At 42.4% G+C, this 72,089-nt stretch overlaps 3 protein-coding genes and 1 pseudogene across 7 annotated transcripts; 2 read left to right on the top strand and 2 right to left on the bottom strand.

The window, feature by feature from the left end:
• Positions 1–4,344: 4,344 nt before the first annotated feature.
• On the bottom strand, positions 4,345–11,836 carry LOC115131548 (interleukin enhancer-binding factor 2 homolog). Of its 2 annotated transcripts, none has more exons than XM_029663346.2 (15): positions 11,747–11,836; positions 11,187–11,246; positions 10,961–11,003; positions 10,578–10,682; positions 10,299–10,376; positions 10,081–10,183; positions 9,780–9,845; positions 9,430–9,546; positions 9,069–9,147; positions 8,682–8,769; positions 8,194–8,255; positions 6,089–6,203; positions 5,818–5,908; positions 5,536–5,716; positions 4,345–4,662 (listed from the first exon to the last, which is right to left on the bottom strand). In XM_029663346.2, the coding sequence occupies exons 1-14, from the start codon at positions 11,749–11,751 to the stop codon at positions 5,565–5,567; spliced, it is 1,164 nt and encodes a 387-aa protein (XP_029519206.1). In that variant the 5' UTR covers positions 11,752–11,836; the 3' UTR covers positions 4,345–4,662; positions 5,536–5,564. The 2 variants fall into 2 exon arrangements, with proteins under 2 accessions (XP_029519206.1, XP_029519207.1); XM_029663347.2 differs by having other exon boundaries at positions 4,573–4,662; positions 5,548–5,716.
• A 4,866-nt stretch (positions 11,837–16,702) lies between these two features.
• Positions 16,703–22,478, bottom strand: LOC115131546 (chromatin target of PRMT1 protein-like; annotated as a pseudogene).
• A 58-nt stretch (positions 22,479–22,536) lies between these two features.
• LOC115131547 (SNARE-associated protein Snapin-like) lies at positions 22,537–33,901 on the top strand. The gene is made up of 4 exons (XM_029663345.2): positions 22,537–22,690; positions 29,402–29,448; positions 29,887–30,005; positions 32,203–33,901. The coding sequence occupies exons 1-4, from the start codon at positions 22,572–22,574 to the stop codon at positions 32,308–32,310; spliced, it is 393 nt and encodes a 130-aa protein (XP_029519205.1). The 5' UTR covers positions 22,537–22,571; the 3' UTR covers positions 32,311–33,901.
• Positions 33,902–35,833: 1,932 nt separating this feature from the next.
• On the top strand, positions 35,834–60,238 carry LOC115131545 (mothers against decapentaplegic homolog 4-like). Of its 4 annotated transcripts, none has more exons than XM_029663340.2 (12): positions 35,834–35,964; positions 40,479–40,719; positions 46,929–47,103; positions 47,991–48,014; positions 48,706–48,948; positions 49,295–49,522; positions 49,744–49,866; positions 51,511–51,564; positions 53,196–53,379; positions 53,707–53,875; positions 54,012–54,150; positions 55,938–60,238. In XM_029663340.2, exons 2-12 carry the CDS (start codon positions 40,483–40,485, stop codon positions 56,147–56,149), a joined length of 1,788 nt encoding a protein of 595 aa, XP_029519200.1. In that variant the 5' UTR covers positions 35,834–35,964; positions 40,479–40,482; the 3' UTR covers positions 56,150–60,238. The 4 variants fall into 4 exon arrangements, with proteins under 4 accessions (XP_029519200.1, XP_029519203.1, XP_029519201.1 ...); XM_029663343.2 differs by lacking the exon at positions 35,834–35,964 and adding an exon at positions 35,997–36,195 and having other exon boundaries at positions 49,295–49,468; XM_029663341.2 differs by lacking the exon at positions 35,834–35,964 and adding an exon at positions 35,997–36,195 and having other exon boundaries at positions 49,744–49,848.
• Positions 60,239–72,089: the final 11,851 nt, after the last annotated feature.

Raw genomic sequence — 72,089 nt, 5'->3', positions numbered from 1 at the left:
TATTTAATCTGTTTATGCACACTAGGTAAGACCTGGGCGGACCACCCCCTGTATTTTGGTTAGCGCACCAGGTGGTGCTAAGATTAGGTAGGCAGGTAAGGTAGGAGAGGGGACTCTAACTTTTACTTTCTTTGTTTTGGTTCCATCCAGCCCCTTTTCCACACATTACAGTGTTAAGGAAATAAATTCCCTGTGAAAAATTCATTTTTTCTGCCTCTGTCGTCCTTCCCCGCACCTACGATCACATACTTTTTCACTCCACGGGCAGTCGAGTTGTAGCAGGGTGTTCCCTCCGCCAAGAGGCGTACGTAACATCAAACATGTAAAGTGGGGTGTACCACAGGGCAGCTCTCTAGGCCCTCTACTCTTTTCTATTTTTACCAATGACCTGCCACTGGCATTAAACAAAGTATTTGTGTCCATGTATACTGATGATTCAACCATATACGCATCAGCAACCACAGCTAATGAAGTCACTGAAACCCTTAGAGTTGCAGACTGTTTTGGATTGGGTGGCCAGTAATAAACTGGTCCTGAACATCTTTAAAACTAAGAGCATTATATGTGGTACAAATCATTCCTTAAGTTCTAGACTTCAGCTGAATCTAGTAATGAATGGTATGGCTGTTGAACAAGTTGAGGAGACTAAATTACTTGGCATTACCTTAGATTGTAAACTGTCATGGTCAAAACATATAGATTCAATGGTTGTAAAGATGGGGAGAGGTCTAGCCATAATAAAGAGATGCTCTGCTTTTTTTACACCACACTCCAAAAAGCAAGTTCTGCAGGCTCTAGCTTTGTCATCTTGATTATTGTCCAGTCGTGTGGTCCAGTGCTGCAAGGAAAGACCTAGTTAAAAGCTGCAGCAGGCCCGGAACAGAGCGGCACGTTTTGCTCTTAATTGTAATCAGAGGGCTGATATAAGTACTATGCATGCCAGTCTCTCTTGGCTAAGAGTTGAGGAGAGGCTGACTGCGTAACTTATTTTTATAAGAAACAATGTGTTGAAATCCCAAATAGTTTGCATAGTCAATTTACACACACACTTATCCCACCAGGGGTCTTTTCACAGTCCCCAAATCCAGAACAAATTCAAGAAAGCGCACAGTATTATATAGAGCCCTTATTGCATGGAACATCGTTCAATCTCATACTGCTCAAATAAACAGCAAACCTGGTTTCAAAAAACAGATAAAGCAGCACCTTGCCTCTCCTCTATTTGACCTAGATAGTTTGTGTGTATGCATTGATATGTAGGCTGTGTGTACCTTTTTAAATAATGTATGTAGTTCTGTCCTTGAGCTGTTCTTATCTATTGATATTATGTAATTCTGTTTCAAGTCTTGTGTGGACCCCAGGAAGTGTAGGTGCTGCTTTTGCAAGAGCTAATGGGGATCCTAATAAAATACCAAATACTGGGACTGCAATAGTTTTGCAGGGCGGCAGAATGGAAAGAACCGGCCCTGGTCACCAGGACAAGTGATTATAGAGCGAAGGTGTCAAATTTCACTCCTGTAGATTTTCAAACTTTTCATCCTCTGAATTAGTGTCTGATCTGGACCTGAGATATTAAAAGGTTGCACTGCGTATGTAACCAAGATTCTCTGAAGGAACAGATGAGCGCTCACTCTATGGGAAATACTTATTGGAAAATGTATATACGGCTTCATGGACTAAATGTCCAGGATTTCAGCCAATGACAAGTAAGACTGTTCATGCTGCCTCCAAATGCTCTACAAGAGTAGTTTGTGAACAATTCTTCCCATTTTCTGCACTATTTTAATAAGAGTCTGAGTGAGGGTGTTGCATCTAGGCTACTCTCAGCTCACAATTGTGTCTCTTTACATCATTTTAACTTCCATCCTCTCAGACCAGGGGCACATGTATGAATTGATGGTTGGATCAGAATCGCCATTATAATCATTGCCCAGAATGGAGAATTAAGTAACACCACAAGTCCAAATCCCTTTCTCCATCCATAGCTAATTTAGGAAAGGGACAATTTTAGCTAGCTGGCTAACTAGCCTTTGGAGGACAACACAACACGATGCAACACTTAAAATGTTACTGTCCATGAGGTATGCTCTCAATGGGATTAAATAGGAGTGATGCCAAATCCAAACTGGCTTCCCCCACCTTTTTGTTGTTGTGCCAGAACCATTCACAGTTGAGCTCGCTCAGTTTAGCTCAATACTGATTAAATCATTTTTTATATTCCCTTGCCTTCAATGCAACGGGCGGCAACAATGTCATACTCGTTTGGACCAGACAGCATCAGAAAGAAGGCCTGCACGTAGAGAGGAACAGCTGTGTGACTCAATGGGATCCGAGATTCCAAGCGCCAGCTTTATTCGACTGAGTAAACTGCTTCTCACATCCCAGTTTACCTCCTGCAGGGGGGAAATAGGCCGTTCCAGGCAATTACTTCAGAAAGGAGGGATATGGAAAGTGAACACAAGATGTGGCATTTACAGGTGTGACTTAGTTGTTGGAAAATTGGAAGGCTGTCACGTTTGTTTGAAAAGGAGCTGATCTTTGTAATCCAACAAACTACAATATAGCTAAAGGACCTGGGCTTGGATACTTAATAAGACCTATCCAGTTTATCAGATATGATTAAACTGTAGTGCTTTACCACCACACACTGTCGCTGTTGTATTCTAAAATAATGTTTCTCTTATAATCAGCATTGGAAATGTATTTTTCCTTTGTACATTTCACATAGACAAGTCAGGGTTTAGTCCCAACCAGGGCCTGAACCCATGCTACTGTCAACCCAACACTTTAGCTGTAAAGCCAAGAGGTCCGAATATCTGGACGAGGTCACTGTTGGGTTAATAAGGTCTACTGGATCAAAAAACAAGATCAATTGGCCATCTGGAACTAATTCACTGCAGCTAATTGGCTAAATTCACTCAGTAAACACACCATTGGAGGGACTTGAACAGTCTGGTAAAAGCAACAGAAAACAGAGCAGGCACAAAGTGCATGATGGCTTTCCAGATACTCTGTTATTCAATTAGTCTGTCTGCGTAAACCTTCAGAAGTGAAACAGATTGGTCAGGGAACAAACGCTCACTTCTCTGCTATAATCGCAGATGTGAGCATAGTTTTCGGGCACAAAATGGCTTCCGTGTGTCATCCAGGTGGAAGCTACATATTGGAGCTGGATGAGGTAACACATAGACACCAGTAATAAAGCATCATACATAAGAATGTAATCTAATATCATGAATATCCTGTTTCTGAATAAAGTCTTGAAGAATAGAATTAGGATATATGGTAAATAATAAGATCATGGTACAGTGTGATTAGCTTGAATTGGAGAGTTGATCGATAGACCATAAGGGGGATTTCAGCAAAAGTTGGTTGAGCTTGGCTGCCCTATGCAATACCCTTTACTCTGATGCCACCTACAGGCATGCGGTGCTACTTGTGGCTGGTCCTCAGTTGTTCTAATGTTATGCAGTCTTCTTCAGTTAGATCATTAGACCCTACTATATTACTTTAAGTCCTAATTCAATTGTGGTAACTTCAACTTCAAAATGAGAAAGTAGAATTAGAATAGTTGGTCAACCATGGCTTTCCAGTGCGATGAATAGATAGTGTAAAACAATGAATTTGAAGAATTTATCTGCATTTAGTTTTAGAGGAAGTATTCCATACATTTGTCAAATTAACTGCCAATATGCCAACATTTCATTCAAACAATGCAGTCAATCCACAACCACGGCTGAAATCAGTTGACGATAGGGACTATTTATATAGAAAATGTGTATAAAACCTGTATAAACTGTATTTATAACTATGACAACATTTTATGTTGACTATAATACCATTACAATTTCTGATACATCCCATGCCTTACTTTTATGTTCCTGCATAAGTAGAAGCAGGTAACACCACACCATTGCCCCTACTGCCATTCATTCCAATTTGACTGGTTTTGGACTTCTCCCTGACCAAGATGGATGCCATTTTCACCCTATTATGGACTTTGAGGGTTTAGTGACATATCCCCTCTAGTCATTTCACAGAATCTCTGAGACCATTTGAAAGATCCAGGTATTTTCCAGAAGTATCTTAAATCTGAACTGCAAAATAGCATTTAATTTGAACTGTGCTTCAATAAAGTATCAAATCAAACATTAACAAGTTTGTCAAATTTGGGGTACAGACTGGTTCTGTGGAGGTAATTACACATTCTATGACCAGACCTAAAAATGAAGTATGCGTATTCGCACAAGCATGGGGCATATGTATTCCACCCATCCATCCAGCCACACATTTGAAAATAGGGATATGCATTTCTAAATGTATACATTTACATAAAGAGGCATATTAAAATAAAGAAGCTGTTTAATTTAGTCATCATTGCTGTTACAAAGTAAAAACCACACAAACACACGGAATACAATTTGATAGTGACACCCGCCCCTTTTGAGAAGATCATGAATTGAATTTTTGTTGAGGGCGTTGAGGGACCAGTAACAGTCTATATGCAAGTCTGTCCGTCCAGTTGGCGCACTTTGGTCCAGGTCAATGCAGTCAATTCATGATTAGTGGACATGAACTTCAATGAAGGACAAATGGGCGAGTGAAGGGTTTCCAAAAGGGTCAGGGGTAAACAATTGTTTAAAAGACGTGGCACAGGATCCTCTGGATGGCAACAAGAGAAAAATAAAATGTTGTTAAGCCTAAGAGCACATTGTATGGGTAAAAGCCTCAGAGCACATTGTATGGGTAAAAGCCTCAGAGCACATTGTATGGGTAAAAGCCTCAGAGCACATTGTATGGGTAAAAGCCTCAGAGCACATTGTATGGGTAAAAGCCTCAGAGCACATTGTATGGGTAAAAGCCTCAGAGCACATTGTATGGGTAAAAGCCTCAGAGCATATTGTATGGGTAAAAGGGTGAATTGGATCCCACCACTAACACTATTTGGAATTCTGTCACTCGCAACGCTAATGGCGCTGCCTGTCTCCCATTAACCCTTGACCTTATTGTCTTACTAGAGAGGATATCTGGCACAACCATCACTCTGCCCACAGGGTTAGAATTGAAGTTGAACTTGGGGTGGTTCTCAAAGACAAAATAATATCCTTCGCAAACCCTCTCCTATTATAATCTGTGTAAAGCGGAGTTGATTTAGCTGAATTCTTGCCAATAACACTGATATAGTAGATGGCGCTATGCACTATGGCACCATGCAGTACTATCGCTGGCTAGTCTCTCTTGCTGGTGAGTTGATGTGTGGCAGCACTGCTAGTTGGCTACATAGTTTACTTTGTTATGACTTGGAATTACATTGACTTCTTTCCATAACCAAAAAAGGTTATGTTGATTTTGTTAACTCAATGAGATTTTCAACTAGCATCTATGCAAAGTAGGCTAATTTGTAGAACGTTACGATTCTAGCTAACTATGGCTTAAGTTAGCAAATGCGCTAACAAAGCTACTGTAGGAGCTGCAACAAACTAGGCAGCTAGCTAGCCTGGTAATGAGCCTGTTTTTTTGACTGGCTACTGGTACCTGGCAGCTCACCACCTTCCGGGTCCTTCTCATTCCTGTGTCTCCATGCTTTCATCCTCAACATCTCCTCCTTCCTCCAGTGCCTCATCCTCCTCTTCCTTCCTCTCTGGCGGCTTCTCGTAGGCCTTCTCGGAGGGTGTGACGATCACGCCGTCCCAGGTGGACATTTCCGAAGCCAGGTCTGGGAGAGTGAGGTAGATTTGTTTTATGTTTACTTTGAAAAAATGGTGTGTGTGTGTGTGTGAGAGAGAGAGAGAGCACACGCGAGAGAATGAGACTCACAGCTGGCATCACCCTCCAGGCCCAGGATTTTCCTGTACCCTCCATGAGAGAGCACCCTCACCAATGTCTGAGCAGTGAAACACACCATGTCCTACAAAACAAACACACTTTCAATTCACATACCTCAATGTGATTCATCTGACAATAATCCTAACCAAACACATATGATCACGGAAATGAATTTAGTGTTTTAGTGCTGGCGCAAACCCTGTCACCAGGACCAAGGTTCCCCACCCCTGCACCATGAAGGCAGCTAAAGCTAAATGATTACCTGCTGCTCAAGGGTCATGACGGTGTGCACCCGGAAGTTTCCACTCTCACAGGGGTCAGTGATGCCTACTGAGCCTGGCAGGAAAAGTCCAGCGGCTAACATCTGTAGGCAGCGCCTGAAAAGAGCAACAAACAAAAATGAAGAATCAAGAATGGCCTTTTTCCCTTTATTCAGATTACAACATCTCACTTTCGGAAGGATGGGACGAAAAACAAACAAAATAACTATATAGTATGTATAAACTGGAAGTAGAAGCCTAAGTGTTGTTGTCCATTAGTTTACTCCAACAGGAGGGCGTGGTACGTTTAAGGGAAAATATACACAGTGCATTCAGAAAGTATTCAGACCCCTTGACACATTTTGTTACGTTACAGGTTAATTCTAAAAATTATTAAATAGTTTCCCCCCCTCATCAATCTACACACCATAGCCCATAATGACAAAGCTAAAACAGGTTATATATTTTCTTGTAAATGTATAAAAAATAAAAAAAGGAAACATTACATTTACATAAATATTCAGACCCATTACTCAGTACTTTGTTGAAGTAACTTTGGCAGCGATTACAGCTTTGAGTCTTCTTGGGTATGACGCTACAAGCTTGGCACACCTGTATGTCTCCCATTATTCTCTGCAGATCTTCTCAAGCTCTAAGGTTGGATGGGGAGCGTTCCTGCACAGCTATTTTCAGGTCTCTCCAGAGATGGTCGATCGGGTTCAAGTGCGGGCTTTGGCTGGGCCACTCCTGCATTGTTTTGGCTGTGTGCTTAGGGTCGTTGTCCTGTTGGAAGGTAAACCTTAGCCCCAGTCTGAGGTCCCGAGCGCTCTGGAGCAGGTTTTCATGAAGGATCACTCTGTACTTTGCTTCGTTCATCTTTCCCTCAATCCTGACTTGTCTCCCAGTTCCTGCCGCTGAAAAACATCAATACAGCATGATGCTGCCACCACCGTAAGGATGGTACTAGGTTTCCTCCAGACATAACACTTAGCATTCAGGCCAAAGAGTTGAATCTTGGTTTCATCAGACAAGAGAATCTTGTTTCTCATGGTCTGAGTCCTTTAGGCGCCATTTGACAAACTCCAAGCGGGCGGTCATGTGCCTTTTATTGAGGAGTGGCTTCCGTTTGGCCACTCAACCATAAAAGCCTGATTGGTGGAGTGCTGCAGAGATGGTTGTCATTCTGGAAGGTTTACCCATCTCCACAGAGGAATGCTGGAGCTCTGTCAGAGTGACCATCGGATTCTTAAGTCACCTCCCTGACCAAGGCCCTTCTCCCCCGATTGCTCAGTTTGGCCAGGAAGCCAGCTCTAAGAAGAGTCTTGATGGTTCCCAACTTCTTCCATTTAAGAATGATGGAGGCTACTGTGTTCTTGGGGACTTCATTGATGCAGACATTTTTTGGTACCCGTCCCCAGATCTATGCCTTAACACAATGGACATCTCCGTTGACCTCGTGGTTTGGTTTTAGCTCTGACATGCACGGTCAACTGTGGGACCTTATATAGACAGGTGTGTGTGCCTTTCCAAATCATGTCCAATCAATTGAATTTACCACAGGTGGACTCCAATCAAGTTGTAGAAATATCTAAAGGATGATCAATGGAAACAGGATACACCTGCCCTCAATTTCGAGTGCCATAGCAAAGGGTCTGCATGCTTATGTAAATAAGGGTTTTCTGTTTATATATAAATATATATATATAGATTTTTTTTTTACAAATTAGCAAAAATAATTCAACAACCTGTTTTTGTTTCATCATTATATGGTATTGTGTGTAGATTGGAGACATTTATTTATTTAATCAATTTTAGAATAAGTCGGTAACGTAACAAAATGTGGAAAATGGTCTGAATACTTTCCGATTGCAAAAATAGGCACCGCCAGCAACGTTTCATAAATTGAGACACTGTCAACAAAGACACATCCAGTTGAAAAACAACTTGGTGCATACACTTAAGGAAATATGGGTGTCTAATACAAAATGATAGTGGAATGTGGTACGAAATACATGTATAACAGAAAAACGTACTATATCTAATAGTAAGTCGTAAGAAAACAACCTCAGATACATCGAGCACTGACTGAGGGAATGGGGAGGCTCACCTGTAAGCCACATTGAGTGACAAGGGCTGTCTGGAGGGGTTATTCATGACTGCAGAATGACCCTGAGAAGACACACATGAAACGCTTTTCATTTCTAATTCATCCTTTAGATATGAAGTGATGCGACACAAGCTTTCAGTTAGGGTCAATACAATAACAAAGACAGAAAATCAGACAAAACATATTAGCCAGGGGACTTGCTCTGTGTGTGGTAATCCACAACAAATGAATAGCTAAATCATCCATTATCATGCCTCTCCAAGTGCCAACGTTCACCAGTATCACATGCTATTGGCTCACCAGTAGTTGTGTTAATGGTAGGCGTAGCGTCCTCACCAGTATATCCAGTATAACTGAACATTAGCATAACTACGGTGAATGCAGTAGGCTTACTAGTATCACATGTTAAGTGCCGAGTCGTGATAATGGTGGGTGTAGTGACCAAACCAGTACATCCAGTGCAACTATGGTCAGTGCAATGGACTCACCAGTAGATCCAGGATCCAGGGGGTGAGAGGCTCGAACCCGGGGAAACGCACCCTCAGATCCTTCAGCAGGCGAATCAGCACTTTCACCCTAAATAACAGCAGCAAACAGGACATGAGTAAGACTTTTAAGTTAAAGGATCAAGTTAGTCGGCGCCAACTTGATCCTTGAAGGGAGACAGTATTTTTCAAGACAAAGGCCATGATGACTGAAACATTTAGATTAAAAAGCCTCCCTCTATTCCTCCTTGATGTGAAAAAATAAATAAAAAAGAAGCCTGAGGTGTAAGGACCTACTACAAAAACTTGGAACACATTCTGAGGAGATATCGGTTTGGGAGGGTAAACCAGGTGAGTGGTAAAAGACTAAAGGGTAAAACGGTGACTTACGTAGATTGGGAGGCGTTCTCCTCAAACCAGCGGGCATGGCGGATGGCGGCCAGAGCACTCTGCAGCACCTTGATGTCCACTGGGGAGAAAGAGACCATATCAAGATCAAGTGTTTCCCAAACTCAGTCCTGGGACCATCTACTTTAAGACACACACACACACACACACTCTTCCTCCAGTCTACAATGAATGCTTATGTATGGCATGCATGGTATAGGGAGCTGTTTGCCAATCCCAGGGAATCCAAGTGAGTGTTTTGACTTATTTCTGTAGCTCTATGAGTGTACTTATGTTGCAGCTCATATTTACATTCTATCACATTGTACTACGTGTTTGTGTGTGGGTTTCTGTCTCCACGTACAGTGCAGTTCGGGGTCCAGCTTGCGCAGGTTGGGGGGAACGGTGGTGATGAGGATTTTCACTGTGGCATCGGCAGAGCTGATCTCAAAGCCTGTCTCATTGGTCAGCATGGAGAGAACTAGGACACAGAGCGGGAGTCACTTGGGAACATTAGATCATAACCACTGAAAATCGAGATGCCTACATTATCCTTCTACTTTGTATGAATTCATCACTAAACAACATGGCATGACAAATTAATAAAGCTAAATATGAGTAAAATGTATGCTATTGAAAGCAAAATCTAACTTCTGTGTCTTATGTTTCACTGTGGCTACATGAAAACAAATGTAACTGTGTGATATAGGTCACCTTCAGCAGGGTCTTGTGTGCGAAGGGTCTCCACCACTTTGTTGCCGAGAGCTGCGACGGCCTCCACTGCAAGAGAGAGAACTTCCATTATGGGGGTTCAGCACAACCAATTGACGCAATTTCAAAAATGGCTGCTCTGGGAAATACAGTCCAGAATGAGGACTAATTCGTATTATAACCCAGCAAAGATGCAAAATGCTGTGCAGCAATCAACATCTGAGACATTATGCTGATATTTGAAGACCAGTTAATGAATGTACAACTGGGCTTTGCTTTGTTGGGTCACACACACACAACTCACATGTGGGCAAGATCTTGAGGATGACCACCAAGTCAGCGACGTTGTGTCCCGTTGTCATGGTGCCTTTCTTGTATGAGCCTACCTGACGTACCTCTTCAATTTGCTGGAATGAGAGGAGAAAGCAATTCCCATTGTTATTGTACATGGCTAAATATGTTATCCAATACAGATGCATATCCATTTTGGCACGCTAATCTCTACCAAGCTCTGGAACTCACCACTTCAAAGTTGCCGGGGGCGACGATGAGGTTGTCGATGACGTTGTTGATCTTGGTGACCAGGGACAAGATAGAGGACTGAAAGTCAGAGCAGAGAGTTTGCATGGAGTCAACTGAAAGACTTCTATGGTGGCATAGTGTAGGAGTGTTTTTTAACACATAGCCGAAAGGAATATGTCGCTGTGTGCATACAACAGTTTGACTGAAATGATCCAGCGAGCGTGGTTTGACCGAGGGAAGTGTGTTGAATGTTTGAGAGAGAATGTATGTGTTCTCTACCTGCTCTGCGGGTGTAGGACTGAGGTCCTGGTTCCTCTTCAGTAGACACTCGCTAAAGGCAGTCTCATCCGCTGCTGGCTTTACTCTGGGGAAGGCCATCTCACACTGGGGGAAACAGAGAGACAACTTAGCACTGTCCACTCGACATCCCTATCTGCGCTACTGTATTACTTTGACAAGATCCCTGTTGTTTCGACTAGAGCATTACTGGACCATTGTGTGTGTGTGTGTGTATGTGAGCTGATATCCATTGATTATAATCTGTCTTTATGGTCATACTCTTTGTTTATTTCAATTCATGTGAGCTACATGCTGCACCATTTCAACGTAACCCTTGGTGCATGAGTATGGGAAGGATGCTTGGAATAGTGGCAAATACTCACCACATAGAAGTCAAAGGGAATGTGGGGGACAAATGGCCGATACCTGAAACAAGGGAAAAGGAAACATCAATGCATCTTATATTGTGCCAGACATTCTTCTATGAATTTCAGTTGGCAAAGTGACCTCGTGAATCTTGAATCTCATAGGCCTAAATCATACAATGGGCAGGTTAAATTTACAGTTGTGGGCATTATTATGTTAGCAACTGGCTAACTGGCTACTCACCCTTGCACCAGTCCTCCACGTGAGCCGAACCGGCCACCACGGCCCCTGCCCCTATCGCCTCTGAAATTGATTACATTATTAATATAGTTAGTTGAGTGATGGCAATTACCACATTAACTAAATTGTGTTAGAAGCAGCAGCAGCTAGCTAGATGACTAGCTAGCTGCTACTATAGCATAGCATGAATAGCTACTGGCTGTTTGTTCATTCATTCGTCCATTGATTTTACTTAGACAAAACAAAGCACGTTTAGCTAGGTAGCTAATAAAGGGCGCTAGCTAGCAAATCATACACTAGTTAGCAAGATAGTTGATGCATAGATATTATAGCTACCTATCTACAGAGATATCTAGTTAGTCACCAGATAAGCTATGATACAGGCTACCTGGCTAACAAAGTGGGCTAGCTGGGCTAACGTTAGCACGCTACACGTAAACTAGCTAATAATGCAACCCTCTCTAAACCACCCCTTTAAATTCCATATGTCTATAACTATATTATAATTGGATACTGTATAGATTTAGTCCAACATTACGGTCTTATCAAATGCATGAAATTACCTCATTGCGTACGACGTTTTGATGTTTTAACGTAGATATTCACAGAGAAATCACCAGCATCCAACGCCGGTCAGCTAGACTACTAGATGGAGTACAGCTATGGACGGAAGTCAGGGCCCAAAATGGAACTAACTACCTGTTGCCAACTGCAAAAACACAACGCCGGCGTGCAGACCGCCATCAGAAAAACTGAATAAATAGCTAGGATTTTGCTGTATCAACAGTAGCAGAGTGGCGCAGCGGAAGCGTGCTGGGCCCATAACCCAGAGGTCGATGGATCGAAACCATCCTCTGCTAAATATTTTCCTGAAATCTAACAAATATAGTTACTTGTTACATTTGAACTTTCTTTCGATTAATGTTTAAATACATACAGTACCAGTCAGAAGTTTGGAATCGGCTACTCATTCAATGGTTTTTCTTTATTTGTACTATACTATTGTAGAATAATAGTGAAGACATCAACACTATGAAATAACACATGGAATCACGTAGTAACCATAAAAATGTTAAACAAATCAACATGTTTTTTTAGATTCTTCAAAGTAGAATTCACATCTGAGCTATCTTTTATTCAGGTGAATGGTAACAGTTGAATAAAATTAGAAAAAATAAGAGACCCACACACTGCTCTTGATGGTATCTGCTCTTTAATAAGCTTTACATATAGGCCACATGGCCTTCCTCAGAGCTTCGAAAATCTCTGAAGAAGTCCCTGAGGCCGACATGTAAAGCTTATTAAAGAGCAGTGATACAATCAAGAGCAGTGTGCGGGTTTCTTCTTTTTTCACAGATTCTTCAAAGTAGCCACCCTTTGCCTTGATGACAGCTTTGCACACTCTTGACATTCTCTCAACCAGCTTCACCTGGAATGCTTTTCCAACATATGCTGAGCACACATCCCAAACCATCTCAATTAGGTTGAGGTCGGGTGATTGTGGATGCCAGGTCATCTCATGCAGCACTCCATCACACCCCTTATTGGTCAAATAGCCCTTACACAGCCTGGAGGTGTGTTGGGTCATTGTCCTGTTGAAAAACAAATTATAGTCCCACTAAGCGCAAACCACATGGGATGGCGATGGGATGGTGTATCGCTGCAGAATGCTCTGGTAGCCATGCTGATTAAGTGTGCCTTGAAGCATAAATAAATCACAGACATTGTCACCAGCAAAGCACCCCCGCGCCATCACACCTCCTCCTCCATGCTTCACGGTGGGATCCGCACATGCAGAGTTCATCCATTCAACTACTCTGCAACTCACAAAGACACATCAGAACAAATGACAGATTTCCACCGGTCTAATTTCCTTTTCTTGTGTTTCTTGGCCCAAGTAAGTCTCTCCATCTCATCCGTGTTCTTTAGTAGTTGTTTCTTTGCAGAAATTTGACCATGAAGGCCTGATTCATGCAGTCTTCTCTGAACAGTTCATGTTGAGATGTGTCTGTTATTTATGGTAACTCTAATGAACATATCCTCTGCAGCAGAGGTAACTCTGGTTCTTCTTTTCCTGTGGCGGTCCTTATGAGAGCCAATTTCATAATGCACTTGATGGTTTTTGCGACAGCACTTGAAGAGTTGTTGGCTACTTTGAATAATCTCAAATATAACAAATATTTTGATTTGTTTAACACACTTTTTGGGTTACTACATGATTCCATATGTGTTATTTTATTGTTTTGATGTCTTCACTATTATTCTACAATGTAGAAAATAGTACAAACAAAGAAAACTTTAGAATGAGTAGGTGTGTCCAAACTTTTGACTGGTACTGTAAATACAAAAACCACTTCAACAAAAAGTATGACAGATGGATTTGACATCTTAAAATCTAAATGCCAATAATAATTTAGCATTTGCATTCTTTCTCAATGAAGTGATATTTGTCAACTAGGTTAGTCAAATATGAAGCACTTTGCCTACTAAGTACAACTACCCAATAACCCAACTTAATTGCAAATGTATAAAATTCTTCTCGTTTTGATGACCATCGACCCTTGGATGGGAGACCAGATGCTGCTAGAAGTGTGTCGTTGGAGGGCAAGCAGGAGACACTCTTCCTACCTCAATGCCCCCCTATATCAAGCTCAGACTCCCCTGCGTATTTGGACAGAAAAGCTGGATTTGAGATCGAATGTTTTATATGAGGCTGTCTGCCACCTTTTTTGAGGGTATTTTCATACATATCTGTTTTACTGTTTAGAAATGGAAGCACTTTATGTATCTTGACCCCCCATTTGAAGGTATCAAAAGTGTTTGGACAAATTCAACTTATATTGTATTACATTTATGTCAAAAGTTTAGTATTTTGTCCTATATTCCTAGCACAGAATGACTACCTCAAGCTTGTGACTACAAACTGGTTGGATGCCGTTAGTTTTGGTTATGTTTCGGATTAAGGCGTGCCCAATTGAAATTAATAGTCAATGATGTGTCATTTTGGAGCTATTTTATTAAGAATATAAAATGTTTCTGAACACTTCTACATTAATGCGGATGCTACAATGATTATGGATAATCATGAATTAATTTTGAATAATGATGAGTGAGAAAGTTACAGATGCACAAAGATCATGCCCTCAAAACATGCTAACCTCTCAACATTAACATTAACAGGGGAGGTTAGCATTTGGGGGGGTATGATATGTACGCCTCTTTAAATTTCTCACTCTTTCATATTCACAATTAATTTGTGATTATCTGTGATCATGGTAGGATCCACATTAATATAGAAGTGTTCAGCAACATATTCTATTCGTATTTACAATTAAAGTGACCCAAAATGGCACAATATATTATTTACCATTCATTTCTATTGGGCACAACATAATGTGAAACAAAACCAAAACAATCTGTAAATGCATCCAACAAATTTGTAGAGTCACAAGCTTGATGTAGTCGTTGCGTGCTAGGACTATGGGACCAAATACTAAACTTGTAATGAATAGCCTATAAGTGAATTTGTCCAAATACTTGTATTAAAAAAATAATAACATTTGACATTCTATACTGTCACCTCATATAGAGCCAAATTAAAGGTTTTAGCTTTACTGTCCAAATAAATACATAGGGGAGTGTATATCTTATGCAAATATTGAAATACATGGATATTCTTGTTATATGAATATTCAAAATCATCAGATCTACCAATAAGTAGGCCATTAGGCTCTTAACAAAGATCATTTATAGTGTAGCTTGGGTAGTAACCCTGTAATTATTACTTGTTACAACAAACAAAAAAATAATACATGAAAAGTATTGGTCCCATGTTCCATGAGCAAAACAAAGATCCCAAAAATGTTCCATGCGCACAAAAAGTTTACTTCTCTCAAAAATAGATGTAAAATGTTGGTCCCATGTTTCATGAACTGAAATAAAAGATCACAGAAATGTTCCATAAGCGCAAAAAGTTTATTTCAAATGTTGTGCATAAAATGTGTTTACATCCCTATTAGTATTTCTCCTTTGCCAAGATAATTCATCCACCTGACAGGTGTGGCATATCAAGAAGCTGATTAAACAGACTGATCATTACACAGGTGCAGTTTATGATGGGAACAATAAAAGGCCACTCTAAAATGTGCAGTTTTGTCACACAACACAATGTCAAAGATATCTGTGTTGAGGGACAGTGCAATTGGCTTGCTGACTGCAGGAATGTCGACCAGAGCTGTCGCCAGAGAATGTCACGTTCTTTCTTTACCATAAGTCGCCTCCAACATCGTTTTAGAGAATTTGGCAGTACGTCCAACCGACCTCTCAACCACAGACCACGTGTATGGCTTTGTATGGGCGAGCGGTTTGCTGATGACAACATTGTGAACAGAGCACACCATGGAGGCGGTGTGGTTATGGCCGGGGCAGTCATAAGCTACAGACAACAAATACAAATGCATTTTATCTATAGCAATTTGAATGCACACAGATACCGTGACGAGATCCTGAGGCCCATTGTCGTGCCATTCATCTGCCGCCATCACCCCATGTTTCAGCATGATAATCCACAGCCCCATGTAAGGATCTGTACACAATTCCTGGAATCTGAAAATACATACACACCAGACATGTCACCCATTGAACATGTTCGGGATGCTCTGGATTGACAATGTACCTGCCAATATCCAGCACCTTCACACAGCCATTGTCCCACAACCAAATCTATGTGAAGGAGATGTGTCACGCTGCATGAGGCAAATGGTCATACCAGATACTGACTGGTTTTCACACCGCTTCATTTAAGTATCTGTGACTAACAGATGCATATCTGTATTCTCAGTCATGTGATTAGGCCTAAATTAATTTAATCCAATTGACTGATTTCCTTATATGAACTGTAACCCAGTAAAATCTTTGAAATTGTTGCATGTTGCATTTATATTTATGTTCAGTATTTAGTAATTGCTTTGTGATGAAGCCATGAGTCGAGCCATATTAATTACACAAGTGAATAGGGAGTGTTCAAGAACAAAAACAATGCTAATCACAACTACAATGCAAAGTTGTACCATAGAGTGATTACGATTACTACGGAGAAACTTATGGTAAAGTCCTAACATATCGGAGACATTGATATATGATCAGGTCTCTACAAATCATTGTGTGCGAGTTTGTGGCCCGCCTGTCAGCTTGCATGATTCTTGCATTCTCCTTCGACCTCTTTCATCAATAAGGTGTTTTCGGCTACAGGACTGCCGCTGACCGGCTGTTTGTTTGTCGCACCATTCTTGGTAAACCCTATACTGTCATGCGTAAAAAGCCCAGGAGGGCGTCGGTTTGAGAAACTGGATCTAGTGCGGCTGGCACCAATGATGATACCACGCTCGCTGTAGGAGAGATCAATTTTCGTGAAAATGAGTGTAAATGGTGGTGAGTGTAAATGGTGATTTAGCCAAAAAGCCAAGTGTATTAGTCTTGAGAGAATAGATGATGGAACCAATATTCAAACAACAACTATGTTAAGAGAAGATGACAATATAAAGTTTATTCTCTTTTCTATGACACTAACCAGGTAGAAGGAATTACATAGAAATTGGAGTTTAGATAGTGTCATCCAGATGGACACAATCAATCTGAAAATATTTTTCACTCACTTCATTGGAGTGTTGTGTACAACAACCACAGCTTAAAGACCATTTCAAATGTATACAATTGACACCAGGAGGGAAGACCACTCACACATTTGCAACTTGATGGAAATATTTTGCACCTCCTTGTGTAGTTGCTTATTTGGTATGTCTAGCATCCATACAATGCTGTTAGGGGAATATCAACTGAAGACATCAACATACTTCAATTCACCAGAAGCAAAGCTTAAGTTAAGTTGGAGGCATTAAATGGGAGAAAAACAGAATGATTTCTCTAGAATTCCCCTGGTCATTTTCTTTAGATTTTTTTTTACTCTAGAGTCAAGTCGATGTACATTACTGCTAAAACAATAAAAGGAGCATCCATTGCTAAATACAAATCTTAACAAAAACATGGTAGTAAAAAAATAGGTTTACGAAATATGATAAGTGGATGCTAGCTGGACATGATTATGGCGCTGGGAGGGGGGGCATGGTTCCTTCCCGAAAAAAGGAATTTGGACATAGATGCAAAGTTCAGTAATAGTCCAATTCAGCATCAAAACAGATTATGACAGGAGAGATTCTGGTCCAAAATGCAGGCCTTTCAGGAACATTGATAATATTGGTTCTTCAAGTCTCTAGTTTGGTCAGTGTCATCCATTCAAGTTGAAGATATTTGCGTTCTTCATGCACACTTGCACATACAGAAAAAGGGTTTAAAACCGCAGGTGTGTCTACGTTGCACTGATACTGATAGAATGGTCAAATCCAGATTCAGGGAAACAGTCCATTTCAAACAGTTCTCTTCATAGGCCCAACATTTTAGAGTGAGTTTGTATGCATGTGTGTCAGTGAGTAAGCAGGTTTCATATTTAAGCCCGAGGTTGTGATCACATCTCAAATTTTAGCCATGTAGTGCGAGACAGTGCACTCAAGAGTTTACGTATGTGCGTTTATCATTACGTTTGTGTGGAGTAATAGCACTAAACAAGCTTCTCTCCATGTCACCATGTTATCAGTACTGTCTCACTAAGGGGTCTGTTGAAGGAGTCCTTGCTCTCGTGGTGGAGGTCCAGGTTCACTCCATGCCCTCTGGGTCAGCCTGGGCCATGTACGCATCCAGCTCAGCGTCCAGGTTGCCCTTGGTCTTGGACATGTAGGCGTCAAGCTGGTTGTCCAGCTGCTCGCGGGTCATCCCTGGGCCACCTCCCCTGCCCCGGCCTCCTCTTGCCCCCCACGACCGCGGCCACCACCCCTGCCGGCAAAGCTACCACGCCCACGCAGACCGCCTCGTCCTGGAGGCAGAGAGATGGTGGTCAACAACACCAACCAAACTACGATAGAATCACAATGCGTTAACAAAATGGCTGCTGCACAAATGTTCATGTAAACAAGAAACTTGAGGCAGATTGTGACATGTCAATATACAGATTTAATTCATCCCAGCTCCATACCCCTGGCTCCCACTCCTCTTCCAGCTCCTCTTCCGAAGGCACCTCCACGACCAGCAAACCCTCCTCTCTGACGCATCCCCCTACGGTGGGCCACCCGGCCTGGACCCCCCCTGCCACGCATCTGGCCCATGCCCGGGGCAAGGCGATTCCCTATCCCGACACAGGATGTAATAAAGGAACAGTTAGCTAGCGACTTAGCTGAAGGTTGATAAGTTAGCATTTAGGAATTGAACTATCACATTTCAGTTTAAGAACAAAGTTGTCAAGTGAATACAAGAACCTTCTGCAAGCTTATCATTCACCCCCATTTCCGCCACACCTAAGTAAAACAGCTAAAGTATTCCAATTCTATGAGGAAAAAAAAAAAAAAAAAAAAAAAAAAAACTGTACTCCATCTTGTATTAAGTTAGCCTTGACAGACAGGGTCAAGATGTTTGCCCATGTATTCTCTCGAATCACCTACTTCCGTTCTAGCTAGGCATGTATTCTGACAGAATAACAATTAGCGAGACTGTAAATGCACTAATATAACTTCAAATGCTATGACCAAGATTGGTTCATTTTTATTTTATTTTTACAGAATGCCAGTATGCAACAGATATGCGACGGCAGTGCGTGCACATTTTGTATCGGCACAATTACATAAACACAGATAAATTAAAGCCAACGTTTAGACATCAGAATTATTTTCAATTAATTTCACTTGAAGTATTACCTTCATTTTTAAAATGTTTTATTCTAAATGGTTTCTAAAATCAATCCCCTCCACCAGGAGTGTGTAGAAATGGGTGTGGGGTGACTGTGGATAAGTAGGGACAGTGCAGCTGTTAGATCCGTCACCACATGTTCAGTTGCACAACAGTTGCCAAGATGCCGGGCCAATCAGGACAGCAGGGGGTTTATGGGAGTTACATGATTGAACGCCACATTCCCCCAGGTTGAAGGGACGGATAGTAAACCAGGGGGTGAAGCCATACTTTGATTGACAGCTCCACCTGGACAGACAGCTGGGGTATTCCATTCAACTCAGCAGAGGGCATTTGTTCAAGCTAGTTTACAGATGAAGTCACCCCTTAAAATATCTAAATGTGCCTTTCCCCTATGCAAAAAAGTACAAGGCCAACATAAAAGCTGTGGAAAGTATATTCCAGCCCCAGGGTAGAACATTTCAGAGAAAACGTTCTTGTCGTAGTCTTTCAACAATTTATTAGGCCAACATTTTCAGGTCTAACATAGTACCAAAATATCAATCCAAGTAGGCTTTTCTGTGTGATACCAAATGCTCACCTCTCAGAGCCATAGCTCCCCTCAGGGCTCCTCCTCTGCCGCGGCCTCGCAGACCTCCTCTGGTCATCCCCCGCATCCCTCCAATGGAAAACCCCCGGCCTCCAGCACCCCCCCGCATCAAGGCCCCGATGGGCCGGCCCAGCCTGGCCTGGATGTTGCTCTTCCCCAGGCGTTGCTTCAGGCTCTGGGAGGGTTAGGTGGAAGATTGATACCAAGTGGCAGGGATAGGGAGGTGGTGAAGCACTCAGCATTTATGTGATCTGTATATTAACCTTTGCTATACGGTCCCCTCTCTTACTAGGTCTGCGTCAAGCATTTCAAGTTCCTAATATATTCTGATTTCAAGTGTAAAGCCTTTTTCCCCGATCCCCACCATACACTTATATAGAACATGGCCTGTTTCCGGTGTCCCATTCCGCTCTCCTTCTCACCGGTTTAGTGCTTCAGATGTCTCCCCATTTGTTTCTATCTCAATTCATCTTAACGTGAGGAATTGCAGAAAGACTAAATGAGATGGAGCACCTTATCTCACCTGCTTGTGGTGCAGGGCGGCCTGCACAGAGGGTCTGTTCTCCATCTGCTGTGCGAGGCGACGGTTCCGGGCGCTGGCCATGTGTTGCTGCTGCATGGTGGCTCGCACACTCACCGCTGTCGGCGCCTTGTTCTTCAGCATGGTAGTGAAGCTTTGGAGGGGAGGGGGAGCGGGGCAGAAGGGGGAAGAGGAGGGAAAGAGGATATGGAGGGGGAGGGAGGGTTCCAAATCAAGTCATTTCTCATACCATGGACACGGCCACAGGAGCTGTGGTGTGTTATGAATGCCCCACTTGTTGGCACCTCACTCTCTTTGTTTCTCTCTCTCAGTGTTAAGTATTTGACAACCCAAAATGTCTTCTGGAAGCAATTCAGCACATTTTAGGTTAAAGTAAAACAAAGTAGAAAGATGGATGAAAAGGCAGTAGAAGAAACACTGGAACAGATGGGACAGATTGAAAGACAAGAATGAGAAAGGCAGGAGAGAACAGAAAGAGGATGTCAAGAGAGGAGAGTGATTGCCACTTACAGGCCTCCCACCACCTTGTTTTGATGTCATCCGCCTGCGAAAAAGGCCTGGTGGAGGTTGGAGGCCCAGGACTGGAGGGGTATCTGGCAACCCAGCCACTTACAGCCCGGACCGTGCCTTGTGCTCACACCACACATGAGAATAGAAGGGGGAGAGAGAATAGAAGGGGGGCGGGGGGTTGGTCACGTCCGGGCTAGGACTGGGCACCTAGTCTTATAGAAAGACTTCAGAGAACTGAAAATTAAAGTGGTAGCAAAGAAGAGAGGAAGAGGAGACAAATGGCTAAACAAACATTTAGTCATTTAGTTGAGAGAGAGTTGTGTGTGTAGAGAGGGTTGGAGAGGAGCGGGAGGGTGCTTTGGCACACCCTCCCCTTTTCATTGGTTTGGTCTCTCCTCTCCCATACGTACAGTATATTTTGGGTTGTGTGACACACAGAGAGGAGTGCCCGGGCATATCAGGAGTGCAGCCTGTGCCCATTCTAGGGCAGTCGCCTTACCAAGCATCACCGTTACCCTCTCTCCTTGGGTCTAAGTGTGCGCTGCTCACACAAAAGGTTGGACCGGAGCACCATGTTTGCACTCCAAACTCTGTTTGTTAAACTTTTTGTCAGCAAATGCTGACTACGGCATGCCTTTTGAGTGAGCGGAGCACACATCGGCCCTGGGCAGTCTAGCGTCCATGTCTGGTCAGGTCCCCAACAGTGGCCTTCCGTAGTAGAGCACACTAAGGGCCGTCTGTACCACTGTTTCGCCCTTCGCCTCGCTTAGTGCTGTCAGGGTGCGTAGCGCGTCTCACCGCTCATTCAGGGACTGCTTGGTGGTGCTTTTCAGCACGACTTTTTGGGAGGAGGGAGCACTCATTTTGACTTCACTGGAACTCCTTGGAACAAGCAACAGACAAGAGAGGAGGGGGGCGGGGGGATTGTAAAGGGAGGGGGAGGGTGTAATAGGGAGGGGGGAGAGGGGACTGGTTAGAAAAACTTCACAAGCAAGGAGATGGAAATACACCCGTGTTGGCCATTTCATCTGTGCATAACTAACTTGTTGTATAATAATTCATTATATTTAGCTGGCAAAATGGTTACCGTAGTTTGTAGATCGCTAGCGTTGGCTAGTTGTGGTATCCAACTAGTTAGTTAGCATCAACCAATAATTGGATGCATAATTTGAATTAAGAAAACGCCACGGGCTCGAAATAAACATATCGTGGACATTGCAGGCACAACATAACGTTACACGTCCAGTTAATAAGAACATGTACCACATGCGTTGACTTCACTGCGTTTGAAAGACAAACGAGAGACGGGACATCTACAAAGACTATAGTAACGTTACCTATTCGCGGTAGTTAATTAACTAGCTATAAACAGCCTGTAAGCAACAACAACAAAAGGAACCTGCAGTGTGAACTAACGTTGGGCTGGCGTCCCCTACGAGTCTGAATATTAGTCAACGTAAATAACGTTAGCTAGCTAACTAGCTATAAACTATTTAAAATAGTAAACATTGTCTGAAACAAGTTCAGTAGACGATTGGGAGAAACTTACTTTGATCGGTGCTTGTTATGTCAATACTCGTTTCACTTGGCTAGCAAGCGAACTACTAGCTGTGCTAGTTATCTTCGTTAACTTGAGCGATGAACCAGTTACGAGTTAGCTAGTAGCTAAGCTAGTTGCAGCCGAAAGATCTGGATCCACTAGCGATCTACTTGATGTTTTCTTTCGCTTTGCTCTTTCGGATAATATTAAAATACGAACTATCCTAGCTAGCTACAATGATTAAAACAGTAACGTTATTTGATTATTATTATTTTTTAACTAAGAACAGCCTGTTCTCCCTATCTCCCTTCCTTACAAAATGGTGCTGGCGGAAAATGGAGATGTTTTATAGCTACGTCACATAGTTACTTCCTGGAGGGGTATACGTTTGTTGTTGTCACTGTTTTTGGAGGAGAAATGGCTGCCGCTCTAGCTGTGGTGGAGACACCGTCCGGGAAGGATGCAATTGCAGAAGGACTGCTTGACCTCTTAAAACCAGCTGTCCAGCAGCTTGATCTTCATGTACACTCAGTGAGGTGGGTAGCTAGTAGCAAGATATGTGCTTTTCCATTCACAGCTAGCTAGCTTGCTATCAAATATGATGCTTTCAAGACAACTGGGAACACCAACAAAACATGGTCAAATCTTGACGTTGATGATCTTTAGGTTTAAAAGTCCGTGTTCTAGAAAGAGGCCCGTGTTCCCAGTTGTTTTGAACGCATAAATAAGATAACCCCATCGTCATGACAGTCCAGCGATCCAGCCCTTCCTCGTCCCTAGTAGGAACTCGGAAATGTCCTACTAGCTAACCGTTGAACGCAGCACGCGTAGAGACATAATAATGCCGTCTTTTTGTAGGCATTAACTCCGCCATGGTGTGTTGGACAATGCCTATGGGGAAAATGAATGGCGGTTTTGGATAAACGCAAAAAAATAAGGTCTGTGCTAAAACGGCTTAGGAGATCTTATACGTTTTTGTTCTATGGTCATCTTCAACAGCTAAAGCCACCTTTTTGAGAATTTGTAATAAAAAAAAGCACATTAAGCACATAAAGGCTTCATCATTCATAAAGGTCATGCTAACTGACTGTTAACTCATAGAACAAAATGCATTTATTCCAAAACCCTATTATTTCCCCATGATTTTTTCCATAGGGATGGTTGAACGAACCAGAGGTAACTCATTCTGGGTTTTAGGACTACAAGCTAGCAAGCTCTATAACTACAACCAGTTAGCAAGTCAGAGTTTCCTAGTTTCGACTTGCACGTGAATTGAGGCGTTAGTTATCAGTGACAGATATTCCCTAAAAACATGCCGCTTCGATATAGTTTAAAGTTTTATTAGTTGTACGGGATACACATGGTATACACCAGCCAACAAAATGCTTATGTGACCCCTCTTTCTTCAGGCAGCTTTGTTATGACTTTAACTAAGCACGTACTGATAGAGAGAGAATACCTGCGTTATATCAGGGTGGGCATATATATATACATATATATATATATACATAAGTTTGGAAACCCCTGCTCATTCCAGAGTTTTTTTTATTTTTTTTTATACTATTTTCTACATTGTAATAGTGAAGAGATCCAAACTATGAAATGGAACATACATGATTCCATAGGAGTTATTTCATAGTGTTGATGTCTTTGTTATTATTCTACAATGTAGAAAATAGTAAAAATAAAGAAAATCCCTGTAGGTCTACAGGACACTGTGTATTACCATGAGTCAGTATGCCCATGAATGATACAGGGGTAAGATATACCATGAGACTGTATATGTACCATGTATAGAATAATGCTGTGCCTCCACCTGATAAGCAATAAGACGTGAAAGGTTATAATTAGCTTATTAGGAAACTATGATACACCCACGCAGTGACAAACACAACCTTCTCCCCCACGATAGTAGAATTGATTCAAACTAAAGATAATGGTCAAAAATAAATTAGAATGTAAAAAAAATAAAGACATAGCAATTATCACAAAGAACAATGAGCCAAGGAGGACCACAGAATAATACTGGACCTAATAAAACCCTGAGAGAAATTGTACACTGGTATAATATTAAAACCTCAAAATGAGAAAATTAATTGAATAAGATTCATAAAAAATCAACAGTATTGCAATTTTACAAATATATATATATTTACATCTTAGTCATTTAGCAGACACTCTTATTCAGAGCGACGTACAGTAGGGAGTGCATACATTTTTATACTGGTCCCCCGTGGGAGTTGAACTCACAACCCTGGCATTGCAAGTGCCATGCTCTAGTGAGCCACATGGGCTATAACAAATATGGATCAAACCCTGTAAACAGCTGAAACCCGGGGGAAAATATACTGTAGCTAAAGTTACTTTCCAAACCTAGAACCCTAGTATGCTGAAGCTAGTTTGAAACTAGTACCAGAATATATACCTAAAAGCCGGTATGTTAAAGTTAAAAAACGTTATTTTTTTTTTTTTTTTACAAACAATAAAAACCTTGGGGCGCCCTGAAAATAATATTAATAAGTTTGGCCCTTGTCCTTGGACACAGAAGGGTTAAACATTCAAGTTACCATCCATCCAGTGAAGAGAGGGGAACCGGACAGAGGGAGGTAACCGGCATCCGTCAATGAGAGGACCAGGCCCTCCACAGGATTTAACAGGTGAAAAATCAACTAGGGAGCTCCATCGGTGCCGAGAGAACTTGCACAAGAACTGCAGGAAGCCGGTGATGATGTAGTGGTAGGATCAATAGGATCCTGCTGGTAGAGTAGGTAGCTGTACCGACTAGCTTGGCTAGCCAGCATGTCGTTCGACTGTCCCTCGAGGATGAAGAGCAATCCGGTGAACCACAAAATTAAACAAGAATAGTGAGTGAAAAGGAACTGGCTACACTCATACCGCCCCTGACTATGAAACAAAAAGCTAATTGAACAAGGAACTTCGGTGTCTCAACACTCTAGCGAAATCCGTCGTTGTTCCCCAAGATCACCTCAGTCCAACTCCCGCGTACCCGCCCAATCTACTTCATGCCACACCTTACATGGACAGTTCTGAATGGGGACGCAGGCAGTTCCAGAACGCAGACATGACTATTGCCACACATAATAAATTACATCCAGTCTTTAAAGGGGGTTACAATTCCAATTACTTGCAGGTTCCTTCTCGAAATGCAACAACAATAAGAAATTATTAAATATAAGAATGCAAACATAAAGGAAATGGCTCAGTAGAATATAAAAATATTTGAGCATATGTATAATAAAGGAAGGCACCATTTATATTCCAATATTTGGGTACAAGTGTCTAAATTGTACAGTATTTAGCAATTATAATAAGAGTCTGGTTGTAACATTTGTGTTGTGTGTGCGTGATAGAGTGCATGTGTGCTAAGGTGCAGAGAATCAGAGCAGGTGGTCAGTCCAGTTCAAGTGTTCAGCAGTCTAATGACTTGTAGATAGGAACTGTCTCTGAGCCTTTTGGTATCAGACCGATCAGACCTTCCGACACCGTCCACCTGATGGTATGGGAGTGAACAGCTCGTGGCTGGGGTGTGTGGGGTCCTTAACAATGCTGCAGGCCTTCCTCAGGCACAGTTTTTGAGTAAATGTCCTGGATGGGTGGGAGCATGGTCCCAGTGATGTACTGGGCCATCTTCACCCCCCGCTGGAGGGCTTTGCGGTTGTGGACGGAGCAATTCCTGTACCAGGCATTGATACAACCGGTCAGGACGCTCTCGAGGGTGCATTTGTAGTATTTGGAGAGAATCCCGGGATGGCATGCTGAATTTCTTTAGCCGCCTTAGGAAGTAGAGATGCTGTTGCGCCCTCTTGACAAGAGTGGTGGTGTTGTTGGTCCATGTCAAGTCATCGGTGATGTGGATGCAGAAGAACTTAAAACTGCTGACTCTCTGTACTGCAGTCCTGTTCTTGTGGATTGGGGCATGTTCCCTCCTCTGCTTCCTGAAGTCAACAATGAAATCCATTGTTTAGCTGACGTTGAGGGAGAGGTTGTTGTCCTGGCACCAGAATGCCAGTTCACTTATCTCCTCCCTATAGGCTGACTTTAAGAGTCAGTATGGAGGAGGTGTTGTTACCAATCCTCACAGCCTGTGGTCTGACCATCAGGAAGTCCAGGGCCCAGTTGCAGAGGGTGGTGTCCAGATCCAGGGCTCTGAGCTTTGTGTCGAGCTTAGAGGGAACAATAGTGTTGAATGCTGAACTGTAGTCACTGAACGGCATTCTCACATAGGTGTTCCTTTTGTCCAGATGTATTACAGCTGTGTGAATAGCGATGGAAATTGCATCTTCCGTGGATCTGTTGGAGCGGTAGGTAAATTGGAGTGGGTCCAGCATGCGTGGCCTGCTGGCCATGATCAGCACCTTGAAGCACTTCATGATGACCGGGGTGAGTGCGACAGGGCGATAGTCATGTTGCCTTGTTTTTATTGGGCGCTGGGATGATGGTGGTTTCCTTGAAGCAGGTGAGGAATACAACCTGGGAGAGGAAGAGGTTGAAGATGTCCGAGAAGACTCCCGCCAGCTTTTCAGCACACACTCTGAGGAAGCGGCCAGGGATGCCATCTGGACCGGCGGCTTTGTGAGTTTTCACTCTTCAGAGTTTTCTCGGAGAGTAAAAGCACCAGGTCCTCCGAAGCAGTGAGAGTCTTCCTGAATGGCTATTGTCTGCCTCAAAGCGAGTATAGAATGTGTTAAGCTAGTCTGGGAGGGAGGCTTAGGTGGGCACTACACAGTTGGATTTGCCTTTCTAGTCCGTAATGGTCTATAATCCTTCCCATATGCGTTGCGAGTCTGAGTTGTCTTTTTGCATCCCTAATGGATTTGTGGAGCTCGTACCTTCTTGCCCTGTGTGTGTTGTACGCCATCGAGTCATTGGGGTTCGTTCTGCTGGCATTGAATGCTGCAGTACGGGCTCTCAGCATGGTATGGATTAGAGGTCAACCGATTAATCGGAATGGCCAATTTAATTAGGGCCGATTTCAAGTTTTCTTAACAATCGGAAATTGGTCATTTTGGACGCCGATTTAAAAAAATATATATAGATATTTTTTTACACCTTTGTTTAATCTTTATTTAACTAGGCAAGTCAGTTAAGAACACATTCTTATTTTCAATGACGGCCAAGGAACGGTGGGTTAACTGCCTTGTTCAGGGGCAGAACGACAGATTTTTACATTGTCAGCTCAGGGATTCAATCTTGCAACCTTACGGTTAACTAGTCCAATGCTCTAACCTCCTGCCTCACGAGGAGCCTGCCTGTTACGCAAATTCAGTAAGAAGCCAAGTAAGTTGCTAGCTACCATTAAACTTAATCAATCATAATCACTAGTTATAACTACACATGGTTTATGATATGTATTTATATTGATAGTTTATCTAGCGTGTCCTGCATTGCAGTGCGCATTCGCATAAAAGGGCTGTCGTTGCTCCAACGTGTACCTAACCATAAACATCAATGCCTTTCTTAAAATCAATACGCAGAAGTATATTTTTAAACCTGCATATTTAGCTACAAGATATCCAGGTTAGCAGGCATTATTAACCTGGTGAAATTGTGTCACTTCTCTTGCGTTCATTGCACGCAGAGTCAGGCTGGGTATATGCAACAGTTTGGGCCGCCTGGCTCATTGCTAACTAATTTGCCAGAATTTTATGTAATTATGACATAACATTGAAGGTTGTGCAATGTAACAGGAATATTTAGACTTATGGATGCCACCCGTTAGATAAAATACGGAATGGTTCCGTATTTCACTGAAAGAATAAATGTCTTGTTTTCGAGATGATAGTTTCCGGATTCGACCATATTAATGACCAAAGGCTCGTATTTATGTGTGTTATTATGTTATAATTAAGTCTAAGATTTGATAGAGCAGTCTGACTGAGCGGTGGTAGGCAGCAGCAGGCTCGTAAGCATTCATTCAAACAGCACTTTTGTGCGTTTTGCCAGCAGCTCTGCTGTTTATGACTTCAAGCCTATCAACTCCCGATATTAGGCTGGTGTAACGATGTGATGTGAAATGGCTAGCTAGTTAGTGGGGTGCGCACTAATAGGGTTTCAAACGTCACTCGCTCTGAGACTTGGAGTAGTTGTTCCCCTCTGCATGGGTAACGCTGCTTCAAGGGTGGCTGTTGTCGTTGTGTTCCTGGTTCGAGCCCAGGGAGGAGTGAGGAGAGGGACGGAAGCTATACTGTTACACTGGGAATACTAAAGTGCCTATAAGAACATCCAATAATCAAAGGTATATGAAATACAAATGGTATAGAGAGAAATAGTCCTATAATTCCTATAACTACAACCTAAAACTTCTTACCTGGGAATATTGAAGACTCATGTTAAAAGGAACCACCAGCTTTCATATGTTCTCATGTTCTGAGCAAGGAGCTTAAACGTTAGCTTTCTTACATGGCACATATTGCACTTTTACTTTCTTCTCCAACACTTTGTTTTTGCATTATTTAAACCAAATTGAACATGTTTCATTATTTATTTGAGACTAAATTGATTTTACTGATGTATTATATTAAGTTAAAATAAGTGTTCATTCAGTATTGTTGTAGTTGTCATTATTACAAACAAAAAAATAATAATCGGACGATTAATCGGTATCGGGTTTTTGTCCTCCAATAATCGGTACCGGCGTTGAAAAATCATAATCGGTCGACCTCTAGTACGGATATCTCCGTTCATCCAGGGATTTTGGTTGGGGTATGTCCGGATTGTAATTGTGCATACAACATAATCAACACATTTCCTAATGAAGCCTGTGACTGCGAATGTATATTCCTTAACATTGATGATGAGTCTTGGGTGATCATTGAACATATTCCAATCAGTATACTCAAAAACAGTCCTGCATTATTGAGTCTGCCTCCTGTGTCCAGTGCCTCACTATTCTCTGTGTTGGTGGATCAGCTACAACTATTTCATAGCAAGTTAAGAACTTACGTAGCAGGTTAGGAGAATTAGGTTAGGAAAAGGGTTAGGGTTAGAGAAAATGCTCTCCTAACCTGCTATGAAAAGTCACTTGTATTGAAGAGGCGTGTTTTTAGGGAGGGACATTCTGGATGTCTCCTTTCCTCATTACTTTGTTACTTGCTGTAGCCCAAGTAGGCCTATGCTACAGATGTCAATGGAGTCTGCTGTAACCACTCTTTGTCTGTTGTAGTAGCAATGATTGTTACTTTACTATTTTTCTCTATGAATAATGCTATTGTGTTTTCTTGTTATAGGGAAAGCCAGGTGGAACTACGAGAACACATAGACAATCTAGCCACAGGTAAAATGATTTACTTTTACATGCTTATTATGCCTTCCCGGGGGAACAGGAAAGTGGAGTGGTGCTAGGTTAATGCACTTGACCCTGTGAAAGAAAGCCCTTAGCCAAGCCCATGGAAACCAGTGTGTGAGACAGGCAAACGCTGCTGTGATGTGACCAGTACAACCACAGATTTTGACGCTTGTGTAAAGCTTCTACAAGCTCATGTGCTGCCTGGGGGTAATTCAATTGAAAGAGGTATATCCTTTATTCAGAACCTGTGATTTTCATGAGAGCATAAAAAAAAGTTTTTTAATTATATACAGAATCAATCCTACAGTTGAAGGTATGAATGAGACCTGAATACCTTACCAAAATGGCTGCTGTCTTTTATCAATTTTCTTTATGGTTAGCCAAACCATCCTGTCAGTCATCCTCAGCTCATCCCTTCATTTTTAGAGCTGTGCAGGATAAATGAGCACCAGAAGGTGGTGCTAGACCTGGACCCCTATGTGAAAAAGCTGCTGAATGCGAGACGCAGGGTGGTGCTGGTCAACAACATACTACAGAATGCTCAGGTCAGTGGCTCAAAGCAAGAGCTTGGATGCTTTCTTTCTTATTTGCCTGTACTGTTTTGTGGGCCTTCTTTTACTCCTGTCATTTTACCTAACACTCTTTTTATGTGTCACTGTGTCCAATTCATTGCTTTAGTGTTCATCCCATGTGTCCATCTATACATTAAATATGTGGATGAAATATGTATTTGTTCAATTCCAATGGGCATGGCAATTCTGCCTTGTCTGTGCATTTTGCATTTATGCAGCTCTGCTAGCTACTCGGGTGCAGTGGCCATTTTATCATGTAAATCTTGGGATGCATGCCAGCAAAGCCACTAAACAATACATGAATTGATCTATAACGGTGACAAACGGTGCCAACAAACCTACATAACGATGTCCCAACAGCAGTTCCAACACATTACCACTGCTACTCCTGGCTTTCAGCGGAGACTTATCTGGCAGCAAAACAGTTAATTCAGCCTCATTTACATAACTGATATGGCTGACTTGCTTAAACAAATGTGGTTTCTAATGACAATTGAGATGTACAAACTATGGCATTAGGGGACGACAAGCAGATTAAAGGCAATCCGTAATTTTGATTAAGACAATAATGAGCTAGCTAGGACGGATGTAGTCAATATAACAATTGTTTTAGCACTTTTGAAATGTACAGTGACAGAATTCAGAACATGGGCCGTTCTTACAGTGTTCTCACTGTACACCAAGTCAGAACCGTAGGATAAATAAAGGGGGCATATAAGCAGACAATGAAAGCTCTTACAATATTCAATGATTACATTTCTCTAAAACAGGTTATAGGCTGGCTACATGCGTACCACCAATTCAGAATAGTAGGCAAAGTTAAGAGGGGTAAATAGACCAAATTATTAGGGTGAGGCACATGTGCTACTAACATCTTACTACACAACATACACTTAGTATTACTTTCTTAGCTACAGTATACATATCTCCCTGGCATATTACATCATTCATGCAGCAGCGTACAATACATTTTTGGACTCACCTTGTTGTGCTGTGCTCACTTGAACAGGAAGGTGGTGGGTGGTTCTTCATGCACAAATTTTATCATCAAAGTCAGGCATTCTATGGATTTATGGTGCTTTCAAAACAACTGGGAACTCAGGGGGAAAAAACAAGGTTGAATCATGATGTTGTCATTGATCTTCAGGTCGGTAGCTCTAGAAAGAGGCCTGATTTACAATTCCTTGTTGGATGACAGTTCAAAACGTATTTTTCCAGTCAGAGCTAATTTATTCCCGACTTCCCAGTTGTTTTGAACTCACTGAAGTCAATATTTCCGCAGTTCCGAGTTAACAGTTGTTTTGAGCGCGGAACAAATCATGCTTCATTGACAGTGTATGGACAGTGTTGAATGTTAATCATTTTAAACTTGGAAAAGAGCCCCTTAATCCCAAATTTGGGACCACACAGTCACCTGTCACTGATTCCTTCCAAACCACACATTTTTTAATTTGCAATTTCCAACTTGTGTAATGTTTATGTCCAATGGCCGATACGCAGCGATATGTTTTATCTATAATTTCTCTTCATTATTTATCTTCATATGACACGGATTTGCCAGTAGATTGTCGACTTGATTCATGATGACTGCTAGCTAAGATTTTGGAAGTATGATTTTGACAGTCCAATCAAAGCTACTGTAGATATGTGACTTGACGTCATTTTATCTGTGGCCAATGACCTTGAGCCTTCTTGAATGGGCACTTCTAATGTAACTCTATGGCAGCACCCAAAGGGCTAGAATTTTCGAGGTATACCCTTAGACTTGGCAGTGACGCAGTGTCCCCATGAGTGACAGAACACTGAGCCAATCACAGCGCAACGCTCCATATTTTCTGCTGGCTTGCCCCACCACCACAGAAAGCACTGAGCTAGGCTGAAACACCTGCATTTTGGAGCTGCCTTACAACCACGGTCTCTTTTTTTTTTCTTGAATTACATTAAATTACATTCTTTGCAAATTGATATGTGACACGTATTAATGCCAAAATAACATGCAAAACAGGCAAGTCCAAAACATGTTTTATTTTATATTTTATTTTATCTAAAAATGTGGGGCTCAGGCCATGAATGACGGGTCGCCACTGCTCAGGTGGTATATTATTTCAAACTTCTGACTTTCAACATTCAATGCTCACTTGAATTTCACTCACTCTTTCTCCCTCTCTAGGAACGGCTGCGACGGCTCAATCACAATGTCGCCAAGGAGACGGCGCGTCGAAAGACCATGCTGGAGACCTCTGGAGCGTTCACTCCTCGGTCGCCTAGTAAACCATGACCACAGCCTCACTCCTCAGCCTGGAAAACAACACAACTTGGCTGCCTTCCTCCTGGATTTAATAAAGTTTTCACATTCAACTTTCCACTGGGGTTGGGCGGTATCCAGATTTTCATACCTTCATACCGTTCCTGTACCATACCGGGGTATACGGGATTACCGTCAGTGTGCACAAGGGGCGCTATTTATTTTCAAATGTAAAGAGTGTATATATATGTGTGTGTATATATATATATGTGTGTGTGTGTTGGGGTCCCAACAAATGATAACAAATTACTAGTGAATTCCCATAGTGGATGCTAGTTAAATGCTAATAAGCGCAAGCGAACATAAACGAATTGCAAGGACAGATAACCATCTCAAAAGGCTACTCACAGTTTGCTGTAGTACAAAATAAATATTAGATAGCAGGGATATTGATCCATTAGGGATTGATTGTCTTTGCTGTAACCTAGAAGCTTGATCTAGCTGCATAGCTGGAGTCCTGAGATTATAATTTATTTGGCACATCATAGATGGTTAACTTTTATGCCGTGGCATAGCAAACGGTATTGAAAATCATACCATCTGTATTTCAAAATGTCCCGGTATACGGTATATTGCCCAAGCCTACGCTATGAGAGTGGGTGGAATATTTCTTTCCATTCTCACAGACTATGCTCATTTTACCTGCTGAAACGCCGACCTTACCTCTGCTTTGTGCTAATGTTCAACGAATACATATCTTGTATAGTCATAAATTACTCATTTACAATAAGCCAAAAGCAATTAGAACCAGGAGCGCTTTGCTTCAGAAACGGACACAAGTTGATACAATGTTAAGATTGTGCAAGCTAAAATTAGAATTGAAAATAAAAATAATTTGAAAGCGATCTAAAGTCATGCTTTTCACCATTGCAAATATGTACAGCTTTGCTATGGCCACAGGAGGGCATGGTTCATCCTTAACACATGACACTGTTTGCCAATCAATCACTTGTCACACTATTTTTCACATAGTTCATGAAAATGAATTAAACAATGCATTTAATATGTTCAGACATTGCAACTCAAATAGGATTAAAGTGTAGAAAAATGGGTGGCTGGTTATCCTCAAGTTATTCAAGGAAATGTGAGTTTAAATGCTTTGGGGAGCTCAGATTTTTACGAACCTCTTTCCAGAATGTGTGAATGGATGCCTCTTCATTCCATTCAAAGCTATGCCCACAGATATGTAATTGATGGAACCGGTTTCTCTGAAGGGTGATGTATTTTTTGTCTCTATGGACTCTGTAACTAGACCCGGCAATATAATATAGTGCAGAAAAAAAGATGCAAGGAATGTTTGGAAACAGCCGTCACTGTTTCACGCTTCTAGCAGCAGCTGATATGCACCGCTGCCTGATACGGTGTGTCAAACCTTTTTTTCTTGATGTCAAATCGAATTTTATTGGTTGCATACACATATTTTGCTGATGTTATCGCAGGTGCAGCGAAGTGCTTATGTTTCTAGTTCCGACAGTGTAGTAATACCTAGTAGTACAAAACATCATGTTAGGGACAACATCTGTACTTAGTAGATGCAATTGAATAAAACAGAAGCATTACTATTTTCCGGTCCTTTATATTGTGAATTGTGCAAATACTCTGTTAGTGTATACATTTTAGTATAAGGAAATTGTATTAGTACTACTGTCATGACATTGTTGTATTGTGTGTGTGTATAGACAATCAAAGGAGGTCCTTAACATTGTGTTTCAGCGGAGTGGTCTGACAACACAATGAAATGTGTTATAGTAGCCAAATATTTACTCTGAAGTTTTACGCAAACACATTTCATTGGTTCAAGATGACAGATCAGTATCAACGTTTAAGATGAATGGTGGCAAGTCAGTATTCTTACTAGCGAACTGTTTTCAAGCATTTTAACAGTAAACTTCAAGGACACCTTTGAAAAATGTGATTTTGAGGCATTGCTCTGTAATTCAAATTTCTGCTTTGTAATATTAATCGCAATTCTCAAACAACACCATCTTTCTCACAAACAAACCTTATGTTTATGTGGATATACTGAACTTAAATAATTTTAAATCATGTTTTCATGCCAAGAAAGACAGCGTTGTAGGAAACTCAGCTCTGACCTACACTCACCAGCCAGTTTATTAGGTACACCACCCCATTCACGAATATGGATCGCTCCTACAGACAGTGAGTCACATGGCTGTGGCTTGCTATATAAAGCAGGCAGACAGGCATTGAGGCATTCAGTTACTGTTAAATTGAATGTTAGAATGGGCAAAACAAGTGACCTAAGCAACTTGGACCGTGGAATGATCATCGGTGCCTTGCGTGCCGGATCTAGTGTCTCAGAAACGGCCACCCTCCTGGGCTTTTCAAGCATGACAGTGTCCACAGTTAACTGAGAATGAAGCGACACAAACAAATCTAAGACTGGGCTAGAAATGCTCCTCCACTCTTTTTAAAAAGTCCTTCACCTGTATACCTTCTTAAGGATTGCTCTCCTGCATAATTGGATCAGTGGTAAAATGCTAAGTGTGTCTGCCTCCTATGTCAACACTGAAAGTTTTGTAACGAGAGAAGGTAGGTTGCGAGAGAGGGATTCGAGAGTGGGGCAAAGGTCGAGAGGGGAAGGCTTGTGGAAGAGGTAGATGAATTGATACAAATGGATTGGGTGAGGGCAGCTGAGTTTGAGTTTTATGGTGGTGTTGTCTTAGGTTGAGGTAGTTAGAGAGAAAGAGATGGAGGGAAAGGCTGAGACAAAGTAAAAATCTTACACTGACTGTACGGCCGGCCCTTGGTGTGTTTTTCAGATCAAACCAGACTTTCTTGAATATCCCTGAACATGAATTTGGAGAGAATTTGTGCAGACATGTATGTATGGCACTTTCAATGGAGAGTTAGAGTTTCACTGTTGTGTAGTTTTTTATGCTTAACTCTTTTGTCTATTGTAACTTAGAGAAAAGCTGAAGGGGGGCTTGAATCAATGATCCTGCGGTGCAGGAGCGATCATTAAACAACCTGTACCACAAAGCCATGGGGCTCAGGTAGAGGTAGTAGCACTCATATATGCCACGCTGGTGCATTTGTTTATCACAGAATGTCATACAAATGGTACATTAAAATGGAATTGTACTGGCTTATTGAGGGGACACGGTTGTTTTAGAAAGTTAGGCAGAAAAAAGTTATTCCACTCCTTTATATAGAGTTGTGTGACTGGATTGTATCACTGTAGATCAAATGTATTACTGAAAACAGGTGTTTTTAAATTGAATACTAATTGCCCTATTCATCACCATGGTTCCTTAAACATTTAAACCTGATGTTAACAAATTAGAGCCAATGTGGCGCTAAGTAATCGGGATTTAAGAAACAATACAATAGTCATCAAATTTGGGGTGGGGTGTAGGCCTATTTGTAGTAGCCTACAACACCAGTCATTAGTAGGACTGACAAAGTGGAGTCGGGGAGGGGGTGAGTGGGTTAGGCATAGGGGCGTGGTAATCTCCGCGGCGCCACTTAAAAAAAAAACAGTCGCGTTGATATGTCAATCTTGACGCGACCCAGACAGACCTCCACCCGGGCTTTCCCGTGAGAGCCGCATCACTATTGGCTGAGAGCCGCCATCCCTTTGAGACTGGAGGCCGCATTGGCTGGGTGAGACATTCACGCGCAAGATAGCTACTCTCTTTTGTTATTGTACCGAGCGCGAGGAGAGGTTTGGGGGAGCTAGCAGGATGCACGAGCGGAGACAGAGAGGCTGATATCAATAGGGATAGAAACAGATAGCCCAGGAGGGGAGGAAGGGAATTCGGAATACTAGCTACCTCAGTGCAACACATTCACCACTACTTCTCTTCTAATCCCTCAATACACTCTGGTTGACGTGTAAGTATAGTCAATTTATCGAATTATGCGGTTTCTCGTCACGCTCTCTAATCTCCAAGCAGACCAAATACAGTAAGAGACCGAGGGGGAGATTTCTGGACCAGACTGGCAAAATAGCTTGATTACTCGCTAGTTTTATCAACCAGACATATGTCTGGGGAGTGTGTTTGTCTGTCTTCGGTTTTATGATAGGCTTGTTTTAGCTGCTTTTATTTCGAATGATTTGGTCCAGCAGTGATTTTGGTCTAGCAGTGATTTCACTGGCTGCATGACTGTGTAGTCTGCGCTGTCGATGTTTTTTCGAAAAGGTAGTTGATATGACATTTTGCCCTCTATCTTCTCAACGTCTAATGTTCTATTCAAAGATGCTACTAGATGTAGCACTGTAATGAGTTACACTGTAGTTCCTGCTTTCGGATGATTCGATTGATACAACGTTGCAAGCGTTTTATCATCCCTACCGGGATTTCTTAAAATGTTGACTGTAGCCTAAACTTGGTGACGCGATATGACCAAATATGGTGTGGCAGTGTTTGCTTCTCCGCGGAAGATCCTCGTAAAGGGAATGTATGGCTTGAAAATTGGTCAGATTGAGATATAATAATGCATTATAAGGGTCACCCAAGAAGGTCACACCAACAATGCTGTGTTTTAGTTGTAGCATATTTATTTGTCATGTAAGGATCCTTTCCATTCCCTGAGATTAGCCAATAGTCATGTGCAGAAACCGACACATACATTCACCTGCCAGTTTATTAGGTACACCCATCTAGTACCGGGTTGGACCCCCCTTTGCCTCCAGGACAGCATTCATTATTTGGGGCATGAATTCTACAATGTGTCACAAACATTTCACAGGGATGTTGGTCCATGCTAATGTGATGGCATCACACAGTTGCTGCAGATTGGATGGCAGTACATTCATGCTGCCAACAGCCCGTTCCATCTCATCCCAGATGCTCTATTGGGTTTGGTCAGCAACAATGTTCAGATGCGCTGTGGCGTTCAGTCGTTGCTCAATTGGTCTCAAGGGACCTAACGTGTGCCAGGAAAACATTACCCACAACAGTATACCACCGCCAACAGCCTGTACTGTTGACATCAGGCAGTATGGGGCCATAGACTCATGCTGCTTACGCCAAATCCTGATTCTGTCATCAGCATGACGCAACAGCAACTGGGATTTGTCGGATCAGCCAATGTTATTCCACTTCTCAATTGTCCAGTGTTGGTGATCGTGTGCTCACTGGAGCCTCTTCTTGTTTTTAGATGCTTTTAGTGTAACGTGGTGCGGTCGCTTGCTGCAATAACCCATCCGCGACAAGGATCGACGAGTTGTGCGTTCTGACATGCCGTTCTGCACACCACTGTTGTATTACACAGTTATTTATCTGTTTGTGGCCTGCCTGTTAACTTACACAATTCTTGCCATTCTCCTTTGACCTTCCTCGTCAACGAGCTGTTTTCGCCCACACGACTGCCGCTGACTGGATGGTTATTATAATTTTTTCACCATTCTCGGTAAACCCTAGACATTGTCATGGGTGAAAAACCCAGGAGGGCGTCCGTTTCTGAGATACTGGATCCGGTGCACCTAGCACCGACAATCATACCACTTTCAAAGCCACTTAAGTCACTTGTTTTGCTCGTTCTAATGGTCAATCAAACAGTAACTGGATGCCTGTCTGCCTGCATTATATAGCAAGCCACTGCCACATGACTCATTGTCTGTAGGAGCAATCCATTTTTGTGAACAGGGTGGTGTAGCTAATAGACTGTCCAGTGAGTGTACATCTTCAGTTGGCAAATCTTATTTGGGCAGTAGGGGCCTATATATTGTAAGCATTGCTGGATCTGTAATGTTATTGGCAGAATCAGCTGTTTTATGAGGGACATGTCAGAATGCTCACTACTTGCTACATAACAGCAGACTCTGTAGTGTAGGCCATACTATTATGTTATAATAGCTTTACTACTAGGGTCTAAAGATCCACATTAAATGTAACCCCAACCGCATGCTATACATTTAGGCCTATAAGTGGACCTTAACCGTGCTCTTGCTCATGTTGATATTAAAATATTACATTTTAATAAAATATTACCTTCAAAATGGGTGAAGCCCTGAGAGTACTGTAGGCCTACAGGAATAGTGTGTAGAACAGAATTGCAATCATTCATTCATTAATTGTTGAAGTGATAATTTGCTAGTTATATATCTATTAATTGTGAGGTAGGCCCTAGTTTAGTACAAATCTATCATATACCCACAGAATGACATCTCTACTCCAGACTATCATTCTTTTCTCAGAATGCCCTTATTGTTGGTCACCTGTTGCATGGATTCAAGTCTGAATTCTTGAATTTTGATTTATGATTTAGAGCCTGTCTAAAGCTTGGTTTATAGTCGGCCTGAGGACAGGTTGATCGGCAGTCGTTAGACCTACTGTAAACCATCGTAGCTTTCTTATCAGCTGAGTCTTTTCCCCTTTGCACAGAGCCCCCAAATCCTCTCTTTTCATAATATCTCTATTGGAGCATTGACTTCACAGTAACACTGGCTTAGTCGAATATAACCCCCTGCCCCTAGATATTTATCAGATTGGTTCAGTGTAAGAGGACAGACACACCAGGCTTTTTGATGGTGACATGCACTATTCCCTATGACTGCTTTGAGAAAAGGACTATCAAAGGAATGCTATCCTGCTCTAGATAAGCTTTAGACTACAACACCAACTCAGTAGGCCCGGCCTATACAGTATATCCTGAATAACGAAGACACACATCACTTGCTATAAGTAGGACTTGCTGTTTTTTGATGTGACTCACGTTATGGTGACTGAGTTTGTCTTTTTATGGCTGTTCTATGTTGAAGAAGCTGTGTCAATGAATTTCCTGAGTGTACACACACTGGTAGCCTGTGACTTTCTCCCACAGCTTGAGGCCATGTTGTTGTGCGAGGATGTTTCCAAACGGACAGATATTAAGATAATGAGAGGAGTGAGAACATGGAGTCACTTCCAGTCAGCTTAGCCACGTAGATGTTAACAGGTTATGATAGATACGTCATTGCAGAATTATTTTAGCTCTTGCACGTATTAACAGAGCAAGGCTGCAGTTTTGCCATGGATTTCCTAATAGTGACATTTTGGGGTTATTGGCCTAACAATAGAGAAATTGGCTTACGTAATATGAAGAGTAAGTGCAGATAGTACCACCCTGTTTCACTCAGTTTTGAAGCGTTTTTTTCTCTCTCTCTTTCATTTTGTGCCTCCTGAACTCGACCCTGGTAGTGGAGGTATGTTGATTAGTGAGTATGGGGGGCTCAATTTAATTCAATTCACATTGCACTAGTAGCACAAACATGTTTTCCACTTTTGTCAAATGAAACTGTAGAATGGTTAAAGGCAGGCTTTTTTAAAGTACCAGGTAGATTCCCCTCACAGGCAGGTGACTCCAGGCGAGGCTAGGGTTGCCAAGTTGGATCAAGCTCAGTCTGGGAGATTATAGTTGTTAGCATGTATTTTGTGCATAAGAGTGCATTATCCATGGCTCATGAGATATTATAAATGTGATTATAATGCATTATGAATAGTGTATTCATAGGAAGCCTTTTAACATTTTTCACATCTCAGTCAACGACATTACTATAATCTCCCAAAATAGCTTTATACCCCAAGATTCAATTCTTGGAGACTCTCTGGTCGAGACCAGCCGGGAGGGTTGGCAATGGCAACCTGTGCAGGGGCAGCAGCTTGTAAGCAAAGACACTGCATCAGAATCAACATTGAAGAAGCACATTTTATTGAATGCAACCCTGGGACTCTTTTTAGAGGAGATGGAGGGAAGCCAGTTGGAACGCTTAAATTAATTTGGTGATACTGAGTGTTATCCGCTGCTGACTAACAATGCCAGTAAAGAATGATGACACACACACATAAGCAAGTCGTAACAACTCAAAGCACAAGCCTTGATACACAACTTCACTCCCTTTTGTGTGTGTGTGACTGTGTGCGCCAATGGTGTGCACTCATGTCTGTGCTCATGAATGCAGTATGTATGGGTTATGAATGGGTTATTAAGTCCTTATGTGGGACACTATTTTCAATTGTATGCTATAACAGTATCACAATGTTGTCATAAACATAACATAACTGAATGTCAAGTGTCAAGACAGTGTCAGTTTGCATGCAGCTGAACCTTTATGACAAGCGCTATGACATATGTTGAGGGTTATCATTATGCCAACCACTGACCTCTCCGTTCCTTCCTCCCTCCCTCTGCAGTATCATGTCGGTGAATGCCCCCAGCAGCAATGACGCCTGCCTGAGCATCGTGCACAGCCTCATGTGCCACCGGCAGGGCGGCGAGAATGAGGGCTTCGCCAAGCGCGCCATCGAGAGCCTGGTGAAGAAGCTGAAGGAGAAGAAGGACGAGCTGGACTCGCTCATCACCGCCATCACCACCAATGGAGTGCACCCCAGCAAGTGTGTCACCATCCAGAGGACCCTAGACGGTCGCCTGCAAGTGGGTCATAAAGTAGTAAAAAGAGAGGGACACAATGAAAATATCGCCCCAAGTCTTTCTCTGTGATATAGGTCTGTACAGTGTACCCATGCACTACTTACATGTCTCAGTGTGCTATAGATGACCCATCTGTAGGTGTCCATATATAATTTATAATACAGACATTTTCATAGTGCAAAAGTATTGTCCAAAGTCTATAGTATAAATTATTTATTGTGTATTCATTCATGTATATGGACACCTGCAGATGGGTTACCTATAGCATACAGAGAGACACCTATAGCACAGTTAAGAGCATTGGACCAGTAACCGAAAGGTCTCTGGTTTGAATCCCAGAGCCGACTAGGTGAGAAATGTGCCGATGTGCCCTTGAGGAATGCACGTAACCCTGATTGATCATGTACGTCATCTACTAAATGACTCAAATGCACATGTAATGTCACAGAGAAAGACTTAGGGCAACATTTTCATAGTGCAAGAGCATTGTGAAAAGTACCAAAAATAGCGTAAACCTTGTAGTCTTGCAGTGTGATTTAATTTGACAACTGTGCGATATGAGGAGGCAATTATTTGACTACACTTTAGTAAACGGAGAAATACATTGACAACTTTTGAATGTCATGCCACATCATATGTTGCCTACTGTGAAACCTCTCAATATGTTTTTCCTTGCAGCTGTTGCCCTGGTTTTCTCTTTTGAGAGTTGGGCCCAGGTTTCTGTCAAGCACTTGCTGTCAAACACATGTGGGAGGTAATTGTACTGAAAGACATAAGCAATGTTTAATGACGATAGGCTACATGGAATGTATAAATCTTTGCCTCGATACAGCTAAATGCTAAACTCTTTCATAGATTTTCCCTGGAAACAGTGTTGGCTAATGCTACAAGGCAATAGTCAAATGAGGAGTTGCTAGTTAATGCGGATGCTATGAGGTTTCAGTGACTTAAGCCTGGCTAATGGTGGCTAATGCTGCAAATTTACTAGGCAGCAGACTGTACTCACTGAGGCTAACACTATAGAGTTACTGACAGCTGAAGATCTCACTGCTTATAGTAAATGCTAAACGTGTTAGCCAACAGCCAGGTTTTGCTTATGGGGCTAGTGCTATAGTAGTGAAACAAAGGGATACTTGCTAATAGTAGCTAACACCTCAGTATTGCTAAGGAGAATCCTATCTCCAATGTTGGTTGAGGGTGTTTGGTTATTGGTGATGCTAAAAAAATATGAAACTTGTGTTTAACAGTTGAAGCCTGAATAATGGTGGCCAGTACAACAGTCAAGTTTTGCATGTCAAGAGAGAGAACGTTTTAGGGAGTTCCCAATGAACCCCCACCCATCCCCCTGAAGAGGGAGGGGAGAAAGAGCGTGAGGGAGTGGAGGGCTGGAGGGGCTGTTAGAGTTGTTTTGTCTGAGACACAGGAAAGGGACCGGGCTAATCTGAGGCCGTCTGTTTTGAGTGTGTGTATATATACTGTATGTATGTGTGCGCGCGGTGGATCTAGAGAGAGGGAATTAATTCAATACGCCCTGGCAGAATAAATCCTAACTGCTGAGTGAAGACATGTCTCACCTTCTGTGACCTTCTCCCCAACAAGAGGGGAGGGAGAGAGCGAGAGAGAGGGGGGGGGCTGTATAGACATAGCTGTAGACTAGATCAGGCTTCAAATGTCTAAGGACTTTGCTCACAGTCACATGTAGATCCATATCCTCTCTTTCTGTCACCCACTCTCCCGTTCTGTCTCGCTTTCTCTCTCTCTTTCCGTCACACAAACATGCATGCATGAACGCACGCAGGCACACACGCAAACGCACATTAAATACTGTACAAACTCACTCTCCACCCCTATTTTCACACATAATCTCCCTGCTTCCAGAATGCTCCAGGTACAGTCAGAACAGTATTGACACCAGCAGATGTATGAGCAGAGCAAAAGTGACATCATTACATACTACATTAGACTTAGTGCAGATTGCAAATTATATATTGACTCTTGGAGGTGGCCTGAAAAGTTCTCTATCAAAACAATTATAAACTGTGTGGTTTGAACCATGAATCCTGATTGGGTGACAGCCGTGGTACATCAGACCGGGTATGACAAAACATGTGTTTTTCCTACTCTAATTACGTTGGTAACCAGTTTATAATAGCAATAAGGCACCTTGGGGGTTTGTGGTATGTAGCCAATATACCACGGCTAAGGGCTGTGGCCAGGCACTCCGCTTTGCATCGTGCATAATAACAGCCCTTAGCCATGGTATATTGGCCATATACCACACCCACCAAGCCTTATTGCTTAATTAGACTACCATGGGAGTGCTCACGGTAATATACACTACCGTTCATAAGTTTGGGGTCACGCAGAAAGAGGACAAGTACATTAGAGTGTCTAGTTTGAGAAACAGACGCCACAAGTCCTCAACTGGCAGCTTCATTAAATAGTACCCGCAAAACACCAGCCTCAACGTCAACAGTGAAGAGGCGACTCCGGGATGCTGGCCTTCTAGGCGGAGTTGCAAAGAAAACGCCTTATCTCACACTGGCCAATAAAAAGAAAAGATTAAGGTGGGCAAAAGAACACAGACACTGGACAGAGGAACTCTGCCTAGAATGCCAGCATCCCGGAGTCTTCACTGTTGACGTTAAGACTGGTGTTTTGCTGGTACTATTTAATGAAGCTGCCAGTTGAGGACTTGTGAGGCGTCTGTTTATCAAACTAGACACTTTAATGTACTTGTCCTCTTGCTCAGTTGTGCACCGGGGCCTCCCACTCCTATTTCTATTCAGGTTAGAGCCAGTTTGCGCTGTACTGTGAAGGGAGAAGTGAAGGGACATCTTCAGTTTCTTGGCAATTTCTCGCATGGAATAGCCTTAATTTCTCAGATGGAATAGCCTTAATTTTTCAGAACAAGAAAAGACTGACGAGTTTCAGAAGAAAGTTTTGTTTCTGTCTATTTTGAGCCCACAAATGCTGATGCTCCAGATACTCAACTAGTCTGAAGAAGGAGAGTTGTATTGCTTCTTTAATCAGAACAACAGTTTTCAGCTATGCTAACATAATTGCAAAGGGTTTTCTAATGATCAATTTGCCTTTTAAAATTATTAACTTGGATTAGCTAACACAACGTGCCATTGGAACATACAGTTGAAGTCGGAAGTTTACATACTCCTTAGCCAAATACATTTAAACTAAGTTTTCCACAATTCCTGACATTTAATCCTAGTAAAAATTCCCTGTTTTAGGTCAGTTAGAATCACCACTTTATTTTGAGAATGTGAAATGTCAGAATAATAGTAGAGAGAATTATTTATTTCAGCTTTTATTTCTTTCATCACATTCCCAGTGGTTCAGAAGTTTACATACACTCAATTAGTATTTGGTAGCATTGCCTTTAAATTGTTTAACTTGGGTCAAACATTTCGGGTAGCCTTCCACAAGCTTCCCACAATAAGTTGGGTGAATGTTGGCCCCTTCCTCCTGACAGAGCTGGTGTAACGGTGTCAGGTTTGTAGGCATCCTTACCCGCACACACTTTTTCAGTTCTTCCCCCAATTTTTTTTTTATAGGATTGAGGTCAGGGCTTTGTGATGGCCACTCTAATACGTTGACTGTTGTCCTTATTTTGCCACAACTTTGGAAGTATGCTTGGGGTCATTGTCCATTTGGAAGACCCATTTGCAACCAAGCTTTAACTTCCTGACTGATATCTTGATGTTGCTTCAATATATCCACATAATTTTCCCACCTCATGATGCCATCTATTTTGTGAAGTGCCCCAGTCCCTCCTGCAGCAAAGCACCCCCACAACATGATGCTGCCACCCCCGTGCTTCACGGTTGGGATGGTGTTCTTCGGCTTGCAAGCCTCCCCTTTTTTCCTCCAAACATAACGATGGTCATTATGGCCAAACAGTTCTATTTTTGTTTCATCAGACCAGAGGACATTTCTCCAAAAAGTACTTTCTTTGTCCCCCATGTGGGGTTGCAAACCGTAGTCTGGATTTTTTTATGGCGGTTTTGGAGCAGTGGATTCTTCCTTATTGAGCGGCCTTTCAGGTTATATCGATATTGGAGTCGTTTTACTGTGGATATAGATACTTTTGTACCCGTTTCCTCCAGCATCTTCATAAGGTCCTTTGCTGTTGTTCTGGGGTAGATTTGAGTACATTCATCTCTAGGAGACAGAACGCGTCTCCTTCCTGAGCGGTATGGCTGCTGCGTGGTCCCATGGTGTTTGTACTTGCATACCTTTTTGTACAGATGAACGTGGTACCTTCAGGCGTTTGGAAATTGCTCCCAAGGATGAGCCAGACTTGTGGAGGTCTTGGCTGATTTCTTTTGATTTTCCCATGATGTCAAGTAAAGAGGCACTGCGTTTGAAGGTAGGCCTTGAAATACACATCCACAGGTACACCTCCAATTGACTCAAATTATGTCAATTAGCCTATCAGACGCTTCAAAATCCATGACATAATTTTCTGGAATTTTCCAAGCTGGTTAAAGGCACAGTCAACTTAGTGTATGCAAACTTCTGACCCACTAGAATTGTGATACATTGAATTATAAGTGAAATAATCTGTCTGTAAACAATTGTTGGAAAAATGAATTGTCATGCACAAAGTAGATGTCCTAACCGACTTGCCAAAACTATAGTTTGTTAACAAGAAATGTGTGGAGTGGTTGAAAAACAAGTTTTAATGACTCCAACCTAAGTGTATGTAAACTTCTTACTTCAACTGTATATTTCACTGGTCTTCCCCAAAGCCAACACTTCCTTTGGCCGTCTTTCCTTCCAGTTTTCTGCTGCCAATGACTGGAACAAATTGCAAATATCACTGAAGCCGGCGTCTTATATCTCCCTCTCTAAATTTAAGCATCAGCTGTCAGAGCAGCTTACCGATCATTATACCTGTACACAGCCAATCTGTAAATAGCACACCCAACTACCTACCTCATCCCCATATTGTTATTTATCCTCTTGCTCTTTTGCACCCCAGTATCTCTACTTGCACATCTTCATCTGCACATCTATCACTCCAGTGTTAATGCTAAATTGTAAATATTTCGCCTCTATGGCCTATTTATTGCCTTACCTCCTTACTCTTCTACATTTGCACACACTGTACATAGATTTTTCTATTGTGTTATTGACTGTACGTTTGTTAATGTGTAACTCTGGGTTGTTTTTCTCACACTGATTTTCTTTATCTTAGCCAGGTCGCAGTTGTAAATGAGAACTTGTTCTCAACCTGCCTACATGGTTAAATAAAGGTAAAATAAAAAAGCAGCCAACAAGTGCTCTGCATATCTGGGAAATCTTTCAAGACTGTTGTAAAAGCATTCCAGGTGAAGCTGGTTGAGAGAATGCCAACCATGTGCAAAGCTGTCATCAAGGCAAAGGGAGCCTACTTTGATGAATCTAAAATCTAACATATATTTAGATTTTTTTAAATACTTTTTTGGTTACTACATGATTCCATATGTGTTCTTTCATAGTTTTGATGTCTTTACTATTATTCTACAATATAGAACATCTTAAAAATAAAGAAAAACCCTTGAATGAGTAGGTGTGTCCAAACTTTTGCTTGATACTCTGTATGTAATATATATTATTTTTCTGTTTAGAGGTGCTTAGAGGTGTCCTAAAATTGTAAATCAAATTGCTAAATGACCATCTTAAAACAATTCCATATGTTAACTTTGTACTTTGTTCGCTGGTTGAAAAGATGAATCAGGTTAATTACAACTGGGGTTGGAGCGAAACCTACAGCAGGATAGTTCTCCAGTAACAGGGTTGGAGACCCCTGCTATAGAGCCTACCCCACTTCCCCCTTCAAATTAGGAGGATGCATATGCAAATAAAAGATGACTGGTCATTGGTAAGAATAATCAGATTGTGATGTCATGATGTGGGCAAAAAACTCCATCCCATCTGAAAAGGCTTAAATTCAAGGCATAAAAAAAGGACATTATCATAATTTCAACCTTATAGTGTAGAAATATCATTTAAAAAAGTAAAATCACGTTTTTGACTGCACAGCCTCTTAAAATTCTAACCCAGTTAAGAGATTTAAGATAAACCCATATACTAATTTTGACTGAATAGGGCCATGTATCTCTATGTATCTCTAACACTTTCTCGCCCACCCTCTCTCTCTCACCCCCTCTCTTTCTCTCCCCCCCTATCAACCTTTTTTTCTTTATCTCCAGGTTGCAGGGAGGAAAGGCTTCCCCCATGTGATTTACGCTCGACTATGGCGCTGGCCAGACCTGCACAAGAATGAGCTAAAGCACGTCAAATTCTGCCAATACGCTTTCGACCTCAAATATGACAATGTGTGTGTCAACCCCTACCACTACGAGAGAGTGGTTTCTCCCGGCATTGGTAGGTCTGCTCAACAGCTTAAAGGGATAGTTCACCATATATCGCGTAATGTCTAATGGTACAGGTGTTTCTGATATGTAAATACTATGTTTCCTGTCATAACATTCCAAAAATTAAAGTCCGCAGAAAAACAATATGCACATTTTCCCACTAGAGATGTTTCAGTCAAATTGACTTTCTGTGGATAAAAAACTGTGCGTGATGATGTAATGCACCAAACATTTAAAAAAAAAAGTTTCCATCGCATTTTCAGTACTATTGATGGTTTTCTCCCAAAGAAGGTGCGTAATAGTAATCTAATGCGCCTGCTCGGGTCTTGGTACATGTGCTCTAGCCATCAGCTCGCAGATACAGTCACGGTTAGGTTACCTACATGATGAGATTATTATGGATAAGGGCAAGATTTTAGATTTGTCAAACGGCAGCCAAGCATCGATCATAATGTAACCAGAATTAGACCATGAATATTTATTGGAAAAGCGCATCAACCTCATCAACGTGTACTTTCACCTCCCTGTGAAGTTCATCATCACTTATTTCATGTGTTGCCTAACAAACTGCAAGCTTTCCCGAGTCGTATTGGGAAGACCAACCAACATATCATTGCGTGACTCCCAAGTTTACTTTGATATGATGGTTATTATATCAAGGCGTTTTCACTGCCATTTCTCACGAAATACATTTTTACTGACACAGAAAGATTTTTGCTGTTTCCGTCAGGCCTGTCATGACATTTTTATCCAACATGTACTTTACTCACATAAAATGGTTTATGTGAATGATATTTTGACTTCACCACAATGTAACTTAACTACAAATGATAAGCATTCTGTCTCTTATTCTCTCCTTTCTTTCTTTGCCCCTCTTTCTTTTGTTCTCTTTCAAAGTTGGTCTCAGTCTTCAAAATACAGGTGAGTGTCCTATCACAGCACTAACAAACTTACTGCAGGCATGTTAAGTATAACAGTATTATACTTTGCTGATGGTATCAGATGACCAAACATTCCTCTTTCCTTTCATTCCTATACTCTTCTCACACTACTGAGCCTAGCTGCACTGTGCTGGTCTGGTTAAGCATCCACCATAGTTGCTGGAAAGGACAATGTGAAAAAAAAAATATCCAAGCCAGTACTCAACGGTTCGACTTGGCACAATAGTGTGAAAAGAGTACTATTGAGGTTCGCTCGTGCCTCACTGGCCTGGATGCCAGACTGTTTCTGCATTAATCAATTCTTTATAGTTTCATAGACAAAAATGACTTGCATTCATTACAAAGCATTGAACTTAATGTTTTAGAATTGCTTAAATGCGTTCACAATGCATTACACACAGGTGGTAATACTGTAAAACAGGTTTTAAACCTGTTAATACAGATGGCTAATTAATTGCACACACACGGTTCATGTTATTCTTATGCTAAAATGTTTATTCTACTGAGCCATTTACTTCATGGTCATATTATAATCTTTAAACTATTTCCTATTATAGTTGCATTGACAAGATGGAACCTGCAAGTTAGCATTTCGTTGGACCATGTGTATCCCCTACATACGCCTAATAAAACTTGAAACTAATGACAATGTTATACCATGTTGTTGGTAGCCCTCTCCCTCTCTCCTCTAGGACCCCCTGGGAGGTTGATCAAAGAGGAGTACATTCATGACTGTATCCAGATGGATATGCCACTAGGCATGTCCCCATCGGACCACCCCCACCCAGGGGCGCTTAAGCTACCGCCTCCCGACCACTACGGCCAGCCCCTCCCGCCTCTGCAGCTCCCGCCGGAACCGCAGTGCGCCCCTCCGCCCATCACCCTCTACCCCAACATGCCCCTCTCGCCCACAGGTAAAACCGATAGTTGTTTAATGAATGGAGGGAGTTATACGCACATCCAACATAATAACAGGAACTAGACAAAAATAAGTTCCAATACATCGAGAAAAATGGAATATCCGCTCCTGTTTTGGTGCTCCCTAAGGTGATATTTTAATAAAGCTTAGGGGATTGTTTGGTAGGTGTCACCAAAGATGTCCACAAGGGTTATATTTTTGTTTCTAAGGGTGTTACTACGTAATCCCGTTATATGACATTTGTTTATCGACTTCTGCCTACCTATTGATATTGAAAACAACCTGGTAGCTCTTCTTCTGTGTCTGTCTCTCTGTCTCTTTTTCTGTCTTCCTCTCTCTAGTGCCCGGCTCTATGCTGACTCTCCAGGGAGGTCACAGTGAGGGGCTCCTACAGATCGCCTCTCCGCAGGGTCAGGTCATGACCCCTATAACCCCCACGCCGCCCCCCTCCACCCCAACACACGGGCTACCACATGGGCCACCACACACCCCCCAGCCACCCCAGCTCCCGTCTGGTCAGAATGGATACAACAGCTCCAAACACACACAGACACAGGCTGCGTTCCACAGTTAGTACTGCCATATGGTTCACACACACACACACACACACACACACACACACACACACACAAACACTCAGGGAGCAATACACAATTAATTTCAATGGCATGATGGATCATCATATTTAGAAAGTGTAAAAATAAATCAAAATATTAGTAAAAATGCAAAATGATTGTTTGCTAGATTGATGTGCATGTTGTTAACTTGTATTTATTTTGGGGGAATTCAGCAACTTGGACAGGCAGCAGCACAGCATCCTACACTCCTGTAGGACCCCAACAACAGAATGGGCGTGGCCACCAACAGCCTCCTCTCCACCATCCAACCCACTTCTGTAAGTTAGGCAGTTACAGTAAGTTATAGTATGCAAGCCCAAAGTGTGTCCGTATGTCTTCTAAGGTGTTTAAAAATATATATTGTTAGGAAAAGTTAGGGCTGGGTGTTATGGCCAAAATATCACATCTTGGTATTTTTTACATTTTGGACAGTATTTTATGTTGGATAAAAATATAATAAAAGTTTAAATAATAAAAGTTTAAATTTGCTTTCTGAGTAGTGTGTGACCATAGGGTGGCAACACATATATAAGTGATTTCAATGGGTCTTTCTCCATTTTGATTGTTTTATACTGTTCAATTCAACTTCAACCAAAAACAATTGATACATTTTTGCATTTCCTGCACGCATTTGGGATCATTTCCGCACTGCCACAAAGGGCTGCATGATATAAGCAAACAATCTAGGCCTTATTTTTTCACCAAATGTTGAAATTGCGATTTGACTGGCGTTTTAGAGCAAAACACTTTGGTGAACTGTTGGAATCATTGAAATAGAAGGATTATTAAAATTCTATTGTTAAAATATAATAGTGGGCACTTTGAATACAGTGTTTCACATGACAACAAATGAAAATGCCAGGGAGGAGTTATTGTGACAGGCTAGGAACCAAAGTGTTGTTAAGTGTTTCCTAGGGGACCCTATACTCTTTGGTAACATTTCATGTTTTCTCATAGCTACTTCATGTAGCTAACATATTCATGCTTCGCATATTCTTCTTTGATTTAGAAGATATTGTTGACTCAATAAATGTGTTTGTTAGGTAGCTAGCTAACTAAGTTGACTGAGAACATATTCTCATTTACAGCAACAACCTGGGGAATAGTTACAGGGGAGAGAAAGGGGGATGAATGAGCCATTTAGAAGCTGGGGATGATTTTATGGCCAGATTGGGAATTCAGCCAAGATACCAGTGTTAACACCCTTACTCTTACGATAAGTGCCATGGGATCTTTAGTGACCACAGAGAGTCAGGACACCTCTGAAAGACAGCACCATACACAGGGCAATGTCCCCAATCACTGCCCTGGGGCATTGAGATATTTTTTTAGACCAAAAGAAAGGAATGCCTCCTACTGGCCCTCCAACATCACTTCTAGCAGCATTTGGTCTCCCATCCAGGGACCGACCAGGACCAACCCTACTTAGCTTCAGAGGCAACCATGCAGTGGGATGAAGGGTGGTATGCTGATTAGCATTAGCGGCTAACGCGATTTAGGCCTAACTTGCTAAGAAAAGAAGAAACACAAACTAATATTGTAATTATAGAACGCTAGTGGATTTCTATTAAGAAGCTAAGTGAAAACAGCATCGTTGTCATCAACAAAGTTGCTTGTGCTGCATTGACCTTGCAGACTCAATGCATGTGACAGGGGGCGGGGCTAGGTCTGTGTGGAAAGTGGCATGGAGAGAGTGAGAGACAGTGGCAAAATATTACTCAAGTATCGGAGTAAATTGTAAAAATGTAAGTTACACATGGCATATCACTTTTAACAAAACAAACATTTAACACCGTTATAGAAGGTCAAGTAAAAACCCAAATCACTCCAGGCATCAATAACGGTGTATCGTAAAATATGGTACACCGCCCAGCCCTAGGAATAGTGTATGTTTGGTAACCTGTGTCGTAATCTACATCTTTTATTTGTTCACCTTTTAGGGTCTCAGCATCATGGCTCGGCTTCATTTCCTCCCCCTGTGTCCAATCATCCAGGTAAGACAACACATACACACGGTCGGGAGGTATTCAGACCTGTTGAATCATTTTGTTACGTTATAGCCTTATTCTGAAATTGATTTAAATAAATGTATTTCCTCATCAATCTACATACAATACCCCATAATGACAAAGCGAAAACAGGTTTTAGATTTTTTTTCCAAATGTATTAAAAATAATAAACAGAAATACCTTATTTACATAAGTATTCAGACCCTTTGCTATAAGCCTCGAAATTGAGCTCAGGTGCATCCTGTTTCCATTGATCATCCTTGAGATGTTTCTACAACTTGATTGGAGTCCACCTGTGGTAAATGGAATTAATTGGACATGATTTGGAAAGGAACACACCTGTCTATATAAGGTCCCACAGTTGACAGTGCATGTCAGAGCAAAAACCAAGCCATGAGGTCGAAGGAATTGTTAATAAAGCTCAGAGACAGGATTGTGTCGATGCACAGATCTGGGGAAAGGTACAAAAAATGTCTGCAGCAATGAAGGTCCCCAAGAACACATTGGCCTCCATCATTCTTAGATGGAAGAAGTTTGGAACCACCAAGACTCTTCCTAAAGCTGGCTGTCCACGCCAAACTGAGCGATCGGGGGAGATGGGTCTTGGTCAGGGTGGTGACCAAAAACCTGATGGTCCCTCTGACAGAGCTCCAGAGTTCCTCTGTAAGGTTGGGAGAAACCTTCCGGAAGGACAACCATCTCTGCAGCACTCCACCAATCAAGCCTTTTTGGTGGAGTGGACAAACTTCTCAGTAAAAAGGCACATGACAGCTGGCTTGGAGTTTGCTAAAAGCACCTAAAGGACTCTCAGACCATGAGAAACAAGATTCTCTGGTACGATTAAACCAAGATTGAACTATTTGGCTTGAATGCCAAGCGTCACATCTGGAGGAAACCTGGCACCATCCCTATGGTGAAGTATGGTGGTGGCAGCATCATCTGTGGGAATGTTTTTCAGAGGGAGGGACTGGGAGACTAGATCCAGGATCGAGGGAAAGATGAACGGAGCAAAGTACAGAGAGATCCTTGATGAAACCTTGCTCCAGAACGCTCAGGACCTCAGACTAGGGGGCAGCTTCACCTTCTAACAAACAGGACAACGAACCTAAGCACACAACCAAGACAACACAGGAGTGGCTTCGGGAGAACCCTCAAACATCTCTGGAGAGACCTGAAAATAGCTATGCAGCGATGCTCCCCATTCAACCTGACAGAGCTTGAGGGGAACTGCAGAGAAGAATGGGAGAAACTCTCCAAATACAGGTGTGCCAAGCTTGTAGCGTCATACACAAGAAACCTCAAGACTGTAATCACTGTCAAAGGTGCTTCAACAAAGTACTGATTAAAGGGTCTGAATTCTTATGTAAATGTGATAATTCATTTTTACATTTTTTTGTAAATTTGCTAACATTTCTAAAAACCTGTTTTTGCTTTGTCATTATGGGTTATTGTGTGTAGACTGACAAGGGGAAAAAACAATTTAATACATTTTAGAATAAGGCTATAACTTAACAAAATGTGTAAAAAGTCAAGGGGTTGAATTCTTTCCAAATGCACTGTATGTAGATGTATAGATGCACAAACACTCTGCTATCCACATCTTTGTCTGTGTGCAGGACCAGAGTTCTGGTGCTCCATCTCCTACTTTGAGATGGATGTCCAGGTGGGGGAGATGTTCAAGGTGCCGGCCAGCTGCCCGGTGGTGACGGTGGACGGCTACGTGGACCCATCAGGGGGCGACCGCTTCTGTCTGGGCCAGCTCAGCAACGTCCACCGCACCGACTCCAGCGAAAGAGCCAGGTCTGTGCTCCTCTAATGCCATCTCTATATCAATAAGCATGCTAGTTCTTACCTTGCCACAAATGTCTATTTTGTATGTTTTTATATGTGTCTGTGTTCTTTTGGCTCAGAAATGTTGATTGGTACATCTATGCCTTTTTGCAAACTATGAATAGGTGTATATCTCTCGTTCATAATCATGCCATGCCTTGTCTCTATCTGTTTGTACCAGTGGCAGAAGACCCACTCTAGCAAAATGCAACTTCTTTTATTGACTGAAATATAACACTTTAATACAACTTATATTCACTTGTACTCATCATCTTCATCTCTCCCTCTCTCTCACAGGTTGCACATAGGTAAAGGAGTGCAGCTGGAGTGTCGTGGCGAGGGAGATGTGTGGATGCGCTGTATGAGCGACCATGCCGTGTTCGTGCAGAGCTACTACCTGGACCGAGAGGCAGGCAGAGCACCAGGCGACGCAGTACACAAGATCTACCCCGGCGCCTACATCAAGGTGAGGAACACAATGACTTTTGTCTGTTCTCTTTGCAGTTGTTTGACCTCTTGATGACCTCTTCCTATAGGAATTTCACTGGACACTGATGACTCTCTGTAGGTGTTCTGACATCAGACTGTTCTCTCCCCTGTAGGTGTTTGACCTGAGACAGTGTCACAGGCAGATGCAGCAGCAAGCAGCTACAGCGCAGGCAGCAGCAGCAGCTCAGGCTGCCGCCGTGGCCGGCAACATCCCCGGGCCAGGCAGTGTTGGAGGCATTGCCCCTGCAGTCAGTAAGTACAATGTACAGTGTATGAGATATGCACAGCCTTAGTGTCTTTTATTTACATTTTTCCATTAGGCTATTGTGAATTTATAACCTCTGTTGAATGACAATGGGTCCAAGTATTGACCCCTGTGGGACACCACTGACTATACCAAACATTAGGAATACCTTCCTAATATGTAGTTGCACCCGCACTCCTTTTGTCCCATTTAACAGCCTCAATTAGTCGGGGCATGGACTCTACAAGGTGTCAAAAGCATTCCACAAGAATGCCGTCCCATGTTGACCCCAATGCTTCCCACAGTTTGGTTAAATTGGCTGAATGCCCTTCGGGTGGTGGACCATTCTTTATACACAAGGGAAACTGTTGAGTGTGAAAAACCCATCAGCATTGCAGTTCTTGAGAAACCGGTGAGCCTGGCACCTATTACCATACCCCGTTCAAGGGCACTTAAAACTTTTGTCTTGCCCGTTCACCCTTTGAATGGCACACATACACAATCCATGTCTCAATTGTTTCAAGGCTTAAAAATCCTTCTTTAACCTGTCTCCTCCCCTTCATCTAGTCTGATTTGAAGTGGATTTAACAAGTGACATCAATAAGGGATCATAGCTTTCACCTGGATTTACCTGGTCAGTCTATCTCTTAATGTTTGTATACTCAGTGTATACCTCATAGGGATGGGCATGATTATTCAAATATTTCAATATCCAAACAGTTAGTGTTTGATTACTTGAGAGAGTATGCATTTTTTTAATACAAAATATATAGACTAATTTTAACTATGAAGGCTTTCTCAATTAAATACAATTATATGTGACATTGCTACACAGAAGGATATACCATGACATTTTCAATTCTTAATTTTATAAAACTTTTGAATGTAGTTTTTATGACGTGCGCCCCATAAAAAGGCATACCTTATAGCCATACAGGTGACAAGTGTAACTTGTTGTTGGCTCTACAGTCAGAGGCTCCATGTGTATCAAGTGAAGTGGGAGATTTCTAACCAATGCAAAATGGAATTACAATTATGGAATTACGTTGACTAAATGAGAAGGCTACAATGATCAACCAACAGGTAGGCTGTTGTTTAATATGAATGAAGATCAGCTCAGCAAAATAGCCTCAGTTAGCCTTGCTACATTAGCTAGCTGGCTGGCTAACTTAGCAGGCTACTGTAGCTAGCTAGATTCTTTACATTGATTTGATGCAGTCAAAACAGGCACTACCAGATGGTATGATAGGAACCTATGAAAGCAATAAGTTTTTCTATCCAGCGCTAGTCGGTTTAGCTACTTTTCTCTCTCCCTCTCCCTCTGTGCCACACAGATTGTCACACACACCAGCCCCTGCTCCTCTTCCGCTCCCCCACCCTACAGCTGAAACAAGCATGCACTCTTAGAAAAAAAGGTGCTATCTAGAACCTAAAAGGGTTCTTTGGCTGTCCCCATAGGAGAACCATTTGCAGAACCCTATTGGTTCCAGATAGAACGCCATTGGGTTCCATGTTGAACACTTTCCCCAGAGGGTTTTACATGGAACCCAAAAGAGTTCTACCTGGAACCAAAAAGGGTTCTCCTATGTGGACAGCCGAAGAACCCTTTTGGAAACCTTTTTTCTAAGAGTGTAGCGTAGCGCACCGGCTCCCTCCCGAGTCATGCGAGCAACTCCCCATTGAAGTAAAAAATATATAAGGGTTTTCTTAAAAAAACATGTATTTCAACTATTATTCTAATAGTGAAATCCTTTCAAATGCCTATCCCTGATACCTCACTTCCTCTTTCTTCCAGGTCTTTCTGCTGCAGCGGGGATAGGTGTAGATGATCTCCGGAGGCTGTGTATTTTGCGGCTGAGCTTTGTGAAGGGTTGGGGCCCCGACTACCCCCGGCAGAGCATCAAACATACCCCCTGTTGGGTGGAGGTACACCTGCACCGGGCTCTGCAGCTGCTGGACGAGGTACTACACACCATGCCCTTGGCCGACCCAGGACCCGCTAACTGAGTGGAAGGAAAGATGACCAGTTAAAAACCATACTGGGTTAAAACGTACAATCACACACACACTGATTTCCCCCCTCTTGATGATACATATAGACCGATACATGCAGATAGAACCACATACAGGCACATGCATGTTTTCTTTCTATTTAACGCACACAATCTAGAGCCACACAAAGCCCCACAAAGAATAACATCAATCTCTCCGTCACACACAGACACACACTTAAGCAGCCAACAATCACTGCACACTTCTTAACCACTTGTACGGTCTCCCACATGGCCATGCAACCACTAACCAAACCACATGTCTGTGGGCATGCAGACATAAAGCTACTGATGTCCTTAACATACTTTCAATATTTTGTGAACATTCATTGTTTTTGCACAGCTCCCACATGCTAAACACGAACACTATAAAGCAGCCCAGACCCCGGAATTACCTTTCATAGAGGTTCTTTATTATAGTATAATCAGGTAACTTTAGTGAATATGTCTACTGAGTAATTTATGTTTATTCGTCTTCTGTTCTCTACAGAAATGGATATGCACTGTAGAAATCTAGGGATGTGTTTCAGAGATGTGTAACATGATATACTTTGGTACTCCTCAAATGCACACACAATCCACACTTTCTTATTTCCTGCTTATACACACACACACACACAGGTCAGAAATCCAGAGATGACCCAAACCCAGGAGGATTAAAGAACTTGACCCAAATAACTCATTAATAAAATGACCTGGTCACACACACATCTCACACAAAAAAAAAACAGATGTGGATTCTAAGGTTAACCTAGAAGATTTACAGAGTTTTTGGCAAATCCAGACCAAAACTTGGGTCACAGAACCAAAATGGCTTGGGACCTTTGAAGAACACCAGAGTGATGGAACCAGCGTTCTAATGAACCTAGCCAGCCAACCTTTTGTCATATCTGTGCTTGTGTTGTGTTCTCCTGTGTGTGGATCTCAAATCACATAGTTAGTCATTGTTAACATTGTTAGCCCTGTAATAGCACAGGGCACCTTTCTCAAGCTAATTTATTTTCTTACCAAAAGATGGAGAGAAAAAAGCCCAAAAATGTCAGCTTTAAAAGTGGTGTTTGTATTTGTGATGAAGCAGTACAGTGTATGTAACCAAACAGTTTGCCATATGGTGGAACTCACCAAAGCCAGAATACCTCATGATAACAGTGTAAACCCACAGTTTGTCTTTCAGCCAAAACCTCAGACTCTCAGCATTTTCTCCTCTTGTAAGTTCCCCCTTACAGCCTCATATCACATTTTGCCTGTATCACCAAATCAATATAAAATGGAATATGGAGTGGACCCTCAATGGAGCCATGGGGAACACCAAGACATAATCCAGGCTGTAATACAGTAGTTGCTCAGATTTAAAATCTTAAATCCCGTGACTCGTGGGAATAATATTTTGAGTAGAGACCCAACACAACATTTTCAAATGTCATATTAATAGGATGTCCCACTTTTGGATAGAATGATTCATTCTCAGTCAATTTAGGTTAGTCCAGAATAATATCACTTATACAGTGACTTAGGTCACTTTTGATAAACATAAAATGTATCTTCACTTTTTTGCATTCATTTAAATCAGGTACCCTAGTGTTGGTAACAATCAACCTCAAGCCTACTGAAGTGAAGTTATGACTGATGTTCTAACATTGATGTGTGATACGATATGAAAGCTAATCATATAAGACGTAACACATTTGCTACAGTAGTAGAAAGTAGGCTTGGCTTCATGATTTTGGGTTGAAGTGCCTGGACTGAATGCAAACCATCACCCAATCCAGGGACAGGAACATGAGTGCTTTTATTTGCTCCTTCCTGTGCTCTGGTGCATTTGATACCTGTGCCTTTCCGTTCTCCTAGTCAAGTTGTTTAGGAATGTACTTCAGACACCAGGGTTTATGTCATTCTTAAGTGGGGCCTCTCCAAAGCATGACTATTTACTCCTCCAGTCAGAGTGGGATTTCTACTAAGCCTACATGTTGGCAACAATGGTCAAGGTCAAAAAGGTGTATTGGCTGTTTTGGGAGAATCTCAATAGTTCTTTTAAAATCTGTAGTTGAAAGAGTCTATTCAACAATTCTATTCAACAATTTTAGTGGTAGTTTATTCAGTAATACTCGAGATTTTGTTGAAAGAGAAGCCTCACTGCAGGGTTGAAAAAGGTGGCTCCGGTTATGTTGAAGATAGAAGTAAGCCTTCATGTAATTGTTGTCATTTAACACAACTGCTTTAAAGTGAACAGCCATTTATACTCACTGTTTGTGATTAGTGCCTTTAGTTTTAGTCAAAGTAGATGATACACCTCACACTGGATTGTAACACACAAACTACACTTTGTCTTCCTTTGTAGCTATACAGTACCATTATATACTGGTTGTCATCTCGATAGTTTTATCCCTTCTGTTGAGTGTGTTGGTTGGGGAGGAATGAAAAATAACATAGATCAAGTGTTTGTACATGCCACTGAGTTTTGCTGATCAATTCGGGCAGTGAAGCAATAAGAAGTGAAAGTGTTGAGCTCAACAGCCCCTGAGTTAGATTGAGACCGACATCTAGTGGTTCCCTCAGGTACTGTGTTACAGCCCCATTGTAGGTATTATTACATACCACTTTATTATTGTATCAGGCTGGTATTGGATTAATACTGTTTGACAGTTATACCCCAAATATCCATATAGCCATTGTTGTGTTGTTTAGCCTTACTGAACAATTATGTTACTAAGGTGTCTAATATGAATTGGAAAACTTGCTGCCCCTAGAAACTGCCCATGCACTCCACACACGTTTGTCACAGTTGATTTCATTATTTGTCACTTGGGCTCGGCATGTGTCTGGGAGTGTTATGTATTCAGGGATGAAGAGAGGTTTAAAACTATTGTTGCTCCATCTATGGCTCTGCTTATCGTAGTGCTATATCTCCCCTCAACCAGTGCTTTAACCATTGAGACTAGGGTTGCAAAGCTACCGGTAGTTTTCCAAAGTTACCAGAATCTTCAGTAATTTTGGTAATTAACAGAAAGTCTGTGGCAATTTTCTTAACTTTGGTAATTTATACTTGAATGACTTTTAAAAAATATATTCATAAATAGTATTCTTTTTTTTCTTTTTTACCTGTGTCCATATTGTCCATGAGTTTCTAGTAGATAGACCATATAATTAAACAGAAAATATCCTAATTAATGAAAAAGCATCTAATCAACAATGACATTATTTTCATTTAACTCTGCAACTCTTCCAACTATTGACTTTTTCACAACTGCCACCGATTTGATGCCAAAACATGACAACAAATACATATTGACATAGTAAAAATAAAAAAGTATATTTCATGCTGAAACCCTAATACTAAATATCAGTGGTATTCACTAAGTTGATGGTTTATATTTAGGATAATGTTTTACAGCTTTGGCATTCTATTTGATATTTTACCTGTGATAAAGCCACACAGAGTGCCAGAGGTAATTACGAGGTACCAAAAAGGGCCACTAGGTGTATTTTGATAGATTACAGAAAATTCTTGAAAGATACCAACATTCTGGTAGTTTACTGGTAAACTTTGAAAGTTTCCAGTAATATACCCTCCCTTTGCAACCCTAATTGAGACCCATGTCATGTTCCTCTGCATTTGACCACATTCAAACTGATACCTGTCACCAAAGAGAACGTGAGTGAGATGATGGTCACTCAACAGGAATCATACATCATTCCGTACATAAATTATCTATTTCGTTTTAAAACAGAAAATATAATAGACAATATGTTATCAAGTGTGAAATTACTCAATTTGGCTATTTTATGGTATTGTTATTTCTATTATTGTTGTAATTGTAATTATTTTATTGTAAAAAGACATGCTGCTCTTGTAATGTTGACTGTACACCAAAGTGAAATAAAAATACAGCATTGTCATTTTAATACAAACTTTTTTTTGTCTTTTTGACACTGTTTGACTTGTCACGAACCGGCTCAAAGCCCGTAACAAAGGGAGACAACGTGGAGATAAGGAGTAGAAAAATATATATTTATTAACTAAAGCAAATAAATATAATATACAATGGTGTGTGTAATCAGTAATCAGTAGTGTAAGTGAGTGTTTTGCATGCATGAATGTGATAATGCAGGGTGATGAAAGGTGCCAAAGCAAACAAACAAACAAACGGCCACCAAGAACCACAACACAATCTACAGAGGGTGTCTGCATGGAGAGAGTCTCCTCCATGAATGGGGAAGTGGTGTATTTATCCTGGGAGACACCGGGCCCAGGTGTTTCCCATGTAGCTGACGACCCTCCCAACTCCGCCCACCAGCATCCTAATAAGGAAATAACAGAGAATACGGCAGACAGAGTGGGAGGGTCGTCACATCCCCCCCCATAAAACCGGGGACCAACAAGGACCCCGGAACAACATACTGGCCTCTGCGTCCCAAATTGACACAGGCCTCTGCGTCCCAAATTTACGAGGGGTTATGTGTTCACACCTCCACCTGCACCAACCAACCTCCTCCTCCCCAGACCTCAGCAACCTTTGTGCATAGGAAGCAATATTTTAAGAGGAAAGAAGAACACAAGACCAGGAGGGAACAGACAGGAAAGATAGAACATGACAACCCGAAACAATGGTCAGTCATGTAAACATTCAGGAACATGGCACAAAAGACCAACAGCTACAAGCTCCAACGAAAAGAACATCAGGGTCCTTCTAAATTTTTACAACTCACAACAATTCAGTCACTTCCAGCGATTCATAGTCACTTCCAGCGATTCATAGATTTCACGTGCCCTACTCGTCAGTGGCACCTGCCAATAGCCTTAACAGGTCAAATTTGCTCACAAACTTAGCTGCACCGACTTGATCAACACAGTCCTCCATCCGAGGAAGAGGAAATGAATCTGGCTTTGTGACACTTTATCTTACGGTAGTCCGTACAAAAACGGTTTGTTCCATCCGGTTTCCTGATCAAGATACAGGGAGAAGCCCAACTGGAGAAAGAAGGCTCTGCTATCTTACTCTCCAGCATGTACTTGACCTCAGCATCCAGACAACGTAGTTTCTCTGAAGAAACTCTATAGAACCGCTGACGAATGGGGTCAGCACCTCCAATGTCAATATCATGTTCTATTAAGTTTGTACGTGTAGGTGTATCAGAAAACAAACTTGGAAATCTCTGAATCAGACCAACCATCTCTTTCCGCCCATCAACAGGTAGGTGAGTGAGAAGACTGTCTAAAATATCCAGTGTTTCTGAATTTTTCAATCTACCTGGCAATATACAATCGTCAGGACCAGGAACATCTTCCTCCTCATGCACAGCTCTAGCACGACAAGAACCCAAGGAAACAACGGTATCAGCCAAAAGAACAGGTTTTTACCGTCCTCTGTAGAATCCCACTGTTCAGTCTCAGAGGAACGTGCAGAATAGGGTTTTAACAGATTTACATGGCACAGCTGGTGTGCTTTCCTCCGTTCTGGAGTGGCAACTAGATAAATTTGCTCAGTGTACTGGCGCACCACTGTATATGGACCTTGAAACTTGGCTTGAAAAGGAGAACCAACAATTGGCAGCAGAGCAAGAACCTGATCACCTGGACTAAAGTGACGAGGCTCAGTTCGGCGATCAAATATGCCCTTCATCCTCTCCTGTGAAGATGATAACTTCTCTTTAGCCATTTCACCAGCGGTGTACAGCCGTCGCCGGAAATCACACACATACGATAACAGGGACTGAGGAGGCTCGGGAGACTTCCAGTCATCCTGGAGAACAGATAAAAGTCCACGCACCCTACGTCCAAACACAAGGTCATTTGGACTGAAACCTGTGCTCTCCTGTGAAACTTCCCTAGCGGCTAACAGTAAACAAGGCAACCCCTCCTCCCAATCCTTATCCATCTCAGTACAATAAGTTCTCAACAAAGACTTAAGTGTTTGATGGAAACGTTCCAGTGCTCCTTGACTTTGCGCGTGATAGGCGCTAGACAAATTGTGTTTAATATGGAGCTGTTGAAGAACCTGGGTGGTCTGACACATCACAGTGAACAGGTAACTGCTACCCTTTTAGAACGAGGCAGAGGACCCACACAGTCAATAATCAGATACTCAAAAGGTTGGCTGAGTACAGGAATAGGAAATAATGGTACTGGTTTAATAGCTTGATTAGGCTTACCAGTTAATTGACAGGTGTGACAAGTTTTGATAAAATCAGAAACATCCCTCTTTAATCTAGGCCAAAAGAAATGTCTTAATATGCGATTGTAGGTTTTCCTCACCCCCATATGTCCAGCCAAGTCGCTGTGAGAAGTTTCCAACACCAACTCACGAAGCTTAACTGGTACAACAACCTGACTAATTGCCTCCCCCAGAAAAACACTATCATGAGACACCCACTTTCTCATCAGGACATTCCTCTTGGAGAAAATAGCCATGGGCGACATCTCCCAACTGTTCGATAGGCACAATTTGATCACGCAACTCTTCCAACGTGGGGTCATCCCGTTGCGCATTGATTAGATCTGAGCGGGTTATAGATAACGGGATAGCAGGGAAAACAGTGACATACTTTGTATTATTATCATTAGTCGGCGCAGTGACCAGTTCGCCACGGCTCATAGAACGTGTCACTGCACACGCAGAGAACACCTCTGGGAAACTCTGTACACTCATCAGGAATCCCAACAAATGACGGCTCAGTGGAAACCACTGGAGATGGAAACACGACAGGCCATACACGCTCACCAGCCAAGTTATTCCCAAGGATAACATCGATACCCTCAATAGGCAACGAAGGACGCACACCCACAACAACTTCACCAGCCCACAATCCAACATCAGTTTATGCAATGGAACTGACAAGAGTGTTCAAACCTATTCCCCTAATTAGAACACCATTCCCCGAATCAGTCTCAGCAGAAAAGGGTAACACAGACTCCAACACAAATGATTCAGAGGCACCTGTGTCTCTCAGGATCTTCACTGGCACAAGGTCTTTACTTCCTAACATAGACACAAAACCTTCTGTAATGAAAGGTAAATAGTCTGGATCAATATGGACTTTCACATTCTCCTGGGCCTGAGGAAATGAGTCATGAATGAACTGATGTGGAACAGGTGCAGCTAACGCAGTAGGCTTAGATTTAGCGTAAGCACCCCTTGACCTGAGAAGTGGACATTCGTTTTTCCAATGACCTGAACCTTGACAGTAGTGACACTCCTGCCCAAAGTCAGCTTTACCATGGGAGTCAGGTTCAACCCTAGTTGAATAGAACTCTGCCCGAGAACCAAAGTATCTCGGTGAGCGAAGCCCAAATCTATCCGAACGCCCCCACTCTTTCCGAATACGGGGTTCTGCAAAGACACTTTTGTGAGTCAACACATACTCGTCTGCCAAAACTGCAGCTTCAGCAACATTCTTTACTTTCTGTTCATTAATATACGTGGCAATACGATCAGGAATTGTGTCCTTAAATTGTTAACATAATCAGATCACACAGCCCTTGGAAAGTCACAACTGCAGAGGCGGAACACCAGCGATTAAACTGTAAAGACAACTGTCGCGCAAACTCAACATGAGTTTGGTTATCATCCCTTTTTAAAGTTCTAAATCGTTGGCGGTAAGCCTCAGGGACCAATTCATAAATCTGTAACACAGCTGTTTTAACTTTATCATAACTGGCACTATCGTGTACACTAAGAGCTGAATATGCTTCCTGCGCTTTACCAGTCAGCACACACTGCAACATTAAAGTGCGGTCAGAATCAGGCCAACTCCTAGCGTCAGCAACCCGCTCAAACAACGAAAAGAATGTCTCGGGGTCCCTTTCATTAAACCGAGGCAATAACCGTAAGTTCCCAACAATATCAAATGTCTCTGGGGCACGACCAAAAGCGGAACTACCCCTAGGTAAATCTGGGTCACCTTCCCAAAACAAACTCTCCCCTGAGATCTTTCCTTCCCTAACCAACTTTATACGTTCTTGTTGCAATTTGATTTTAGCACGCTCCATCTCTTGTTTAAATGCCAATTCCTTTTCATATTTTACACGATCATGCTCTAGCTTCTCACGATCATGCTGCCGATCATGCTCTCTCTTCTCACGATCATGCTCCAGCTGTAACAAAAGCAGTTCTTTCTGCTGTTCAAAAAGAAGGCTACTAGGACTAACCGATGGAATGTCCATTGTAACGTTACGGGGAGACGACAAATCCTCAGCAGAGGCTGGCCCAGTGGTAACTTCAAGAATACCACTCCATCAGATTGGCCTTCAATATCAACCCAATAGAATTCTTTAGACGTTTATCACTAATCTCAACCTTGTAGTGTTCCGCGACCTTCAACAGCTATTCTTTAGTACCTAAATCTAACAATTCCTCTGATGGAGAGCGAATGAACTTATCTACATAAGACGCCATAATCACACAAAAAAAAATTCTGGCTCTTCCCTTCTGCTGAGCACACAAGACCACAACCCGAGAATTGACAATCACCCTGAGTACCACAGAAGAGAGATGAGATACGGAGCTTCCCCAAAACCTACAATAACTCAACCCTAGTCTTCGTGCAGATTTGCGGTGGGAATTTACGCACTGTAGCCCGCTGGCAAGGAAATAGAACTCCCCAGCATGCTGGCAAATTCCACCAAGCCACGGATGTGCCCCCGAGACAACTGCTCAGTCCACAGACACCACACAAAAATAACAAACATTAACCATGCCCAACATATTCCAAAAAATGAAACACGTCGCTAAACCTATCAGGGGAAAAAGGCTATAGCTCCGGGTAGCAAGTTCCACTACCCTACCCAAATCTCCCACCGAGGTACACAGCCGATTTACTCACCTCCTCAGACTGACTTCCCAACAGAAAGTAGAACAAGAGTTTACAGGCTAGGCAGGGCCTGGAAACTAACCATTATCTCTCTCCAACGCAGCACACAAACCAAACCACAAAGGCAACCAATACTGGGCCTATCAAACTCAACCACAATATGCAAACACGTACCTCCACGGTCTCCCAAACCAGTAGTTCAAAGATCCCGGATGAGCTCCCACTTGTCACGAACCGGCTCAAAGCCCGTAACAAAGGGAGACAACGTGGAGATAAGGAGTAGAAAAATATATATTTATTAACTAAAGCAAATAAATATATACAATGGTGTGTGTAATCAGTAGTGTAAGTGAGTGTTTTGCATGCATGAATGTGATAATGCAGGGTGATGAAAGGTGCCAAAGCAAACAAACAAACGGCCACCAAGAACCACAACACAATCTACAGAGGGTGTCTGCATGGAGAGAGTCTCCTCCATGAATGGGGAAGTGGTGTATTTATCCTGGGAGACACCGGGCCCAGGTGTTTCCCATGTAGCTGACGACCCTCCCAACTCCGCCCACCAGCATCCTAATAAGGAAATAACAGAGAGAATACGGCAGACAGAGTGGGAGGGTCGTCACAGACTTTTCATGTTAATTTAGTTCCAGTATTCAAGTCCTTAGGGTACAAATTCTGAAATGTTCATCTACAGTGGGAAACATTTGGTAGAGGAAACTGCTCTGAGGCAGAGTTAAAGTTTCTGATAAAAGGAATGTTGCCCCAAGGCAGAGTGAAGGTTTCTGCTAATGTTGCACAGTATGTATGCAAGGCTTCTACAAGACATTTAAAGTATGAGGTTTGAATTTCCTTTATACAATAGTCATAAGTGTGTCATATGATCTTCATACCCTTATAAAAGCGGTTTAAGATTGTGATGGATGTTATTCCACAGTTAGTGTAACACTGTTAACCATGTCATTGCATTGTTATATTGGCTTTGCAGCCACTCCAATAATTTTTCTTATCTCACAGAGCCAGACAAATGTCTCTGAATTTACCATAAAAGTAATGTAAAGTCTGGCAGGTGAGATTAGTGTTTCCCAAACAAATAGAATTAGTCGTCTCTTCTCACAGTCGCTGTATCTCCGCCACACAGCAGCTTTGAGGAAGAGACGATTATTCTAGTGGCCATAGGCTTGCTACTGCTCAGGTTGAACACTGGAGGACATACTTTCTCTATCATATAGTGCCTTCGGGAAAGTATTCATACCCGTTCACTTGACATTTTGTTGTTACAGCCTCATCTCTCTACCCCACACATACATTACATTTTATCTTTAAGGTCCCTCTGTTGAGCAGTGAATTTCAAACACAGTTTTAACCACAAAGACCAGGGAGGTTTTCCAATGTCTTGCAAAATAAATAAATAATTTAAAGCAGATATTGGATATCCCTTTGAGCATGGTGAAGTTATTAATTACACTTTGGACGGTGTATCAATACACCCAGTCACTACAAAGATACAGGCGTCCTTCCTAACTCAGTTGCCGGAGAGGAAGGAAACCGGTCAGGGATTTCACAATGAGGCCAATGGTGACTTTAAAACAGTTATAGAGTTTAACTGAGGATGGATTAATCACATTGTAGTTACTCCACAATACTAACCAAATGGACAGAGTGAAAAGAAGAAAGCCTGTACAGAATACAAATATTCCAAAACATGCATCCTGTTTGCAACAAGGCACTAAAGTAATACAGCAAAAAATGTGGCTTTTTGCCCAGAATGCAATGTTTGTTATGTTTGGGGCAAATCCAATACAACACATTACTGAGTACCAATCCTCATATTTTTAAGCATAGTGGTGACTGCATCATGTTATGGGTATGCTTATAATCATTAAGGACTGGAGAGTTTTTCAGGATAAAAAAGAAATGGAATGGAATGGAGCTAGAGGAAAATCTGGTTCAGTCTGCTTTCCACCAGACACGGGGAGACGAATTCACCATTCAGCAGGACAATAACCTAAAACACAATGCCAAATCTACACTGGAGCTGCTTACCCTGCACACCAAGTAGGCAAACTGTTCGCATTTTGAACATTTAATTTGTCTGAAAAGAAAAACTCTACCCGACGAACTGGGAGATCTGCTAAATCGACTGCGTCTACTGTGCTGGACAATCGGATAGCTTAAATCACCGTGCCTCCCTAAAGCATCCACGACTCCGGCCACAGCAAAATGAGATACAAGCCTGCATGAGATTTCATAACTTTTAAAACCATGATCAGAGAGAGAGGCTGTCAAAGAATACAGCAACGTGCTGCTGTTGTTATGAGTGAGTTCATGTCTACGTTTTATCCAGAACTATCAACACAGTTTTTATTCAACGCTATTACAAACATAAAACGCGCTTCTCTACTTCCACTCGCGTTGCAGCTGCAATGAATGAGTAGACAAGTGTATTGATATTATTATTAGCAGCTCGTCGTGTTAGGAGTAGTTCACTTTCTCTGGTCATAGGAACAACAGGAATTTGTCTCTGCTGAGACTAATGCCGTGTTAAAAACACATCGGAACTCGGAAATCTCCGCCTTCAATGCGTCCAAGACAAATGGGAACTGAGAAAAAACTGACTAGGGAAAAGTAATCAAACTCGGAAACTCAGGCATCTTTCTAGAGCTCCGACTTTCCAACCTGAAGTTCAGTAACATCATTATTTGATTTCGTTTTTTTCTGAATTCCCAGTTGTCTTGAAAGCACCATGACCATCAGATGCCGGTACCATCAGTCCAGTAAAATAAAAAAAAGCGAATTATTTGCAAATTATTTCAGTTTATGCTCATCGTGACTGATCTATTTTGTGATCAAAGCTTGAGTTTGGAAATATAATATGGTCTGAGAAAAACAATATTGGCAGGCCAGGCATATAGCCAATATGCTGTGAAAATATATCAGGCCTACTGCACAAACCTCATACCTACAGAACTGTTTTTATTATGATCAGCTTTAATATTGAATATAGATAGTAGCTTCCATCAATGTAGTTGTTTGCATCATTTACAATCCCCGATATATATTTTTTTGTAAATAAATACAGTGGCAAGAAGTATGTGAACCTTTTGGAATTACCTGGATTTCTGCATAAATTTGACATACAATTTGATCTGATCTTCATCTAAGTCACAACAATAGACAAACACAGTGTGCTTAAAATAATAACACACAAATTATTGTATTTTTCTTGTCTATATTGAATTCATCAATTAAAAATTCACTGTGTATGTTGGAAAAAGTATGTGAACCTGTCACGCCCTGATCTGTTTCACCTGTTTCTTGTGTTTGTCTCCACCCCCTCCAGGTGTGGCTTTTCCCCCCAGTGTATTTATCCCTATGTTTCCAGTCTCTCTGTGCCAGTTCATCTTGTATATTTTCAAGTCAACCAGCGTGTTTTCCCGTGCTCCTGCTTTCTATTTCTCTTTTACTAGTCCTCCCGGTTTTGACCCTTGCCTGTTTTCTGGACTCCATTCCTGCCTGCCTGACCTCGAGCCTGCCTGCCACTCTGTACCTCCTGGACTCTGAACTGGTTTTGACCTTTTTGCCTGTCCAAGACCATTCTCTTGCCTACCTCTTTTGGATTGTTAATAAATATCAAAGACTCTAACCATCTGCCTCCTGTGTCTGCATCTGGGTCTCGTCTTGTGCCTTAATAGAACCCCTAGGCTAATGACTTCTCCAAAAGCGAATTGGAGTCAGGAGTCAGCTAACCTGGAGTCGAATCAATGAGACAAGATTGGAGATTTTGGTTAGAGCTGCCCTGCCCCATAAAAAAGACTCACACAATTTGAGTTTGCTATTCACAAGAAGCATTGCCTGATGTGAACCATGCCTCTAACAAAAGAGATCTCAGAAGACTTAAGATTAAGAATTGTTGCCTTGCATAAGCTGGAAAGGGTTACGAAAGTATCTCTAAAAGTCAGTCCATGGCCTCCCGGGTGGCGCAGTGGTCTAAGGCACTGCATTGCAGTGCTAACTGTGCCACCAGAGACTCTGGGTTTGAGCCCAGGCTCTGTCGCAGCCGGCCGCGACCGGGAGGTCCATGGGGTGATGCACAATTGGCCTAGCGTCATCCGGGTTAGGGAGGGTTTGGCAAGTAGGGATATCCTTGTCTCATCGTGCAATTGCGACTCCTGTGGTGGGTCGGGCGCAGTGCACGCTGACCAGGTCGCTAGGTGTACGGTGTTTCCTCCGACACATTGGTGCGGCTGGCTTCCGGGTTGGATGCGCGCTGTGTTAAGAAGCAGTGCGGCTTGGTTGGGTTGTGTGGCTCTCGACCTTCGTCTCTCCCGAGCCCGTACGGGAGTTGTAGCGATGAGACAAGACAGTAACTACTAACAATTGGATACCACGAAATTGGGGAGAAAAAGGAGGTAAAAAAATAATATATATATATATAAATATAAAAGTTAGTCCACGGTAAGATATTTCAGCACTGTTGCTACTCTCACTAGGAGTGACCATCCTGAAAAGATGACATCCAAGAGGCACTCCAACAAGGGGCTGGTTCTTTACCAAACTGGACCTGCGGAGTGCTTACAGAGTGCTTACAATCTCATCTGCATCCGGGAGGGGGAAAGCGTTTAGCATGATGTCTGGTCACTTGGTGGTGCCATTTGGCTGAGCCAATGCTCTGTCAGTGTTCCAGGCATTTGTTAACGAGGTGTTCAGGGACATGCTCTGATGCCAGGTGGTCGTGTATATCGATGACTTCTTGAACTTCTCGGCTGCCCTGGAGAATCACATCACTCACGTTCGAACAGTCCTGGAAAGCCTCCCGGCTAACCATCTGTTCGTCAAGGCTGAGAAGTGCCAATTTCATCAGAGGGCTGTCTCCTTCTTAGGCTACCAAATCAGTCCGCAGGGAGTGAGGATGGATGACAAGAAGGTAGATGCAGTCAGGTCATGGCGAGTCCCAACCACCATAAAGGGTATACAACGTTTTTTGGGGCTTGCCAACTTCTACCGACGTTTCATCAGGAACTTCAGCTCTTTTGCCGCTCCTCACCTCTCTCCTTTAAGGGAGGCCCCCGTAGGTTGGTGTGGAGCCCAGCAGCCGACAAGGCCCTCTGACTACTCAAGGGACGTTTCACCTCCGCCCCATTGCTCAAACATCCTGATCCCACGAAATCTTTTGTGATGGAGGTGGATGCTTCAGAGGTAGGTGTGGGGGCAGTTCTGTCTCAACGACAGAGTAACCCACAGAAGTTGTACCCATGTGCTTTTTACTCAAATAAACTATTACCTGCAAAGAGGAATTACAACGTCGGTCGATGTGAGCTCCTGGTGGTGAATTTGGCATTAGGGCGTGGAGACACTAGCTGAAGGGCGCCAAGGATCAATTTGTCATTCTCACCTACCATCGGATCCTGGAGTACATACGGACATCAAGGAGGCTGAATCTGGCCAAGCAAGGTTGACACATTTCTTCAAGGTTTGACTTCACACTGAGCTACCGCCCAGGTTCCAAGAACACCAAGGCCTATGCCCTGTCCCGAGTCTACGATTCCGGAGAGGGTATTGTCCAGAATGCGCCTATAATCCCATCCTCCCGAGTCGTAGCTCCTTTGGAGCTGTGGACATCCGCCAGGCTCTAGAGAGGGAGCCCGCACCCACTAACTGTCCTTCCGAGCTCATTTACGTTCCTACAGGGATAAGGGACCGGCTGCTGACCTGGGAACACCCAGCTGTCGCCACTGGACATCCAGGTATTTCTCGCACTTCCCAATCAATCCCTGGGAAATACTGGTGGCCCACTTTAGCACAGGATGTCACTCGCTATGTCAACTCCTGTTCCGTATGTGCCCAAACCAAATCCCCTCGGAACACTCCAGCAGGGAAGCTCCTTCCCCTTTTTGTGCCTCAGCATCCCTGGTCCCATCTATCCTTTGACTTTGTTGCTGATCTCCCCTCCTCTGACGGTTTCACCACCATTTTGGTGTTTGTGGATCGATTTTCCAAATCCAATCGTTTAATCCCTCTTTCTGGTCTCCCTACTGCTCTCCAGGTCACTGATGCACTTTCCAGCAGGTCTTTCGGCATTATGGCTTTCCAGATGACATTATCTCCGACCGTGGTCCCCAATTCACGTCATGGGTATGGAAAGCCTTTATGGAGAAGCTCAGGGTCACAGACAGCCTCACTTCCGCATACCGGGCTCAGTCAAACGGGCAGGTGGAGATGAGCCAGGAGCTGGGGAGGTTCCTGAGGACCAGCAGGGAGAGTGGGCGCTTCCAGAACTCGCTACATCCTTCCTCCACTGGGTTGACCCCCTTCCAGTGTGTTCTGGGTTTTCAGCCGGCCCTGGCTCTGTGGACCCCGGGCCAGACCGAAGCTCCTGCGGTTAATGAGTGGTTCCGGCCCGCAGCCATCCGCCGTCGAAAGGAGCAGGCAGATCACCCCCGCAATGCGACCCCTGTGTTCATCCCTGGGGATCGTGTCTGGCTTTCTATCAGGCACCTCCCACTCCGCCTGCCCTGCAAGAAACTGAGCCCTTGGTTTGAGGGCCGTCCAAGGTTCTCCGACATTATCCCAACCGTGAAGCACGGGGGTGGCAGCATCATGTTGTGGGGGTGCTTTGCTGCAGGAGGGACTGATGCACTTCACAAAATAGATGGCATCATGAGGTAGGACAATTATGTGGATATATTGAAGCAACATCTCAAGACATCAGTCAGGAAGTTAAAGCTTGGTCTCAAATGGGTCATCCAAATGGACAATGACCCAAAGCATACTTCCAAAGTTGTGGCAAAATGGCTTAAGGACAACAAAGTCAAGGTATTGAAGTGGGCATCACAAAGCCCTGACCTCAATCCCATAGAAAATTTGGGGGCAGAACTGAAAAAGCATGTGCGATCAAGGAGGCCAACAAACCTGACTCAGTTACACCAGCTCTGTCAGGAGGAATGGGACAAAATTCACGCAACTTATTGTGGGAAACTTGTGGAAGGCTACCTGAAACGTTTGATCCAAATTAAACAATTTAAAGACAATGCTACCAAATACTAATTGAGCGTATGTAAACCTCTGACCCAATGGGAATGTGATGAAAG

The sequence above is a fragment of the Oncorhynchus nerka genome, linkage group LG7 (genome assembly GCF_034236695.1).
Source record: "Oncorhynchus nerka isolate Pitt River linkage group LG7, Oner_Uvic_2.0, whole genome shotgun sequence".
In the NCBI taxonomy this organism is placed as follows: domain Eukaryota; kingdom Metazoa; phylum Chordata; class Actinopteri; order Salmoniformes; family Salmonidae; genus Oncorhynchus; species Oncorhynchus nerka.
The sequence above is the reverse complement of the archived record's forward strand: the minus strand, read 5'-3'. Positions and strand labels throughout refer to the sequence as shown.

Excerpts from the sequence above, each read along its gene's own strand:
- LOC115131547 (XM_029663345.2), top strand. The coding sequence starts at position 22,572 with ATGGCTGCCGCTCTAGCTGTGGTGGAGACACCGTCCGGGAAGGATGCA. Across the intron at positions 29,449-29,886 it reads CATAGACAATCTAGCCACAG|AGCTGTGCAGGATAAATGAG; the intron begins GTAAAATGATTT and ends CTTCATTTTTAG. Across the intron at positions 30,006-32,202 it reads ACATACTACAGAATGCTCAG|GAACGGCTGCGACGGCTCAA; the intron begins GTCAGTGGCTCA and ends CTCCCTCTCTAG.
- LOC115131548 (XM_029663346.2), bottom strand. Across the intron at positions 9,148-9,429 it reads GCTGGACCCCGAACTGCACT|TGGACATCAAGGTGCTGCAG; the intron begins GTACGTGGAGAC and ends CTTTCTCCCCAG. Across the intron at positions 5,909-6,088 it reads TCATGACCCTTGAGCAGCAG|GACATGGTGTGTTTCACTGC; the intron begins GTAATCATTTAG and ends TTTGTTTTGTAG.
- LOC115131545 (XM_029663340.2), top strand. The coding sequence starts at position 40,483 with ATGTCGGTGAATGCCCCCAGCAGCAATGACGCCTGCCTGAGCATCGTG. Across the intron at positions 48,015-48,705 it reads TCTCAGTCTTCAAAATACAG|CCCTCTCCCTCTCTCCTCTA; the intron begins GTGAGTGTCCTA and ends TGTTGTTGGTAG. Across the intron at positions 53,380-53,706 it reads GACTCCAGCGAAAGAGCCAG|GTTGCACATAGGTAAAGGAG; the intron begins GTCTGTGCTCCT and ends TCTCTCTCACAG.